The following is a 72,089-nucleotide window of genomic DNA, read 5'->3' on the forward strand; positions in this document are numbered from 1 at the left end:
AAATTAAAATTATACCAACCACAGTATCTGACCACAGTGGAATAAAAATAGAAATCAATACCAAGAAGAATTCTCAAAACATAAAGTTACATGGCTATTAAAACAACTTGCTCCTGAATGATTTTGGAATAAAAAGTGAAACCAAGGCAGAAATCAAAAAAAAAAATTTCAAATAAATGAAAACAGAAAGACAACATACTGAAATCTCTAGGATACAGAAAATGCAGTACTAAGAGGGAATTTTATAGAGATAAGCTCAAAAAGTTTAAAAGTCCCAAGTTAATTAACTAATGTCATGCCTAGAGTTGTCAGAAAAATGAGGAAAAATTAACTCCAAAGCTAGCAAAAGACATGAAATATCTAAATCAGAGCAAAACTGAATAAAATTGAGACTCAGCAATCATACAAAAAGTAAATGAAACCAAAACTCAGCTTTTTGAAAGGAGAAACAAAATTGATAGACCACAAGCTATATTGACAAAGAAAAAAAGAGAGAAGATCCAAATAAGCACAACCAGAAATGATAAATGTTGTGTAACAACTGATCCCACAGAAATACAAAAGATCTTCAGAGACTATGATGAATACCTCTATGCCCACAAACTAGAAAGTCTAGATAAAATGAATAAACTCCAGGAAAATTAAAACCTCCCAAGATTGAACCAAGAAGAAATGGTATCTGTGAACAAACCAGTAACAAGTTCCAAAATTGTTTCAGTAATAAAAAACACCTACCAAGAAAAAGCCCAGGACCCGATGGATTTACAGCGAAATTCAACCAGATGTATAAAAACTATTCAAAAAAATTTCTACTAAAACTATTAAAAAAAAAAACACTGAGGAAGAGGGACTTCTCCCTAACTCATTCTATGAAGCCAGCATCATCCTGAAACTAAAACCTGGCAGAGACATAACATAAAAAAGAAAACTTCAGGTCAATATCCTTGATGAACATGGATGCAAAAATTCTCAACAAGATATTTGCCAACCAGCCAGGTGTGGTAGCACACACTGGTAGTCCCAGGTACTCAGGAGGCTGAAGTAGGAGGATAGTTTGAACCTAGGAGGCAGAGGTTGCAGTGAGCTGAGATCACACCACCACTGCACTCCAGCAACAGAGTGAGACTCTGTCTCAAAACAGAACAAAACAAACCAAAAAACTTCTAAATATTAGTAAGCCGAATCTAGCAGCACATCAAAGAGCTAATCCACCACAATCAAGTAGGCTTTATCCCTGGGATGCAAAGGTGGTTCAACATATGCAAACAAATAAATGCAATTCACCACAAAAACAGAATTAAAAACTAAAACCATATGATCATCTCAAAATACACAGAAAGTGGCCAGGTGTGGTAGCTCACGCCTGTAATCCCAGCACTTTGGGAGGCCGAAACGGGCAGATCACGAAGTCAGGAGATCGAGACCATCCTGGCTAACACCGTGAAACCCCGTCTCTACTAAAAAATACACACAAAAAAAATTATCCTGGCGTGGTGGCGGCGCCTGTAGTCCCAGCTACTCGGGAGCCTGAGGCAGGAGAATGGCGTGAACCCGGGAGACGGAGCTTGCAGTGAGCCAAGATCGCACCACTGCACTCCAGCCTGGGCGACAGAGTGAGACTCCGTCTCAAAAAAAAAAAAAAAAAAACCACACAGAAAGCTTCCAATAAAATCCAACATCCCTTTTCATGATAAAACCATCAACAAACTAGGTATCAAAGAAACATACCTCCAAATAATAAGCATCATCTATGGTAAACTCACAGCCAACATCATACTGAGTGGGTAAAAACTGAAAGCTTTACCTTGGAGAACTGGAACAAGACAAACATGCGCTCTCTCACCATTCCTATTCAAAATGGTACTGAAAGTGATAGCCAGAGCAATCAGGCAAACGAAAGAAATAAAAGGCAATCATATAGGAATATAAGAAGTCAAACTATCTCTCTTCACTGATGATATGATTTTTTTATGCTTATTGGCCACAGGTATGTCTTCTTGTGAAAAATACCTGTTCATGTCCTTTGTCCACTTTTTAAGGGGGTTGTTTGTTTTTTTTCTGGTTAATTTGTTTAAGTTTCTTTTAGATCCTGGCTATTAGACTTTTGTTGAATGCATAGTTTGCAAATACTTTCTCCCATTCTGTGGGTTGTTTGTTTACTCTGTTGATGGCTTCTTTTGCTTTGTGGAAGTTCTTTATTTTAATTAGGCCTGAGTTGTCCATTTTTGTTTCTGTTGCCATTACTTTCAGCATCTTTATCATGAAATCTTTGCCAGGGCCTATGTTCAGAATGGTATTTCCTAGGTTATCTTCCAGAGCTTTTAAATTTTAGAGTTTGCATTTAAGTCTTTAATCAGCCTTGAGTTGATTTTTGTATATGGTGTAAGAAAGGGGTCCAACTTCAATCTTCTGAATATGGCTAGCCAGTTATCTCAGCACCATTTATAGAATAGGAAGCATTTCCCCATTGCTTGTTTTTGTCAACTTTGTCAATGATCAGATGGTTGTATGTGTGTGGCATTATTTCTGGGCTCTCTATTCTGTTCCATTGGTCTACATGTCTGTTTTTGTACAAGCACCATGCTGTTTTCATTACTGTAGCCCTGTAGAATAGTTAGAAGTTGGATAGCGTGATGGCTTCAGCTTTATTCTTGTTGCTGAGAATGGTCTAGGCTATGTGAGATCTTTTAAAATTTTTTGGTTCTATATGAATTTTCAAATAGTTATTTCTAATTCAGTGAAGAATGTCATTGGTAGTTTGATAGGAATAGTATTAAATCTATAAATTGCTTTGGGCAGTATGGCCATTTTAAAGATAATGATTCTTCCTATCTATAAGATGGAATATTTTTTCATTTATTTGTGTCATTTCTTTTAGCAGTTTTGTAGTTCTCTTTGTAGAGATTGTTTACCTCCTCATTTAGCCATATTCCTAGATATTTTATTCTTTTTTGCTACTGTTTATGTGATTGCATTCTTGATTTGGCTTTCAGCTTGGACGTTGTTAGTGTATAGAAATGCTACTGATTGGCCAGGCGTGGTGGCTCAAGCCTGTAATTCCAGCAATTTGGGAGGCCAAGGTGGGCAGATCACAAGGTCAGGAGTTCAAGACAACCCTGGCCAATATAGTGAAACCCCGTCTCTACTAAAAATACAAAAATTAGCCAGGTGTGGTGGCAGGTGCCTGTAGTCCCAGCTACTCGAGAGGCTGAGGCAGGAGAATCGCTTAATCCTGGGAGGTGGAGGTTGCAGTGAGCCAAGATTGCACTACTGCACTCCAGCTTGGGTGATAGAGTGGGGACTCCATCAAAAAAAGAAGGAAGGAAAGAAAGAAAGAAAGAAAGGAAGAAAGGAAAGAAGGAAGGAAGGAAGGAAGGAAGGAAGGAAGGAAGGAAGGAAGGAAGGAAGGAAGGAAGGAAGGAAGGAAGGAAAGAAGGAAAGAAGGAAAAGAAAGAAGAAATGCTACTGATTTTTGTGCATAGACTTGTAGCCTGATACTTTACTGAAACTGTTTATCAGATCTATAAACTTTTGGGCAGAGACTATGGAGTTTTCTAGTATAGAATCTTGTCTGCAAACAGATATTTGATGCCTCTCTTCCTATTTGGATGTCTTTTATTTATTTGTCTTGCCTGATTGCTCTGGCCAGGACTACCAATACCATGTTGAATAGAAGGGGTGAGAGTGTGCATCCTTATCTTGTTCTAGTTCTCAAGAAGAAAGCTTATAGCTTTTGTCCATTAAGTTTGATGCTGGCTGTGGGTTTGTCATAAATAGCTCTTATTATTTCGAGGTATGTTTCTTCAATGACTAGTTTTTTTTAAGGTTTTTAACATGAAAAGCTGTTGAATTTTATCAAAAGCCTTTTCTTCTTTTACTGAAAAAAATTATAAGGTTTTTTTTGTTTTTAGTTCTCTTTATGTGGTGAATCACATTTATTGATTTGCATACATTGAGCAACCTTGCATCTCAGGGATAAAGCCTACTTGATTGTGGTGGATTAGCTTTTTCTTGTGCTTCTAGATTCAATTTGCTAGAATTGATCATGTTTATCAAGGATATTGGCCAGAAGTTTTATTTTTATGTTGCGTCTCTGCCAGGTTTTGGTATCAGGATGATGTTGACCTCGTAGGACAAACTAGGGAGAAGTCACTGTTTCTCAATTTTTTGGAACAGTTTCAACTGGAATACTACCAGCTCTTCTTTATATATCTGGTAGGATTTTGCTGTGAACCTATATGGTCCTGGGCTTTTTCTTGATGGTAGGTTTTTATTACTAAATCAATTTTAGAAGTTGTTATTGATCTGTTCAGGAATTCCATTTCTGCTTGGTCCAATCTTGAGATGTTATATATTCTCAGGAATTTATTTATTTCATCTGGGTTTTCTAGTTTGTGTGCATCAAGGTGTTCATAGTAGTCTTTTGAATTTTTTTGTATTTCTATGGGGTTGGTGGTAATGTCCCCTTTGTCATTTCTGATTGAGTTTATTTAGATCTTCTCTCTTTTTCTCTTTATTAGTGTAGCTAGTAGACTGTTAGACTAATAAAGCTACTGGACTAGTATCTAGTACACTACTAGACTAATAAAACTGAATTCTGTATTCAATAAATAAGCAAATACTGTATTCACTGATCTTTTTATGCTTCTTGAATCTCAAATTCCTTCAATTCAGCTCTGATTTTGTTTATTTTTTGTCTACTGCTCACTCTGGGGTTGGTTTGCTCTTGTTCCTCTAGTTCCTCCAGGTGTGATGTTAGATTGTTAATTTGAGATCTTTCTGCTTGTTTGAATAAGTGCTTAGCATTATAAACTTTCCTCTTAACACTGCTTTAGGTGTATCCCAGAGATTCTGGTATATTGTATCTTTGTTCTCATTGGTTTCAAAAAATTTCTTGATTTCTGCCTTGATTTCATTGTTTACTTAATAGTCATTTAGGTGCAGGTTTTTTAATTTCCATGTAACTGTATGGTCTTAGTATTAATTTCTATTTTTATGGTGCTGTGGTCTGAGAGTGCTTGGTATGATTTTACTTTTTTTGAATTTTCTAAGGATTTTTTTATGGTCAATTATGTGGTCTGTTTTAAAGCATGTCTGTGCAGATGAGAAGAATGTATATTCTGGTGTTGGAGGGTTGAAGAGTTCTGTAGATGTCTATGAGATTTATTTGGTCCAGTGTTGTGTTCAAGTCCTTAATATCTTTGTTAGTTTTCTGCTTGATGATCTGTCTAATACTGTCAGTGGGGTGTTGAAGTCTCCCACTATTATTGTGTGGGAGTCTAAGTGTCCTTGAATGTCTCTTGAAGTTGCTTTATGAATCTGGGTGCTCCTGCGATTGGGTGCATATATATTTAGTGTAGTTAGGTCTTCTTGTTAATTTGAACTCTTTACCATTACCCTTCTTTGTCTTTTTTTTAATCTTTGTTGGTTGAAAATCTGTTTCATCTGAAATTAGGATTGCAACCCTGCTTTTTTTTGCTTTTCATTTGCTTTGTAGATGTTTTTCGATTATTTTACTTTGAACCTATGGGTGTCATTGCATGTGAGATGAGTCTCTTGTGGACAGCATATAGTTGGGTCTTGCATCTTTATCCAACGTGCCATTCTGTGCCTTTTAAATGGGGCATTTAGCCTCCTTACTTTAGAAGTTGGAACCTGTCATTGTGTTGCTAGCTGGTTATTATGCAGAATTAACTGTGTGACTGCCTTATAGTGTCAGTGATCTATGCACTTAAGTGTATTTTTATGGTGGCTGGTAAAGGTCTTTTTTTTTTCTCCATATTTAGCACTCCCTGAAGGACCTTTTATAAGGCAGATCTGATGGTAACAAATTATCTTAGCATTTGCTTGTCTGAAAAGGACCTTATTTCTCTTTCACTTATGAAACTTAGTTTGGCTGGATATAAAATTCTTCATTGGAATCTCCTTTCCTTAAGAATGCTGAATATATAGCACCCCCCCCCCCCGCCCCCACCGCCCCACCCAATGTCTTCTGGCTTGTAGGATTTCTGCTCTTAGATCAGCTATTAGCCTGATAGAGTTTCCTGTGTAGGTGACCTGCCCCTACTGTCTAGTTGCCTTTAACAGTTTACTTTCATTTCAACCTTGGAGAATCTAATGACTGTGTGTCTTGGAAATAATTGTCCTGTATAGTATCTTGCAGGGATTCTCTGGATTTAAATATTGAACTATCTAATGAGATTGGGGAAATTTTGGAAAATATGTTTTCCAAACTGCTTACTTTCTCCCCTTTCTCCTACAGGAACACCAAAAAATCGTAAATTTGGTTTATTTACATAATCCCACATTTCTCTAAGTTTTATTCATTCTTCTTTATTATTTTTTTCTCTATTTTTATTTAACTGAGTTATTTTGGAGAACTGTTCTTTGAGCTCTGAGATTCTTTTCTCAACTTGGTCAGTTCCACTGTTAATAATTGTTATTGTATCATGAAATTCCTGAAGTGACCTTTTAAACTTTATCAGCTCAGTTTGGATCTTTCTTATAGTGGTCATTTCGTTTTTCATCTCCTGTATCATTTTATTGTTTTTATTAGATTCCTTGGATTATGATTCAACTTTCTCCTAGATGTCAATGATTTTTCTTCCTATCCATATTCTGCATTCTATTTCTGACATTTCACCTATTTCAGCATGATTAAAAACCATTGTTGGAAAACTAGTGCAGACATTTAGAGGTAAGAAGACACTCTGGATTTTTGATTCGCCAGAGTTCTTGCACTGTTGTTTTCTCATCTGTGTGGGCTGATATTCCTTCAATCTTTGAAGTTGCTGTGGTTTCAGTAGTTTTTTTTTTTAATTTTATCTTCTTTGATGCCCTTGAGGGTTTGATTGTGATATAAGGGGGGTTTAATCAACTGGCTTTGATTTTTGTCTGCTCTTGGGTCTTGTGAAACCCTCCTCTGATTACTGTCTCCAAGACTGCATTCCTTTTTTGGGTGCTCTGGTCCAAGGGTGTATCCTTGTTGGGTCAGGCCTAATCTGCTGCCTGAGTGCTTCCTCAGGGAAAAGAGGGGTTGCAGCTTCCCACAGAGTTCAGGCAGAAGTAGGACTGCTGAGCTGGAAACACTAGTGGGTGTAGCTAGTCTGGCTATGAGAGACTAGGTGAGTGGAGTTGCCTGCCCAGCCATCTGGGTATTTCCCAGGCAACATGAGGCTGCACCCCTCAGCACATCCACGCAGAAGTCAGACCACTGGACTGGAAGATCTAGAAGATGTGGCTGGCTGGCTATGAGAAGTAAGATTGGGTAGAGTCACCTACTCTGCCATTGGGAGTTTCCCAGGACAACAGGAGGTTGAGCCCACTGACTAAGTTTAAACAGAAGTGGGACGGACCACTGGCCTGAAAGCTCTAGCAGGTATTTCCCACATGTAACCAGTAGCAGGGGTAGATCTAGTCATCTGCTCTGCCATCCCATGCTCTCCAGGACAACAAGAGACTGTATTCACTGGCTGAGTTCACACAGAAATGGGACTGCTGGACTAGAAACTTTAGCCAGAATTGCCTGCCTGGCTACTAGCAGTAAGAATGTGTGGGGTAACTCAGTCTGCTGTCTAGGTGCTTCCCGGGACAATGGGAGGCTTTCCCCACTGGCTGCATTAAGGCAGAAGAGGGATCACTGAGCTGGAAGCTCTAGAAGGTTGCCTGCCTGTCTACTAGTTGCAGGGGTGGGTGGGGTTGCCCACCCTGCTGTCCAGATGATGTTTCCTGGGACAACAGGAAACAGGAGGTTGTGCCCTCTGTCTGAGTTCACATAGTAGTAGGACTACTGAACTGGCAGCTCCAGCAGGAATTGCCTCCCTAGCTATCCATATCTGGTTATGAGGTTGTCTGCCCTACTGTCTGGGTGTTTGCCAAGACAACTGGAGGCTGTGGCTGCCAGCCAAGTCCAGGGAGAAGTGGGACAACCGGACTGGAATCTCTTGGTGAGCCCTGGCCAGGAAAGGGCCATTGTGACTGTGGCCTCTGTTGGGGCTATGGCACTGGTATTGGTCTGCTTTGGGGCTCAAGTCTTGTAGAGGTTCTTTTGGATTGGAGAGTTTCTCCCGCAAAACATCCAGGTGGCTCTCTGTCTCAGTCCAGAAACATGGTGGGTGAGTGTAAGGGGGCCAAGAGGATTCTCCCATTCCCAGTCTTGCACAGGTCCCTGTGAAGAGTGTGAATCCTCCAGGAGGCTCTCACTCACTCACCCTTTCCCATGTTGTAGGAGTTCTCCTGACTTCATGCTGAACCCAGACAGGCTGATGCCTAGTTCTACTTTTCTCTGCTCTCTTCTCCCTGCTGCCTTGATGAATCCTAAGATGATTTCTCAGATGATCAGTCTGCAAGGTCAAGGTTCACTACCCATTTTGTTTTCTCTCCATGAAATTGGCTCACATGAGCTGCTTCTAGTCTGCTGTCTTGGCCCGTCCCTCAAGTATTTTCTTTTATGATTAATGTTATTTCTGTCATCTATGGAATTTACATTTAGAACTATATTTCAAATTGACTTTTGTATATGGAGTGAGTTCAGGATTACAATTTTTATTTTACAAATGAAAATACAGTCTTCCAGTAAAATATGGTAAAATAATTTTCTTTCTTTATTGAGCTGACAACTTTGTCAAAAATCAATTATATATAAATATGAAGCTTTATTTCTGGACTCTTTATTCAATTCCAGTGATCCATTTACATAATATTGCACCAATACTACTGTGTCTTGGTTACTATGGCGTTATATTGAATTGGAAATAAGATAAAGTTCTTCAAAGTTGTTCTTTCGACTTTCAAGATTATTCTGTTCTTACATATGCTTTGAATTCCTAAATAAATTTAAGTTTTCTTATCAAAATGCTAGTATTGGCTGGGTCCAGAGCTTCATGGCTGTAATTCCAGCACTTTGGGAGGCCTAAGGGGGCAGATCATTTGAGGTCAGGAGTTTGAGACCAGCCTGGCCAACATGATGAAACCTCATTGGCTCTACTAAAAACTACAAAAATTAGCTGGGTGTGGTGGTGGGTGCCTGTTACTTGGAAGGCTGAGGCGCTAGAATCACTTGAACTCGGAAGCAGAGGTTGCAGTGAGCCAAGATCACACCACTGCACTCCAGCCTGGGTAACACTGCATCTAAAAAAAAAGGGTAGTATTTTTTTATTAGAATGGTGTTAAATCAATCAAGATGTGCATTCAACATTATGTACATCTTGATAATATTGTCTTCTGACCTATGAACATGATATATCAATCCACTTATGTATGTCTCCTTTAATTTCTCTCAGCACTATTTTTCACATCTTACACATGTTTTAATCACATTTTTTGGTATTTGATTTTTATGCTGATGTAAATGGAATTGCTGTTTAAAAATTCATTTGCCAATTATTGGTTGTTGGGTGTCTTAGGGGTTTCTTGCGCCACTACAGTGGAATGCCTGAGGCTGGATAATTTATAAAAACACAATTTTAAATATAGTTCTGAAGCCTGGGAAGTCCATAATCAAGATGCCAGTATGTTTAGTGTCTAGTGAGGGCTGTTCTCTCTGCTTTCAGGACGGTACCTTGTTACAGTGTCCTCGGGAGGTGAGAAAAACTGTGTCTTTAAATAGCAGAGGGACAAAGAGGAGTGAACTCCCTCCATCAAGCCCTCTTGTAACAGTTTTAATTTATTCATGAAGGTGCGGCACTCATGACTTAACTAACTCCCAAAAGGCCGTACTATTTAATACCGTTACATTGGAGAGTTTTTTCAAGAGATGAATTTTGAATTGTAAGGGACACATTCATACTGTAGCATTCTTTCCCTGCCCTCCCCCGCTAATGTCCTTCTCACATGCAGTGTACCTTCACTTTATCCAGACAGCCTCAAAAGTCTGTACTCGTTCCAACATCATCTCAAAAGTCTAAAATCCAGAGTTCCGTCTAAGTCAGAAATGGGTGACACTCAAGGCACAATTCATCCAGAGGCAAATTTCTCTTAAGCTGTGGGCCTGTGAAATAAGCAAGTTATGTACTTCTAAAACACAATAGTGATACAGGCATAGAATAGACGTTTCTGTTGCAAAAGGAATAAACAGGCAAGAAGGAAGAGGTAACAGGTCCCAACTAAGGTTAAAACCTAACAGGGCAAGCAACATTAAATGATAAGGCTGAAGAATAGTCTTTTTGAACTCCATGTCCCACCAAGAGGACACACAGGAGTGGGGATGTCCCCCTCCCCTACAGCTTCACTGAGTGCAGCCCATGCCACAGCTCTTAGAGATAGTTAGGTGTCTACAGTCCTCCCAGGCAGGAGTTGCACATTGGTGGCACTACAGTTAACAGGCCTTGGGGGTAGTTCTGACCTCACAGTTCTTCCGGACATTGTCCTAGCATGGGCTGTATTTGGAGCTCCCACCTCTGCTATATAGTTCTCTGCCTCGGGAAGGCTGTCTGAAATATTCTTTGAAATGTAAGTAGAGGCAGCCATACTTCCACAGCTTGTGTGCTCTGCATGCCACATAGATGATGCCAAAGTTTAAGGCATGAGCCCTTCAAAGTGGCATCCCAAATCACACCTAGGCCCACCTGCACCACAGCTAGGGTAGCCAAGAAGTAATACACTGCAATACAGAGAACAGAGAGCTAAGGTATCACAAGCACCCTAGGAACCTCCCTCAAAACTATTCTGACCCCAAGGTGAGGGAACTCTGGGCCTGCGATGGGCATGGCAGCCTGGAAGATCTTTCAATTGCCTTTAAGTTCTTTCTACTACTTTATGAATAGTACATGGCTTTCTTCTATTTATACTAATCTTTTTATAAAATGATCTCATGTCTACATCCTTGGTTTTCTTTCCTAAGTGTACTTTTTTTTTTCTTTACTTGGCCAGGCTGAGAATTTTCCAAATCTTTACAATCTGCTTCTCTTTTAATTATAAATTTTATCTTTAAATTATTTATTCTTTCTTCCCTTTTACTATAAGCAGTTGAAAGAAGCCATGCAGAATCTTAAATGCTTGTTGTTTAGATATTATTTTCTGACAAATACATTAGTTAATCACTCTTCAGTTCTTCCTTTCACAGGATCCTAGGACACATAGAATTCAACCAAGCTCATTGCCCCTTTTTAACAAGGATGGTTTTTCATCCAGTTTCCAATACCTTGTTCCTCATTTCCACCTAAGATCTCATCAGAATAGCCTTTACTCTCCATATTTCTATCAATAGTCTGTTCATGACCACTTAAATAATGTTTAAGAAGACGAGGCTTTCCCTACAGCTCTCCTCTTCTTCTGAGCCCTTTGCCAGAATTGTTCTTAATGCTCTGTTCATGGTAATACAAGCTTTTTTTCTGCATGAATTTCAAAACAGTTCCACCTTCTACCCATTAACTATTTCCAAAGCGGTGTTTATATTTTTAGGTATTTGCTATAGCAACACCCCACTCCTGGAACCAAGTTCTTTCTATGTTTTGTGATAATAAAACAGAGTACCTAAGACTAAACCATTAATACAACTAGGAATTTATTTTCTCGTAGATCTGGAGGCTGGAAAGTCCAAGACCAAAGTGAAAGGTTCCGTGTCTGGCAAGGGCTATTCTTTCTGCCTTCAAGTCAGTAGGATTTAGAGAGATATCCCTCTTAATTACTAATATTTGTGGTCCATCTTTTCTCTTTTTCAGTTTGAGGGATTTATCAGTTTTGTTGATGAACCAACTTTTGACTGTTGACTTTCTTCATTATTTTCTGTTTTGTTGAATTTTTTCACCCTTTTATTATTTTTTTATCTCTACTATTTCTTTTGGCTTTATTTGCTGTTTCTTCTCTTCCTCCTCATCTTTTTCCTTCTCCTTGTCCTGCACCTCCTTCCCCTTCTTTTTTTTTTCATTTTGTCTAATCTTCTTAACATGAAGGCTCTGAAAAGGGATTTTAAATATTTATTTTTGAACCAAATATAAGCACTTAAGCCTATAATTTTTTGTTTACAGTGTTTTACCTGCATCTCAAAAATTTTGACACTTTGTGTTTTTGTTATCATTCGATTCAAAAGAAAGATTTATTTTGGACTGATGAATTATTTTAATAATATGCTGCTTGATTTTTAAGGATTTAATTATTTTTTTAAATCTTGTTACTGGTTTTCTCTTTAATACTATCACAGTCAGAGAACATAATCAATCATTTAAGTCCTTTGAAATGTATTGATATGTATCTTATGACCTAGTACATGGCCTATCATGGTGAACACTGCATGAAAACTTTCAAATAATGTGTATTTTGCAGTTTTCTGTAATGTTTTACCCATTTCAATTTGAACTGATTGATAATATTTTTTCAACTCTTCTGTATAATTCCTGATATTTTTCTACCTTTATAACAAGTAGTTGTTAAAATCTTCATACATGATTGTATATATTTGATGTGTCCTTTTAATTCTTTTCATTTGTTTATATATTTAAATCATTATTTTGTTTTATATATACTTAGGAATGTTATAGTTCTTAATGACATGTTCTGTTTTAAATTTTGGTAATGTTCTTTGTCTTAAAATTTACGCTTCCTAATGTGAATATAGCTATAACTACTTTTTTTTTAGTTTAGTATATATAGTATATCTGTTTCCACCCTTATATTTTTAGTCTGACTACAGACTATTATATTTAAAGTGTGGATGTTATAAACAGTTAACAAGCTAGATCCTGCGTTTGTATCCAGTTGGATACATTGTGTTCTTTCATTGGAATGCAAATTAGAACAATATGGAAGTAATTTTATTTAAAAAATTTCTTTTAATTTAACTATTGATGTGACTTTTGTTAGTATCATCAGTTTCTTGTTTCTCTCTTATTCCTTTTGTGATTCTTTCGTTTATTGTGGCTTTTGGGGTATTTATTTCTTCTACTGAATTTTTCTTTCTGTTCCTGATGTTATTTTTAGTGATTTCTCAATAGAGTCATTATGCATCTTTACATTATCAATATATATCTTCACATGTTATATTACTTCACAAAAATCTTGCATCAGCATAATTCCTCCCTCGTATTGTATTTTGAAATATAAAATTTTCTTTTTATAGTTCTGCATCTGCATTATGTATGTTTTCTTATGCACCTTCTATAATTTTTACTGTTTTCTCATTAGCCTGCATTTCTAGTGCTGTTTTCTTTATAATCTAACAGTTATTAGGAGAGCAGGATTTCAGTTTTGTCTTGGATTTTGTTGTTCATTGTTTCCTTTTGGCTTGAGTTTATTGTGGACAGAGAAGGTAACAATATTACTTACTTTGGGAAATATATATATTTTTAAATTGACTATCCACATTTTGTAAATGTTCTATGAAGTCTTGAGAAAATGTGAATATTTATTTTAGGTATGATATGTTCATATCTGTCTTTCAAGTATATTAAATTTATGAGAACCCTATAGTGGCTTACGTATCAATTTTAATGAAAAAAAAACTATGCTCCTTATTTCTACATTGATTCCATTTTTTGTTAAATTATTATCAAATATTAGTAAATAGACATAATACAATCCATAGAGAAGTAAAACACTATTTTAAAACATGTTTTCACCTAATTCATTATTCTATAATATGATTGTTTTTGTTTATTGATAGCTATTACTTACCAAAAGACTGAGATTATGCATACAAATAAAATATAATGCATGGTATCCATAATTTATGTAATTCCTAAACCTTTAATACAAAAAGAGAGAAAAAACTTAAAAAGAAAGAAGTAAAATCAATAAAAATATTGTATTTTAAGGACATAATATATTTAATTATTAGTGCTATCAACTAACACATCGTGGGCACTTTTGAGAGAAAAAGTTGATGTAACATGTTGCAGTATAAAACTACCACTATAATTGCATAGTTCTGGTTTTTCTCTCTGAATTTTGAGAGCCTCTGTAGACCACACAAAGTTAAAATAAGGATATTAAATAAACCTCCTCATACACAAAAAACTTATAATTCAAATGACTAAATCTAAGAGTTTATCTCAAACCATTTCTATCAGTACTTTACATACCTGATGTGACAAGGAATGAAAGTAATGTGTGCGCTCTGGTACAATTATAATTTAACCAATTTTTATATCTATATTTTTTCATTATATATGTTAGCTGTCATTGAGAACATATAGGTTCTCACTAAATTTTACTGTATCTTAAAAGTATATTATAATATTTAATACAAAATGAATTATAGAAAATGGTTCTAGAGAAACAAAAGTTTAAGGATACATTTTCTGAGTTGGTTCTGGGGTTTCTCTGAATTTGTTCTCTAATCTGATTAGACTTAAATATGTTCCATATATTTAAATACATATATAATATTTAATGCATAATTAAATATTACTCTATTTCCAGTAGTAAAAGGAAGACTAATAGTCCATTGAATAAGCTATTTACAGAGAAACAATATGTTTGAATATGTTTGTGTTAAGTACCCTTAACCAGTTCTAAGATAAAAAGAGCTAGGTGATTCTATAGATGGTACTTTTAAAGATTTCGTGAGTAAGACCACAAGAGCTCAGGCAACTAAAACAAAAATGCACAAATGGGATCCCATCAAACTAAAAAGCTTCTGCACAGTAAAGAAAGTAATCAACAAAAGGATTAGACAACCCACATAATGAGAGAAAATACTTGCAAACTATTCAATTAATGAGATTAATAATCAGAATATATAAGAAACTCAGACAACTCAGCAATAATAATAATAAATGATCTGATTTAAAATATGCAGAAGATCTGAATAGATATTTATCAAAGGAAGAGATGTGAAGGACTGATAGGTAAATGAAAATGTACTCAAGATCACTAATCATCAGAGAAATGTAATCAAAAATCACAATAAGATACTCTCTTACCCAAATTAAAATGGTTTTATCAATAAGATGAAAAATAACACATGCTGGTGAGACTGAGATGAAAGAGGAACACTCATACACTGTTGGTAGAAATGTATATTAGAACAATATGGAGGTAATTTTATTTAAAAAAAAATGGTTTAATGAACTCACAGTTCCACATGGCTGAGGAGGCCTCACAATCATGGCGGAAGGTGAAAGAGAAGCAAAGGCGGATCTTACATCTTGGCAGGCAAGAGAGCTTGTGCAGGGGAACTCCCATTTATAAAACCATCAGATCTCTTGAGACTTATCCACTACCACAAGAACAGTACAGGGGAAACCGCCCCCATGAATCAATTATCTCCACCTGGCCCCACCCTTGACACTTGGATATTATTACACTTCAAAGTGAGATGTGGGTGAGGACACAGCCAAACCATACCAAAACTTCTAGTTTTAGGTGGTGTCCAGAACAAGAGAAGGTCCTGCAACAAGTCCAGCCTGCTGTGAGAGCTATTCTGCCACTTGGGCTATATAATTCAGCACATCCTATGGTGTTAAAGTATCAACGGCAGATAGGGATGTCGTTTGGAGACGTTGGCAGGCCCCTGTAAAGAAACCATAGTGCAAGACTTGAGGATTTTGGAGCAAGGTTATGCTGTCATTCAGAGATAACTACTCTCCCTCTGAGAGTCAGCTCTTGGCCAGCTATTGAGCCTTCATAGAGACTGAATGACTGACCATGAACCACCATGTTATCATATGACCTGAGCTGCTCATCATGAATTGGTGGCTACTGACCCACAAAGCCATAAAGTTGGGTGTACATAGCAACACTCGTTCATCAAATGGATGTGACTGGGGCTAAGCAGGTCCTGAAGGCACAGGTAAGTGACATTAAGAAGTGGCCCAAATGCCCATGATACCCACTCCTGCTATACTTCCTGCTCTCTGCCAGCCTACAGCTATGAAGTCATTAAAAAGTTCCCTAGAAGCAGTCGACAGAGGAGGAGAAGACTCAGCCTGGCTTACAGAGGGTTCTGCAAAATATGCAGGCATAACACAAAAATGGACAATTGCACCCCTATAGCCTCTCTCAGGGATATCCCTGAAGAACAGTGGTGAATGAAGATCCTCCCAGTGGACAGAACTTCAACCATTCCACCTGATGATACACTTTTCTTAGAAAGAGAAATGGCTAGAGAGGTGATTATCTGCCAATTCATGGTCTGTAGCGAGTGTTTTTTTTTTCTGGATGATCAGAAATGTAGAAAGGACACATGGGAAAATTGGTGACAAAAAAATTGGGGAAGAGAGATGTGGGCACACCTCTATGAATAAGCAGAATATAATGAATATATTGTATTTCATGTGAATGCTCACCAAAGAGTGAGCTTGGCAGAGAAGGATTTTACCATTAAAGTGGATGGAATGACCCATTGTGTGGATAAATACATGTCAGTCTCTTTCTCCAGCCAACTTTATCATTTCCCTCTGGGCCCATGAACAAAGAGGCCATGGTAGCAAGGATGGAAGTTACGCATGGGCTCAGAAACGTGGACTTCCACTCAACAAGGCTAACCGGACTGCAAAGAACTGAGTGTCTAATCTCCCAACGGCAGAGAACAATACCGAGCTCCTGATATGACACCATTCCCTGGGGTGATTAGTCAACACCTGGTAGCAGGTTGATTAGCTGAGAAAACATCCATCATGAAAGGGGCAGTATATTGTCCTTCCTGGAATAGATACTCTGAATATGGATTTGCCTTTCCTGCACACCACAACTACCATCTGTGAACTTAACTCACTGGCTTGTCCATTTTCATTGTATTGCAGATCACATTGCTTTTGATGAAGGAACTCACTTCACAGCAAGGGAAGTGCAGCAATAGGGCCAGGAACACAAAAATCATTGGTCTTACTCTGTTTTCCACTATCCTGAAGCTTCTGGCCTGATAAAATGATGGAATTGTCTTTTGCAGACTCAGTTACAGTGCCAGCTAGATGGCAATACCTTGCGGGAATGGGATGAAGTTCTCCAGAAGGCTGTATATGCTCTCAATCAGGGATCAAATATATGATACTATTTATGTAGTAGCCAGAATTCATGGGTCCAGGAATCAAAGAGTGAAAGTGGGAGTGGCATCATTCACTACTGCACCTAGTGACTCACAAACAAAATGTTTACTTCCTGTTTCCATAACATTATGCTCTCCTGACCTAGATGTCTTAGTTCCAGAGAATGGAATCCTTCACCGGGAGACACGAGAATAATTTCCCTGACCTGGGAGTTAAGACTGCCACCCAGCCACCTTGTGCTCTCCATGCTCCTGATTCAACAGGCAAATAAGGAAGTCATGGTGTGGGCTATAGTAATTGATCTGACTAACAAGGGGGAAATTGCTCCATCATGGGGGTGAGGGAGAGCATATCTGGAATACAGAAGTTCCCTTAGGGCACTCTTAGTGTTCCCACACTTTGCGATTAAGGCCAGTGGAAAACTACGATAACTCAGTTCAGGTGGAACAACTCATGGGGCAGAATCTTCAAGGAATGAAGATTTGAGTCTTTCTACCAGGTAAGGAACCAGGACCAGCTGAGGGACTTGCTGAAGGCAAGGGTTGTACAGGATAGCAGTAGAAGGTAGTTATAAATACTAGCTACAACCATGTGGCCAGTTCCAGAAATGAGGACTATAATTGTCATGAGAATTATCTCCTAATTGTGTTATGAATATGCCTGTATGTATGTGTATATACATATGTTAAACACTATCTTTGTTATTTATCCTCTTTTGTTTTTCCATATCAGGTAACATAAGCTATATTGACTCTTGTATAAGGATTTAAGTATTGTTCATTTTACATCATAGTATTTAAGTTATGGAACATGAGGAGAAAAATGTCACTCAAGGACTTCATCTCTTTTCTGAGGAAGACATTAGTGTGCATTTGGTAGTATGAAAATTGTTGTATCATGTTAGGTGAAATTATGATGTTATTGTTATCTTTATCTGGAGATTAGGCATGATTTAAGGAGATATGTAAGCCAAATTGATAAGAGGTAGATCTGTAATAATTAATAATGTCAACTTGACTGGGCTAAGGGATCCCCAGATAACTAGCAAAATTTTATTCTGGATATGTATGTGAGGGTGTTTCTGGAAGAGATTAGCACTTGAATGAGTAAACTATGTTAAGATCATCTGCCTTCACCAGTAAGGGTGGGCACCCATATTCAGAGGGACTGAATAGAACAAAAGGGGGGAAGTTTCTTTCTCTTCTTGAGCTGAGACATCCATTTTCTCCTGCCCTTGGACTTTGATGTTCATGGTTCTTGGGTCTTTGAACTCAGTATACATTCAATTCTTCCTGAATATCTTTTTCAATTTTAGTTACTTTAATCTCTGATTTTACATCTTGCATATTATTTTTTCATAAGAATATTTAATAATTTTATTTCAAAAATAATTTTAGACACAAATTCCATTTGTGACCATATTAACAACAATTATTTATTATTTGCCTATACCATTTTTACCATGAGTATTCTAGTAGCATCATCTCTCCATTGTTGAGTTATTTGTTTTCTTCTCTTAGTCAATGGAAACAGTTCTCTGAGGAATTTTTACTTTGAAAGAGCATTGAGTAGAGTACTTTATAAAAATTATTACAAACGAACTTGTCTTCCCTTTAGGAGGAAGGGATCACTGAACATTTGGTTGTATGGCAATAGTTGTATCATGTTATGTGGAATTATGATGTTGTTGCTGTCTTTATCTGGAGATCAAGTAGGATTTAAGGAGATATATATGCCAAGTTTACAGGGTGAATCAAAGAAACATAGAGTTGGTAGAAAAGAATATAGAGTTCTTTTTTTCCATGTTCTCAGTTACACATGGGCATTCAATTCACCTAGCATTTTTGTGTTTTCTCTTTATACCCAAAGAGTTATGAGTATAATTACATCACCATTTTCTGAAAGAAAATGTTGAAAATGTGATGTCAGCTGAAATTTTTACCTTTATGAACATATATTTTTTCTACCTGGATTCTTAAAAGATGTTATTCCTGTTAAAAATTAACATAAATGCACTAACAAATTTCTGTTTCTTTAAATTTGACTTTTAGTTATCTATTTCATTATGAAAACTTAAATTTTTATTTAAATTAGAAACATTTTAAATTACTTCTTTTATTATTTCATATCCTATATCTCCTATACTCACCTCTTTTGAATTTCCAATTTTATATAAAATATTTGAAAGCAAATATACGTTTTATATTTTCTCATTATTTTTGTTCTTTTTTTCCTGAGGTTTGTGAGAATTTTTTCTTTTTTTTTTTTTTTTTTTTTTTTTTGAGACGGAGTCTCGCTCTGTTGCCCAGGCTGGAGTGCAGTGGCCGGATCTCAGCTCACTGCAAGCTCCGCCTCCCGGGTTCACGCCATTCTCCGGCCTCAGCCTCCCGAGTAGCTGGGACTACAGGCGCCCGCCACCTCGCCCGGCTAATTTTTTTGTATTTCTTAATAGAGACGGGGTTTCACCGTGTTAGCCAGGATGGTCTCAATCTCCTGACCTCGTGATCCGCCCATCTCGGCCTCCCAAAGTGCTGGGATTTTTTCTTTATGCTTATATCATGTATTCAGTTTTAATCCAAGTATAAACTCCTACTCATTGCCTCAATTACAGTTTTAGTTAACAGAAAATCATATATTTTTGTCTCTCCTGATGTTAGATTATTCCTCCTTTATAACTACAGTTAAATTAACAAATTAAAAACATTTTTTAATATGGCTGTATTAGTCCATTTTTTTTTTTTTTTTTTTTTGAGATGGAGTCTCACTCTGTCGCCCAGGTTGGAGTGCACTGGCGCGATCTCGGCTCACTGCAAGCTCCACCTCCCAGGTTCACGCCATTCTCCTGCCTCAGCCTCCCGAGTAGCTGGGACTACAGGCGCCCGCCACCTCGCCCGGCTAGTTTTTTGTATTTTTTTAAGTAGAGACGGGATTTCACCGTGTTAGCCAGGATGGTCTCGATCTCCTGACCTCGTGATCTGCCCGTCTCGGCCTCCCAAAGTGCTGGGATTACAGGCCTGAGCCACCGCGCCCGGCCTATTAGTCCATTTTAAATAACTTCCTGAGACTGGGTAATTTACAAAGGAGTTTAATTGACTCACAGTTCAGCATGGTTAGGGAGACCTTAGGAAACTTAGAATCGTGTGGAAAGGGAAGGGGAAGCAAGGCACCTCTTTCACAAGGCAGCAGGAAGAAGTGTCTAGTGAAGGAAGAAGAGCCCCTTATTAAACCAGTTCTCGTGAGAACTCACTATCATGAGAACAGCGTGGGGAAAACCAACCCCGTGATTCAATTACCTTCACCTGGTCTCCTCCTGGACACATGGGGATTATGGAGATTATGCGGATTATAATTCAAGATGAGATTTGGGTGGAGAAGCTAAACCTAGACATATCAATGGGTAGGAACATAAATTTTTCCTATTATTGAAGAGTTGTTTCATGGAAAATAGTTGTTCTGACTTCACAGACAGATATCATTCTTTTTAATTGCATTGTGTTTTCATAAAATAGAATTTTTTTCTCTCCTAATTCTTATAAAGGATTGACTATATTTAAATAGGATTTACAGTTAAAATTGAGGTGAACATCTCTAGTAGGCAGTGTCATGTTCAGATGATACGTGCTTAGATGATACTTAACAATTTAAGAACAAAGGTCATGGGCAGATATGCAAGAAAAATAGAGACTTGAAGTAGGGACGGTGGGATTAGATGACAAATAACTGTTTTCTAGTTACAGTAGTATTCTGAAGCCAGTTGAGGTCTGACCTCCTGTTAGTAGCCAGCCCCGGAAATGTCTCATTTTTTATCTCCCACGGTCATCTATGTGAAGTGGGGTATAAGTGCTGCTGTGTGAAATCTGGCTGGACTGGCCTATGAAACTGTGCCTTTTCCAGAAGTGGCTTTGAGGTTCAAATGTAGCATTAGTCTATTCCTTACTCCACTTCTTGCTGCTCTGAATTAACATTGATATTAACATACTGATGTGATCTGTCATGTGTATGTCCAAGGCAAATATTCCTACTTAAGTGGACAGCCAACGATCAGGCTACCTCTTCCACTACAGTGTAAGTTACACATTTTTTAAAATTTCTAACATTAAGGTGCTATCTTTTTCTAGTTTTCAGAAGAGAGTCCAGAATTTCCCTTTTTATATCTTTTTTGGTTACTTTCATGAGAATGATGGAACTGGACCTTCAGATGTATGTGCTCAAGTTTCCATCTTCTCTATATCCTACAGTGTGTTTGTTTTATTAGAAATATTATGTTGCTGCCCTACTTAAAATTCTTCAGAATTTTTCCAATATCTAGAAGTTAAATTAAAATTATTTAGGAGAGCACTTAACGGCCTTTTAAAATCAAATCATTAAGCATTTCTGCTACATGGAATCTCATGTTGCTGATCCATGACTTTAAACTCCAGCCTGCAGAGTACTTTGTTTATATTTTTCCAGTATCTTGTCTAATCATTTGACCACAAATGTCTTTAGCTTGGCATGCAATCTTCAATTGCCCTTCTCTTTACTCCCCATTTTTTCATACCATGTCCTTCCTATTTTTAAGTTTTCTGTCTGAGCACCGATGACTTTTGAGTTTGCCATTTCTCTTCTTATTCTTTATCTTTCCATTTTTCTATTTCCAGTATTTCATTCACTGTAGAGCTATTCTCACTTCCCTATGCTGTAATTTCTCTCATTTGTGTTTTTTGTGCCTCACTCCTTTCTCTGTTGGGAAGACCCTTCCCTTTCTCATACATTCTCTGCCTCATAGCGCCTATTTGTCCTTCACACTTTACCTGGACATCATTTTGTCTAGGAACTCCACCGTGATTTTCCAGAATGGCTCTGACATTCGACTAGGGTACTTTTAGACCTCTTCCAGCAGCCATCATACTCTCTTACCATTCTATACTTGATTGTTTCTTTCTTTTTCTCTCTAGATGTGAGCTCCTTGAGGGAAGAAAGGCATGTTCCATCTTTATATCCTTTGTATATGTCATGTAAGGTATGCTAGACAATTTATTAAATTAATAATTATATGAATGTATACAGTTTTCTAAAGGAGTAATTTAACATTTTAAAAATGTGTACTTTGATCAAGGCTTTAATGTAAATGTATGACAGAACTGGAAATAAAAATCACTTAACTACCGACTTATCCCTGCCTTTTTTATGAATTATGTCACTTATTCTTGGGGAGCATATGTGTAAGTATTGATGTTTTACTCAACAAAACATTATTAAGTGCCTTACATGACAGGAACATAATAATGTCTGGGGATAATAGTGGACAATATGCCCTATCTACCAATTTGTCATGTATTTCCTAATCATTATTTGGTTTAAAGAAATGTATTTTAGTTGTTGGATATATGCTATAGGGCAAAAAGAAAAAAAGTAAAATAGATTTTGTTTTCAAAGTTTTTGCAGGAAATGATTTTCAAAATTCTTTCGTATCTTTTGCAGAGTGTCTCCAGAAATAAAAGTGTTACCAAAGGATCACTTCAGAAAACCTACACCTAGAGTCCATTTGAAAACTGCCCTATTTGAAATGAAGTGGAGATAAGTAATAACAAGGACTTCCCCATATAACCCAAGGTAAAACTAAAAGCAATGCCATTTCCAGCAACATATTATGAGAACGGGATGTCTTTGGCTTTTAGCTTCTTCTCCTGTTACTTCCTTTTCTAATTCTTAATATTTAAGCCAGAGCCAACACTGCAAAGTTTAGTAGAACAATTAAAATTATGAATTTTAATAGAATGTAATTTGAAAGGTTTTTGCCTTGTGAAATAAGTATTATTTGCTTATCAACACTATCTGTAGCATCCAAAGTTCTAGAGTTTTCTTGAAGACACTTATAATTTTTCCTATCACAGTCCCATTACAAGGGTAACATAGTTTAGTTTATGTTGGTTTTACTTTTTTAAAAATCAGTGGGCCAAGTGTTTGATTTAGTAACTTGGAAAAAGGTTCATATTTTTTGAGTCTCCTGGAAGCTCAAAGCATATTTTCAGGGTACAATTTAACCTCTCAGCTATTTGGTTTAAACCATTTATTTATCCGTGGTTAGGATTAGAGTTTGACTTATAGTAGCTTCAGGAAACATTCTCTGACCCTTACTCTTGACCAATTTACCTTCAAATCTAAACCTGAGGATGACTGATTAGAATCATCTGTCAACTTTTCAAAGCAACAGTGCTTCATTCTTTTTCAAGAAGTAAGGTAAGGGAGACAGATATTTCACTGCACATCAAAATAAATAAAAATATAAATCTTTCATTGGGTTGAAAAATATTTGTCCTGGAGAGAGTTTAGACCCAGCTCATCTCACTCCATTGTCCTATTCAAAGATGATAGTCAGAGGTTAATATCGTGGCCAATTTGTATCTGAAGAGTACTAAGGTGAATGAAACGGTTCTCCCCAGAGCAAGAGGGTTTTGGGCCTCACATCTTAAAGATTTAAATGACCACTTTAAAGTTATCAGGAGTCCTGTGAGAAGAAATCATTTTACTTCTACATGTTGTATAATGCTCTTGAAGCTTGTATTCTAAAGAAGATGACAGTCCATTAAAAATAGTTTGATTATATATAATTTGAGATGGTGATAGAGATGAATTACAGTACAAAGCAAGGTAATACAGAAAACCATAGCATGAGGAACTAGAGTTAAATAAGATGGGAGAAAGAATCTGGAGATAATTCTGAAAGATAAAAAATCTAGTCACCGAGCAATTTGGGTTGAGTATACCAGGCAAGGGACAGCAAGTGTAAAGCCTGTGGAATGGGAGTAGGTTTGGGGCATGCAAGAAGAAGCAAACGAGCTAATACAGCTGGAATATAATAAACTGAGAGAGTGATTGGGCATATAGGTGAGGGACAGGTCACATAGTCTCTTCTAGGCCCTCAGTCAGGAGTTTGTATTTAAGATGCAAAGAAAAGTCATTTGGAGAATGTTATGCAGGAAACTTGATATCATGTTTATTTATAAAGGATCATTATATCTGCTGTGTGAAAAAGGGTCTGTGGGAAGTCAAAAGCAGTGTCAGGTAGACCAGAGAGGACTGAGTGAGATAGGTGTAGCCTGGCCAGAGACCAGGTGAGAGACTGCAGCAGGCTGGGCTGTGCAGTTGCAAAGAAGGTCCTGGATTTGGAATACGTTCTGAAGAGAGAGCTGACAGAACTTTCTGATGGATTGGATTTAGAGAATGAAAGGTTTTGGCCTGAATCATTGGGTGAATGATGATAGTATTTATTCGTTTAGAAACAATAGAGAAAGAAGCAAGTTTAGAAAGAGAAAAATGAAAGTTTTGTTTTTGTTACATGAGTTTAATGTACTTATTTGACAGTCAAGTAAAAATGTCAAGTAGGCAAGTAAATTTTAAATTTGAATTTATAAGAGTTTAGGGATAAAACTGTATTTCTGGGAGACATCACCACATAGATAGTATTTAAAATCAGGTTGCTGGGTAAAAGCAAAAATGCAGCTAAAGAGCAGCGGGGTAAGGACTGATCTCAGGGGACGCCAGCATTTAGAAATCGGAGAGAGAAGGGGATTGATTCAGCAAAGAAGAACTGGAAGAAATAAGCAACCAGGTAAGAGAAAAAACCGGGGAGTGGGTGGTTCTGAAGTCAAATGAAGAGGGTGCTTGAAGGATGGGGCAGTCTCATGTCAAATGCTGTATGAAAACTGAGTAAGATGAAGAGAGAATGGTTGACTGGATTTAGTGAGATGAATGTCTTTCATGACTTTGACAAAAATGGTTTCAATGCAGTGGTTGGAAGAAATCTTGATTCAGATGGGTTGGAAGGGAAAGCATTTCAAGGTAATGACAATGACTATGGACAAATCATTCGAAGTTTGTTTGGTATGAAGTGGGAAGAGAAATGAGGTGGAAGTGAGAGGTTGTGAAGCTGTACAGGGATTAAGAGGGGATCTTTTTGTTTTTAAGATGGAAACTATTACAGCATACCTGTGTGCTGGTGGAATTATCCAAGGGAAAGGAAAAAGTATACTTTTAACTTGGGATGAAAATTTTTTTCAGGAGGGAAGAATGGATGGTATCTTATGCATAAATGGAGAGAGTGACAGAGAGAAGGGACTAAGTCCTGAAACGGGGGAAAAAAAAAAAAGAAGGTGTCAGAGACCACTCCATATGCACAGAAAACACTCCATAAGAGGGTCAGTTTATCAAAACCCCAGCACTAGGCTTTGATCCTTGAGGTAAACAGCAAAGATAAACAGACTCCAGAAACTAGAGCAAAATGGGAACAGAGAGGACAGTCTTCGTGTGTGTGAGGGATAAGCAAACTGTACTTAGTGAATGTAGTGATTCCCTATTTCAACGATAGATCATTTCTAGATTCATTAGTTAGGTCAAGCTCCCTTTGAAGCAGACTTAAGACAACCGAGCTTTCCCACTGCAGTACTTTGGCGCAAGCTAACAGAGGTAGTTCCAGCAGAAGTGATTATCAATACAGTGTTTGTATTTACACTAATGAATAATTAGCTTGCATTGATTAGTTTGTTGATGGGTATAAGAAAGATTGTAAATACCATCCTCTTAATAACCTAATGGGTTAAAGTCGGGCGTTGCTGCCAGCATCTGAAAGCAGGAGGAACCAACCTCAAAGTATAAAAGTTAACAAGGATAAACCCACTGGGGATCAGAAACCTCACAGATCATCCTAAGGAGTGTAATCACAATGAGAACAGCTAGGAACTGCTATCTATGTAATACGGTTTTACAAAATAAAGGCAGCTGTTACATATTTTTAAACTGTAGCATTTTATTTATTGTTTTATACTTCTAAAACTGAGAAATATTAGGCAGTACAGAAATGTCACTAAAACATTTACATACTGTTCTACCAAGTCTTATAAGTGAATAACCTTATAACTCAACAAAGATAAAAATAATGCAACTAAAATAACTCCATTCTCCTGCCCTATCATCCTTTCTCCTCCCTTTCCCCTAGAAATAGCCACTATTCTGACTTTGAAAAATGAAAGCACATAAAATCTCAGGACCCCAAACTAACTATGCCAAAGCCAAAAGTTCAGCTTGGACACTGAGTCACACAAAAAAATTGCCTTTCCTTTTGTTCCTAAACAAGATAGAAGGACACATGCATATCTCTCCTCCTTCACTCTGACAATGTAAATTAACAGCTTATCTTCACAGGCACTGGACATAGACAAGACTAGAAATTATTCCTCTGCCCACCCCAAGATAAATACATGTTTGACTTCTTCCTGTACTCTGTTGACTTTATCTTATATAAAATGTAGATTTACGGAGCATGCATTAATCCATAATTGACTGTTCCTCTACCTGCTCCTTTTACATGTAATGTGGATTCAGTGAGTGCTAATCAAAGTCTCACAAGGATGTGACTACTTATATCACTACCTACACTCCCTTTTTTTTCCCTTCCCTCCTTCCCCTTCTGCCTACTCTTTACCCTTTAAATAGTGAAGTCCTCAAAATGCTGTTTTCAAAAGACGTGGATCACAGATGCTCCCTGTGATTTGTGTTTTTCTCCCCCAGGCATGTCCTCAACCTGGGCAAAATAAACCTCTAAATTGATTTGAGATTCACCTCGGTCATTTTCTTTTGTTTATGGTGATGATCATTTGCATGCCTTTCTTGGTAATTTGGTCATATGTAGAAGCATCTCTGATTCCTTTCCTCACATACACACACACACACTATTAAAGCTTTTCAATTATACTTGTTAGAGCACAGGAAGGAAGACTTTATTCAGGACCAACATAATAGGCACAGAGACCCTGGCAATGCGATTTTGCCATGGGGTAGAAAGATTAGGCTTGGGAATGTATAGCCAAGGAACAGGGTGAGGGTCATTAGATAACAAAAAAACTAACAGGAAACATCAGGGGTAGGGGAGATTCTGGCTAAACCAACCTAACAGAATTCTTGCTGAAGGCAGGCCAGAGTGATCAGACATCACCTGGGGGATGGGGGAGGATGAGAACCCGCTAATCAGGTATCAAGAGTGGTAAATATTAAAGGTAGAGGATTCTTGCTAAACTGACTCAGCAAAGTTCTTTGCTAAAACTGGGTTTTATAAGGAAGTGTACAGATGGGCCTAGAACAAGGTTCAGGAGCATCATTAAAGATTGGCCAAGCAAAGAAAGTTTGTCAGCACACACACACATAATCACATTCACATACTCCAAGGTAGTTCTGAGTCTTTCTGCATGGTTTCTTTTTGTTACTGTTTCCCCCTTCTGAAAACATATTTTCACATATATGGCCACCTACCATTCTGTCTTGAAATGACAGTTTGTGGTGACTCCTTCTTAGGGTCATGTTTCAGGAAACTGGAGTGGCAGAAATGAGTATGAGGCAGTATCAACCAGGTAATGTTGAGATGTGAACCTAACCCAATCATATTATCTAACCTCACACTTGAAGAAGATTATCTAAGTTCTGTTTCTGCATGAAGACACTTCTCAAGGAACTCTAGGCCTTAAGGGATTCATTTTTTTCTAGATTAGACATGGAGAAATTGTGGAATTGGTGAAGTTACCCTCTCTGTGCCACCCACGTCCTCAGCCCCTCGCTTTGGCAGCTGGTGCCCTCATCAGTGTGGTCTGACTCTCCAGCAGGCGACCATTTCTCCCTGAAGGCTTCTAGACTTAACTTTCCAAACCCCATTTCCTTCAAAATTTGCTTATACTGTTTCCCATTCCTGGACTGTTGATAATCAGAGATACAACCACACAACGAATACTATATGTCAAGTATTTTGGTAGACATTTTGCATTATTACATGTATTCTATCATTTGATCCTGACATTAATTATGCAAGATAAGTCTCATTGTTATTTCCATTTTACAAATGAAAATAACTAAAGCCCAAGATAATACACCTAGTCAACACCAGAAAATATTTTGACCCTGATCTGCCTTACTGGAATATATAATACTGTCTAATTATAGAACACTCTGCTGATTTTCATTAGCTTATTCAAGCTCAAGTATTAGTAACAGATATTGTACAAAAATATTTAAGCATAAAAAGATGGATAGTGTCTACTCATTACTAAATGTAAATAGGTCTTTTTAGCCAATCTATTTCACAAGGTAATTATACAGGCTATAATGAGTAGAAATTTCTGGTTTTATGCAATTTGGTTTTATGTTATATATTGCTTAACAGTTTTGTCTCAACAAAGATAAGTTTAGAAGTACAGGTACAAATTATAGAAAATAAAAATTTATCAAATAATATTTAATCAAGTTATAAAATAATAAGATTGTGAAAGCTGAGCATCTTGAACAAGTGTATGTTAATATAGATATTTAAATTAATGTATACAGATTAGAAACTCAAAGGAATCTTTCTATAAAAATAACACTAGAACCTAGATAAATTATCATAAACAAACTTTTCAAATAAAATGTTGGTCTCTCAAACCTATAAGGGAAATATCCAAAGGCAACAAAACAATAACCAACCAACTACCACCATCACTACCACCACAACAAATATTGAAACTAATAAGCAAATTCAAAGTCAAAAAATGACTTATGAGTAAACATAAATATTCACACCAAAAGGAAAAGAATAGTTCTTTTTGTCTCTCTAAGAGAGGGGAACGGGGGGTCATAATATTTTTGTATTAGTTCTGCATACAATAATATATAAACCAAAGTAGGTCCAAGTAGATAGCATTCCTCAGCCCTTGCTTGATGCAGATAACTGTCTCTGGAGTAAACTGTTCAAAATTTGAGCTCTCAGGATGCCAAATTTTGAGTTACTACTCATCAATTATTATGTATACAAGGAAACAAAACAACATGAATAGTTGGCTGAAAAAAAATAGCCAATTCAAATAAAATAGTCAAGTTAGACTCTCAGGAACTTAAGATTTTGAATTATCAGATATAGAATCTAAAAGGCATAACATGTCTAAATAAATTCAATACAAAATGAAATGATAATCAAATTTTAAAAATCCTTAGGTTTGAAAAAAACCCAATAGAATTTTTAGGTTTACATTAAAATTTTATCTGTATTAATTTATATTTATTCTGCTTATATAACAAATATATTAACTTAGAAAAAAAATTTGCTGTTCTGCAATATTTGCTATACTACAGCTTCCGCTGGTGATACCCAGACAAACAGGGTCTGCAGTGGACTTCCAGCAAACTCCAACAGACCTGTAGTTGATGGGCCTGACTGTTAGAAGGAAAACTAACAAATAGAAAGGAATAGTATCAACATCAACAAAAAGGACGTCCACACCAACACCTCATCTGTAGGTCACCAACATCAAAGACCAAAGGTAGATAAAACAACAAAGATGAGGAGAAACCAGAGAAGAAAAGCTGAAAATTCCAAAAACTAGAGCACCTCTTCGCCTCCAAAGGATTGCAACTCCTCTTAGCAACAGAACAAAACTGGATGGAGAATGACTTTGATAAGTTGACAGAAGTAGGCTTCAGAAGGTCGGTAATAACACACTTTTCCGAGGTAAAGGAGCATGTTCTAACCCATTGCAAGGAAGTTAAAAGCCTTGGAAAAAAGGTTAGATGAATGGCTAACTAGAACAAACAGTGTAGAGAAGACCTTAAATGACCTGATGGAGCTGAAAACCACAGCATGAGAACTTCGTGACACATGCACAAGCTTTAATAGCTGATTTGATCAAGTGGAAGAAAGGCTATCAGATCAGTGATTAAAGATCAAATTAATGAAATAAACTAGAAGACAAGATTAGAGATAAAAAGAGTAAAAGAAACAAACAAAGCCTCCAAGAAATATGAGACTACATGAAAAGACCAAATCTACATTTGATTGGTGTACCTGAAAGTGAAGGGGAGAATGGAACCAAGTTGGAAAACACTCTTCAGGATATTATCCAGGAGAACTTCCCCATCCTAGCAAGGCAGGCCAACATTCAAATTCAGGAAATACAGAGAACACCACAAAGATACTCCTCAAGAAGAGCAACCCCAAGACACGTAATTGTCAGATTCACCAAGGTTGAAATGAAGGAAAAAAATGTTAAGGGCAGTTAGAGAGAAAGGTTGGGTTACCCACAAAGGGAAGTCCATCAGACTAACAGTGAATCTCTCAGCAGAAACCCTACAAGCCAGAAGAGACTGGGGGCCAATATTCAACATTCTTAAAGAAAAAAATTTTCAACCACAATTTCATATCCAGCCAAACTAAGCTTCATAAGTGAAGGAGAAATAAAATCCTTTACAGACAAGCAAATGTGGAGAGATTTTGTTACCACCAGGTCTGCCTTACAAGAACTCCTGAAGGAAACACTAAACATGGAAAGGAACAACTGGTAACAGCCACTGCAAAAACATGCCAAATTGTAAAGACCATCAATGCTATGAAGAAACTGTCAGCAGGTGGGGGGCTGGGTGAGGGATAGCATTAGGAGAAATACCTAATGTAAATGATGAGTTGATGGGTGCAGCAAACCAACATGGCACGTGTGTACCTATGCACCAAACCTGCACGTTGTGCACATGTATCCTAGAACTTAAAGTATAATTTAAAAAATCCTTAGATTTGAAAAAAACAACCAATAGAATTATTAAGTTTACATTAGAATTATATCTGTATTGATTTATATTTATTCTGTTTATATAACAAATATATTAACTTAGGAAAAAATAGAAGGATTAAATAAAAGAAACAGTTAAAAAGAGTTAGTAAACTACAATATAGATCCAGATAAATGATTACAATGAATACAGAAAAATAAAATACATAGAAAATGAGAAAGAAGTAAGAACATGTAGAGGATATCAGCAAATTTAAACTATGTCCTAGAATGGGGCAAAGAAAGAATGAAAGTCATCATTTGAGGAGATAACAGCTGAGAATTTTCAAAATATGTGTACAAAAATGTAAGATTCATATAGTCAATAAATTTTTAAAAAGAGGGATATCTACTTATAGGCATAGTTTAGTAAATTGGAAGAACAGTAATGAAAAATCTTGAAATCATACAGAAGAGGAAGAGAAAGAGACAGAGACTGAGAGAGACAAAGACTATGTTTAATATGTTCAAAGACATAAAAATATGTGGTTTACAATATATGCAGGTAAGAATAAATATATAAATGACTGAGAAAGAATTAAAGAAACCTACTGAAATTTTGGAAAGAATTTTTTTTTTTTTTTGAGATGGAGTTTTGCTCTTGTTGCCCAGGCTAGAATGCAATGGCACGACGTTGGCTCACTGCAACCTCTGCCTTCTGGGTTCAAGCAATTCTCCTGCCTCAGCTTCCCAAGTTTCTGGGATTACAGGCGCCCACTACCATGCCCGGCTAATTTTTTGTATTTTTAATAGAGACAGGGTGTCACTCTGTAGGCCAGGTTGGTCTCGAACTCCTGACCTCAGGTGATCCACCCGCCTTGGCCTCCCAAAGTGCTGGGATTACAGGCGTGAGCCACCGTGCAAACACTTTCAGATTTTACTCACTCTATTTTTCTTGAAATATATTTTCACTAGGTCCAGATTATAGGATGGTCGTTACTATCTCTTTTCACGTTGAAAATATTATTCCCATTTTCTGGCTTTCATTGTTGCCGCTGAGGAATCCACTTTCAACTGTCTTTTCTCTCTGGCTACTTTTCTGTTTTTCTTTGTCTTCAGAGTGCTGTGATTTTACTATAAAATGTCTAGTTTTGTATTTCTTTCTATTTATCCTGATTTGAGCTCATTTGGCATCCTGAAACTATTGTTTTGTGCCATTCATTGGTTTTGGAAAATTCTCAGCTCTTGTCTCCAAATTATCAGCATATTGTCTCCAAACCATTTTGTTTTCTTCTTCTCATTCTTTGTGTTTGATTAGACTTTCTCAGACTAATTACAAGGTCTTATTCATTCTGTTTACTTCCATTTCTCTGTTTACCATTAGAGGATTTTGGATAATTTCTTTTTCTCTCTCAGTTTCATTCATCAGTGTGCTTCATTTTCAGCCTAACTCATTTATTTATTTATTTATTTATTTTTATTTTTTATTTTTTTTGAGATAGAGTCTCGCCCTGTCACCACATCAACAGACACAACTAAAGATAATTCTAAAAGACACATTTCAGGTAGAAGTAAAGTGTCTCAGATGAAGAGTTTGAGGTATAAGAAGGAAAGCACAGCAAAAGAAAAAAATGATAAATACGTGGATAAATATAATGACAAATCAATTAGAAATATGATGTCTTTGGGATTTTTTAAAATGGAATTTAAATATATTACAATAGCATATAAATCAAGAGAATGATGAATAAAGCTAAAAATAAACTAAAGGGAGTGGGCAGGATTTCAGGAATGGCAGAATAAAGAGCCCTACAGACACTCTCCAAGCCAAACAATTTAACTGGAAATTTTAAAAAAAATCATTTCTGTATCTGGAGTTAAAGTCTCCCACTATTATTGTGTGGGAGTCTAAGTCTCTTTGTAGGTCTCTAAGAACTTGCTTTATGAATCTAGGTGCTCCTGTATTGAGTGCATATATATTTAGGACAGTTCGCTCTTCTTGTTGCTTTGATCCCTTTACCATTATGTAATGCCTTTCTTTGTCTTTATTTTTTTTATCTTTGCTGGTTTAAAATATATTTTATTAGAGACTGGGATTACAACCACTGCATTTTCTTTTGCTTACCATTTGCTTGGTAAATATTCCTTCATCCCTTTATTTTGAGCCCTTATGTTTCAGTAAATGATTTCTGCAAAGATGGGTAATTGAGGTAACACCAGAGAAATATACACACCTACAAAATAAAAACTAAAAAATCTTAAAAAATAAAAAAATAAAAATCGGCCATGCACGGTGGCTCATGCGTGTAATCCCAGCACTTTTGGAAGCCAAGACAGGTGGATCACCTGAGGTCAGGAGTTCAAGACCAGCCTGACCAACATGGTGAAACCCCATCTCTACTAAAAATACAAAATTAGCTGGGTGTGGTGGTGCATGCCTGTAGTCCCAGCTACTTGGGAGGCTGAGGCAGGAGAATCACTTGAACCCAGGAGGCAGAGGTTGCAGTGAGCTGAGATCGTGCCATTGCACTCCTGCCTGGGCAACAGGAGCGAAACTCCATCTCAAAAAATAAAAATAAACAAAAATAAAAAAATTTAAATATCTGGAAATCGTCTAAGGGCATACAGCAAACGGAAAAATAATTATTTAAGAAAATCTACTTAGTGTTTATTAGAATAATGAGAGTCTATGGTATCTGAGCTGCATCCTTCTCCCCTACCCCTCACACCCCTTTTTGTGTTATAGAAGCTTTAACTTGGGCACTCTACTCTGGGCAGGTGATGCCAACAAGACAGAAACTCCCTCTTCCCTCAGATTATAGTCTGGGAATACAGATTTTCCAGATATGTTCCGGACTCCCTGTTCCAGGCAGTCATGGCTGAGAGGACATTTCTCCTTTTCCCCACTCAGCCCGTACTCTTAGAGTGGAAAATCTACTTCAGGCATTTCAAGCTAAGAATACTGAGGTCCTAGTTGCTTTCCCCTGCAGCTTGCTTGTGGGATGAAAGCTTAATGCCAGGAGAAGAAAGCTGAAAAGAAAAGAGGCTGTTAGCCACCCCCGATGCCCACTCAAAGAAAGGGGATTTTATTCCCAAGAAAAGCAGTTCCCTCCCACAGCTCCAGAGTAGTGGAGAAAGAGATCTGCTTGGGTGGCAGAGGTTTGGCAGGGTGGAGAAGGACAGACTTGATTGGGAACTGAGTGTGGAGAATTCCATACTAAGTGCATTGTTGCAAATCATGGAAATATTCATGGAGACCAATTAAGAGGAGGCTGGCAGCTTCATAATACAAGCAAAATAGCAGAGCAGCCATAAGTTTAATAGAGACAGCCAGGAAGATCTTTCCTGAAGTCACCATCAGCACTAGGGTCTTAATGGCTGAGTGCAAGCTCTAGGCTGCATCTACAAGGGAATAATCAGAGCAGGGCAGATTTGAAAGCATTTCCGAAGGTGCACACAGACCCATCAACACAGGGCGGAGGTGTCAGTAGCACATAGATCTTAAACGCAACCTCTGACCAAACACTGACTGGCAGGAAGCCAAGCTTAAAAATAAAATCCTGCTCATCCCTGGAGATCTATAAGACCATGTGCATGCTTAATAATGTGTCCCCTAGGAGCAATCAGAGAAAAAACCTTCAAGCAACTAGTCCCTGAGAAAATGTGGAGCAAGGAAATGTAAACTCTCTGAACTGTAATAGCAGCCTCAAGGCCACACATATATCCAATGCTGTAGGATAAAGGTCTTACTGGCTAACGAGATTGAAGCAGAACCTTTGATAAATAAGTGGCTTATGGCATCCCAGGGGACATCTCTAGACAAAAAGATAAAACCTTGCTTAAAGATAAAGCCAAGGGAAAAAAACGCTGAGGAGGGTCATCTGAGGCTGCGCACTCTGGGGGAAATGAACATTGTAGAATTAGTTTAGCCAAGTCACAAAACAATAGACAACAAAGCAACCACTCCTGAGGGAGAGGGAGAATCAGTATTCAGAGTTGCTACAATAGATTATCTAAAATAGGCAGTGTACAACAAAAATATTATAATACATGCAAGAAAAAGAAAAGTGTCACCCACACACAGGAAAAAAAAAAAATGTGACCCAAACCCATGACTTAGAAGTGGCTGAGAGGGTGGACTTAGCTGGCAAACAGCCCAAGCAACCATTATACATTTGTCCAAAGAACAAAAGAGGACCATGATTTATAGATTTATAAAAATGAAGGAAAGTATGATAATAATATCTCATCAAATAGAAATTATTTTTTAAATGAAGGTAGTGACATTGCAAGCATAGCAACCAAAATGAAAAATTCACTAGAGAGGCTAATAGTAGATTGGAGAATCTACAAAAATTCTCAGAAGAATCAGCAAAGTGCAAGATAGATGAATGCAATAGTATGCAATTTGAAGAAGGGAGAGGAAAAAATATGAAGACAAATAAGTTCTAGGGAAAATATTTGAAGAAATAATGGCTGAAAACATCCCAAATTTGATTTAAAATTAACGTACACATCCAAGAAGTTATACAAAGTCCAAGCAGGATAAATGCAAAGAGATTCATACACAGACACATCATAGTAAAAATATTGAATGAAATAAGAAAGTATTGAAAGCATCAGGATAAAAGGACTCATCGTACAGGAAAACGCCCATAGGATTGACAGCTGAGTTCCCATTGAAAGCAACTGAGGCCGGGCACGGGGGCTTACCCTGTAATCCCCGCACTCTGGGAGGCCGAGACGAGCGGATCACGAGATCAGGGATCGAGACCATCCTGGTTAACCCAGTGAAACTCTGTCTCTACTAAAAGTACAAAAAAAAAAAAAAAAAATAGCCGGGCGTGGTGGCGGGCGCCTGTAGTCCCAGCTACTCGGGAGGCTGAGGCAAGAGAATGGCGTGAACCCGGGAGGCAGAGCTTGCAGTGAGCCGAGATCGCACCACTGCACTCCAGCCTGGGCAACAGAGCAAGACTCCGTCTCAGAAAAAAAAAAAAAAAAGCAACTGAAATCAGAAAGCAGTGATACAATAGCAAAAATATGGAATCAACCTAAGTGCCCATCAATGATAAACTGAATAAAGAAAATGTGGTACATATACCATGGAATACCGAGCAGCCGTAAAAAAAGAATAAGATAATGTCCTTTGCAGGAATGTGCATGGAGTGGGAGGCCATTATCATTAGCAAACTAGCACAGGAACAGAAAACCAAATACTGCATGTTATCATTTATAAGTGGGAGCTAAATTATGAGGACACTCGGACACACAGAGGGGAGCAACACACACTGGCGCCTATTGGAGGGTGGAGGGTGGAGGGTGGGAGGAGGGAGAGGATCAGGAAAAATAACTAATGGGTACTAGGCTTAATACCTGGGTGATGAAATAATCTGTACGGCAAACCCCTGCGACACAAGTTTACCTCTGTAGCAAACCTGCAAACCTAACTCAAAATCAATGTTAAAAGAAAAAAAGAAAGCAGTAAGAAGACATACTCAAAGTGCTGGAAATGAAAACAAATACAAAAGACAATATCTGTCAACCTAAATCTTAAATACAGCAAAACTGTCTTTCAAAGATGAAGGTTAAATAAAAAGGCATTCTCGGGTAGATAAAATCTCATAGAATTTACTACTTTGCAGAAAAAAAAGTAAAAGAATGTTCTTGAAGCTGAAAGCAAGTAAATCAGATAATAATTCAAATGAACATTTTTAAGAAAGATACTAGTAAAGGTAATTATGTAGGCAGTTACAAAATACACTATAATGGCATACTTCTTTCTTTTTTAAACTGTGGTGAAATACACATAACATAAAATGTATTATCTTAACAATTTTTAAATTCACAGAGGAATTAAGTACATTCACATTGTTGTACAACCATTACTACTCTCCATCTCCAAAAAAAAATTTAATTATTTCAAACTAAATTTCTGTGTTCTTTAAACATTAATTCTCTATTTACCTATTTCCTAGGCCCAAGTAACCACTATTCTACTGTATTTCTCTATGAACTTGGTTATTCTAGGTAAGTCATGTAAATAGAATCATATAATATCTGTCTTTTTGTGCCTAGGTTGTTTCCCTTAGCATAATGTCTTCAAGGTTCATCTATATTGTAGCAATATCATAATTACTTTCCTTTTTTGGAATGAGTAATAGTCCCTTTTGTGTATATACCCCAATTTGTTCATTGATTCACCCCCTGATGAACATTAAATTGTTTCTATCTTTTTGTGATTATGAATACTATTGCTGTAAAGATTCATGTACAAATGCCTCTTGGAATCCCTGATTTCAACTGCTTTGGTATACATCCAGGAGTGCAGTTTTGTCATATGGTAATTATATGCTTAATGCTTTGAGAAGCTGTTACACTGTCTTTTATGGTGGCTGTACCATTTTACTTTCTCTCCAGCAATGCACAAGGTTCTAACTTCACATCTTCAGAATACTTGTTATTTTCTGTTTTTATACTAGCCATCCTAATGAGTTTGAAGTGACAATTCAGTGTGACTTTGATTTGCATTTCCCTAATGATTAGTGACATTAGGTATCTTGTCATGTGCTTTTGGCCATTTGTATATCTTGTTCAGGGAAATAATCTATTCAAGTTTTTTTGTTTGTTTTGTTTTGTTTTGAGACAGAGTCTCCCTCTGTCACCCAGGCTGGAGTGCAGTGGCGTAATCTTAACTCACTGCAACCTCCAGCTTCAGGGTTCAAGTGATCCTCCTGCCTCAGCCTCTGGAGTAGCTGGGATTACAGGTGCCCACCACCACGCCAGGCTAATTTTTGTTTGTATTTTTAGTAGAGATGAGGTTTCACCATATTGGCCAGAACTCCTGACCTCAAATGATCTGCCTGCCTCAGCCTCCTAAATTGTTGGGATTACAGGCATGTGCCACCATGCCTGGCCTATTCAAGTTCTTCGCTCATTTTAAAATTAGATTGTCATTAAGTGGCAAGAACTCTTTATATATTCAAATATTAGCCCCCTTATCCAATATATGACTTGCAAATATTTTCTCTCATTCACTGAGTTGCCTTTCTCTATATTAATAGTGTCCTTTTGTGCACAAAAGTTTTTAATTTTGATAAAGTCTAATTTATGTATTTTTGTTATGCTTGTTGTCTGTGCTTTTATTGTCGTCAAGAAATATTTGTCAAATTCAGTGTCATGAAACTTTGTTCTATGTTTGTGTAGTATCAGCAGCTTAATAGTGTTAGGTGTTCTAATTTATGAATACAGCACGTCTTTCCATTTATGTCTTCTTTAATTTTTCAGCGATGTTTTGTACTTTTCAGTGTTCGAGTCTGTTCCTTGGTTAAGTTTATTTCTAAGTATATGATTCTTTTTGAAGCTATTATAAATGAATTTGTTTTCTTAATTTTCTTTTCATGATGCTCTCCTTGAGTCATCTGAAAACAAACTGCATAGAAAAATATGTATATAATTATATTGTTGGGGCCATAACATATAAAATGTAAGGTTCAATATTCCACTTTCAACAATGGATAGAACAACTAGTCAGAAAATCAGCAAAGAAACAGAACTTTTAACAATACTATAGCACTAAAAACCAAATAGACCTAACAAACATCTATAGAATACTCTACCTAGATCAGCAGAGTACGTATTCTTCTCAAGCACATATGAAACATTTTCTAGGATGGACCACAGGCAACTTCATAAAGCAAGTTTCCACAAATTCCAAAAGATTGAACTCATACCAAGTACATACCAAGTATATCCTCTAACCATAATAACATAAAATTAAAAATCAATATCAGAGAAAATTTGGCATATTCACAAGTATGTGGAAATAACGCATTTCTCTATAACCAATGAATAAATCATAAGAAATCAAAATGTCTTAGTTAAATTAAAGTACAATATACCAAACCTTATGGAATGCATATAATCCACTACTAATATAGCAAGAAATGGCTATATTAAAAAATAAAATGTATCAAATCAATAACCCAACTTTCCACTTTATGAAACTAGAAAAAGAAGACTTCAAGTAAGCCCAAAGTGAACAGAAGAAAGAAAATAATTTGGGCTACAGTGTTAATAAATTGAAAAGAAAGTAAAGAAACAATAGAGAAAAATCAACAAAACAAAAATTAATTCTTTGAAAAGATTAACAAAATCTACAAACCACTAGGTAGACTGACCAAGAAAATGAGAGAAGGCTCCACCTCCTAGGACTGAGAACAGAAGAGGAGCTTTCACTATTGACTTTACAAAAATTAAAAGAATTATAAGGGAATAATGTAAACACTTGCCAATAATTTAGAAAATGTAGATATTATGGAAAAAATCCTAGATAGACATAAATTACAGAAACTGACTCAACAGTAAATAGAAAACTTGAATAGATTAAATTATTAATTGAAAAGCTTCTTACAAGGAAAAGCTAAGGCCAAGATGACCTCAATGATTAATTTTGTAAAACATTCAAAGAAGAATTAATACCAATCCTTCACAAATTTTTATAAATATTATAACAGGAAGAGACAATTCTCAAATCATTCTGAGGCCACAATTTCTCTGGTACCAAAACCAGACAAAAGCATCACAAGAAAACCACAGGCCAATGCGTCTTATGACTATAGACACAAAAATCATTAACAAAATACTAACAAACGAAATTCAGAAACGTATGAAAAGAATTATCCACCATGACCAAGTGGGCTTTATCTTAGAGTAAGGTTAGTTTAACATTCACAAATCAATTAATGTAATATACCAAGTTAATAAAAGAAAGTACAATAAGCACATGATCATTTCAAAAGGAGCAGTAAATTATCTGACAAAATACAACCTCTTTCCTGATTTGGGGAAAAAAAAAAAAAAAACTCTCAACAAACTAGGAATAAAAGAGAATATTCTCAACCCAATGACAGGCATTCATAAAAAAAGAAAAAAAAAAGCCACAGCTACTATTATGTTTCTTAGGGAAAGATTGAATGCTTTTCCTCTAAGATCAGAGGATGGTAAGAATATCCACTATAGCCACTTTTTAAAACATATTACTGGAGATTGTAACCAGTGAAATTAGAGGGAGGGCAGTGCTCTAGAGTGGAAAAAAATAAAACCGCTCTTTTTGCAGATGACATCATCCTATATATGGAAAATCCTAAAAAATCCACTAAAACGCTATTAAAACGGATAAAATGTTCATTACAAAACATTTAAAAATGTTTTGTAAATCGATCCTTGCAGAATCAAGGATCGATTTACAAAACCATTGTGTTTTATAAGCAGTGATCATTCTGAACATAATATTAAGAAAACAATTCCATTTAAAAAATATTATTTATATATTTAAAATAATACAATACATAGGTATAATTTTAACAAAGTAAGTTCAAGACTTTTATACTGAATACTATACAACGTTGTTGAAAGAAATGTAACCATATTCCAGATTTATGGATTGTAAGACTTGATACTATTGATATGGCAATACTCCCCAAATTAATCTATAGGTTCAACACAATCTCTATTTAAATCTCAGCTGGTTTTTTGAGGAAATTGACAATATGATCCTAAAATGCATGAGAAAATGCAAGGGATTCAAATAGCCAAATAATCTTGGGAAAAAAACAAAATTGTAAGACTCACATTTTTTAATTTCCAAATTTACCACAAAGCTACAATAATCTAGACATTGTAGTACTGGTATGAGGACAAATCAATGAAACAGAAATGAGAGTTTAGAAATAAACCTTGAATTTTTGGTCAATTGATTTTTAAAACAAGGATGAAGACACATTTCAATGAGGGAAAAAAATAGCCTTTCAACCACTGGTGCTGGAACAACTGGATATCCATGTACAAAAGAGTGATGTTAGATCCCTATCTCACACCATACACAAAAATTAATGCAAAAATGTGCAAAGACCTAAACATAAGAGCTAAAGCTATAAACTCTTAGAAAAAAATATAAATAAGTCCATGTGGTCTTTGATTAGGAAGTGATTTCTTATGTATGACACCAAAAGCACAAGTGATGAAAGAAAAAATAAGTAAATTGTGAGATATAAAAATTATAATATTATGAGCTACAAATGATATCAACAAAAGAATAAAAATTCTAAGCACAGATTGGGAAAAACTGTATGCAAATCATGTGTTCAATAGAGGACTTTTATTCAAAATATATAACAAATTACAAATTACAATTCAGTAATAAAGACACAACCGAAATTTTAAAATGAAGAAAGTATCTGAATAGACATTTCTTAAAAGTAGATAGACAAGAGAGCAATAAACACATGACAAGATTCTCAACATCTTTAGACATTTAAAACAATGCAAGTCAAAACTTCAGTGAGATACATTTTAGCCAGTGGGATGGCTATCATCAAAAAACAAAACTAACAACAATTATTGACAAGAGTTTGAAGAAATTGGAATGCTTATACACTGCTGGTGGGATGTAATATGGTGCAGTCTTTTTGAAAACAGTTTGAGGCATTTCCTAAAAATATTGAACATATAGTTACCACATGCCACGGCAATCCCACTCCTAGGCATATATCAAAAAAAAAAAAAAAAAAAAAAAAAAGCATACGTCCACACAAATACTTGTACATGACTGTTCATAGCAACATTATTAACAATAGCTGTATTAGTAAGCATTCTCTAGAGGAACAGAACTAATAGGATAGATACATATATGAAGGGGACTTTGTTAAGCAGTATTGACTCACATGATCACAAGGTGAAGTCCCACGATAGTCCATCTGCAACTGAGGAGTAAGGAAACCGGTCCAAGTCCCAAAATCTCAAAATCAGGGAAGCCAACAGTGCAGCCTTCAATCTGTGACAGAAGGCCCAAGAGCCCCTGGCAAACCACTGGTGTAATCCAGGAGTCCAAAAGCCGAAGGACTTGGAGTCTGATGTTCAAGGGCCGGAAGCATACAGCATGGGAGAAGGATGAAGGCTGGAAGACCCAGCAAGTTTGTCTTTCCACCTTTTGCTTGCTTTATTTTAGCCATGCTGGCAGCTGATTAGATGGTGCCCACCCAGATAGAGGGTGGGTCTGCGTCTCCCAGTCCGCTGACTCAAATGTTAAACTCCCTTGGCAACACCCCCACAGACATCCTCAGGAACAATACTTTGCATCCTTCAATCCAATCAAGTTGACACTCAATATGAACCCTTGCAATGGCCAAAGAGTCCATTAACCAATAAATGGATAAGTAAAATATGAAATATCCATGTAATAAACTCTCATTCTGCCATGAAAATGAAGTAATGATATATTCTACAATATCAATGAACCTTGAAAACACGATGCTAGGTAAAAGAGGCCAGACACAAAAGACCACATATTGTATGATTCCATTTATATGAAATGTCTAGAATAGGCAAATTTGTAATAACAGAGGGAAGATTAGTGGTTACATAGGGTCGGGGAGGATGTTGGGGAGTGGGAGATAAATGCTAAAGGGGTAAGTGTTTTCCTTTAGGGGGAGCAAAAACATTTCAATAACTAGATTGTGGTGATGGCTGCATAACCCTGTGAGTATGCTGCACAACATTGAATTGTGCTCTTTAAATGGCTAATTGTATAATACATGAATTATATCTCAATAAAGTTATAAAAAAAAAAAAAGCAAAGGTTCTCATGGGTGAGGATAAGGCTACTGCTATTTGCATGTTGTAATTCCAGAGTAACCATTAAACAATAATAAAGTGCATAATTTCCAAAGTAGTATAGGAAAAAATGCGATGAGAAAGAAGTATCTGATTAATGAAAAGAGGACAAGAAATAAGAGGAAACACAGAAAGGTGGAACGAATACAGGATACATAATAAATGTTATATATAAATATGCTAATCTATAAATACTTGTAGTAAGTGTAAATGCAGTAAATGTTTCAAATAAAAAAGTTACCACTTTTGATTTCTAAAATCTTGCTACACATTCATAAGAAATGCGTCAAAAACATAAGGATCCAAGGTCAAAAATAAAAGTATGGCACAATTATTGTAGGTCTATTTCAATCAAATAAAGTGATGCAATTATATTGCTATCAGAGTAAATATCTTCATGGCAAAATAGGCTTGGTAAAGATAAAGAAGGTAAGTTCAGAAGCAAAGATAAGGAATGAGGAAAAAGCAGAAATTAATAAAATAGAATACACAGATATAAAGATCAACAAACCTAAAAGTTGATTATATGAAATAACTAACTGTTTAACCAAATTTTCAGTGAGAGTGAGCAAAACAAAACTAACAAGAACAAGTAATCATCATTAAAATGAAAGAGACATAACTACAAATAGTACAGACATTGAAGATATAATAAAATGATTATTATGAAAAACCTTGTGCCAAAAAATGTGAAAAAATAGAAAATATCAATTAATACAACTAACAAAAAAGTAAATATCTAAATTGCCTATTTCTATTTAAGTAATAAATGTGTACATAACTTTATACCTTCCCACCATAAAAATCACAGCTGAGGTGATTTGGCATGTAAGTTCTGCAAAATATTTTTTAAAAACCTATTTTCATTCCATATAAACTTTGTAGTAATAAAAAGTGATTACTCCCCAACTCATTTTATATGGCTACCAAAATCTTGACAACAAAACCTAGCAGGGACAACAAGATAAAAGAAACTTTATGCCCAAGGACCAATATTATACAAGATGGGTTAAGAAAGGATGAGCGAAGGGTAATTTTAAGTGCCAACTTGACGGATTAAGGAATAGTTAACACCTGATAAAGTATTATTTTTGGATGTGTCTCTGTGGGTGTTTCCAGAGGAGATTATCATGTGAGTCTAAGTGAACTAGGTGAAGAAGATTTGCCCTCAATCTGGGTAGGCACCATCCAATCTGTGGGGAGTCCATAGAAAACAAAGGTAGGTGAGTCAATCTATTTGACAAAACTGGGATACACTCTTTCTTGCCTATACTTGGACAAAGACTTCAGGCTCCACAGCCTTTGGACTCCTGGACTTGTGCTGACAGGCCCCCAGGTTCTCAGGCCTTTGGCCTTGAACTGGGAATTACACCTAAACTTCTCAGGTTCTGAAGTCCTCAGACTTGGACTGAGCCATGCTACCAGCAGCCCAGGGCCTCCAGCTTGCAGAAGGTTTATCACAGGAGTTCTTACCCTCCATGAATGCATGAGTGCATCCCCTCTCACGTATCTCTGTCTATTTATATCCTATTGATTCTATTTGGAAAACATGACTAATATGCATGGGAGTTCCCAGATTATAACATTAGCAATGAAAAGGGGACAGAACTACAGATCTTATAAACATTAAAAAAAATTAAGGGATTTTATAAATAATTGCATATTGATAAATTAGGCAATTTGGATAAAATAAAGAAATTGTTTTAAAAATACAATTTACAGAGCTGACAAAGAAGAACTAGAAATAGGTAGCTTTATTGGTGAATTGGAAATATTCCAATCGTACACAGCCTACTGGAAAGTAGAAAGCATAAGCATTTCCCAATTTCTTATATAAGGCCTGATTCCCAAACTTGACAAGGACATAGCAAGAATAGAAAATTATAGACCAAGTTTTCTCCTAAACACAGATGGAAAAACTCTTTAAATGTTTAGCAAATCAAATCTAACAATACAGGAAAAAGGATAATTCAGTCCAAAAAACTGAGATTTATTTTGAGAATGTGAGAGAATTTAACATTCTCCACATTGACCAAAAAAAGAAAAAAACAATCACATTATAATGTTAATATAGTAGATGCAGCGAAATCAGTTGACAAAATTAAAACCAATTCATAATGAAAAAACTTCATAAACTTGGCATAAGGCTGTCTTAAGCTGAGAATTTTTAAAACTCCATAATTTAATAATGAAAAATTGTAAGTTTTCCTTCTGAAACAAATAATGAGACCAGATTTATGCTAACACCACTTTTATTCAAAAGTGTATCAGAAGTTAATGCACTGAAGAAGAAAAAGCCATAATTACTGGACAGGAAGTAAAGTTATTTTTTATAGACAGCATGATTGCATATGTGTAAGAATAATCAAATAGAATGTAAAAAATGTGTTAGCATTAGTAAATGCAGCTAACAAGAAAACTGTATACAAAATCAATATACAAAATCAAAACAAAACAAAAATATTTCTATAAATTGGAAATAAACAAAAAAACAAAATTTGAAATTATACCATTTATACTAGCATTAAAACTATCACACCTTCGTGAATAAACTTAGAAGTGCAAGGAAATCTACACTGGAAACAACAAAACTATTGAGATAAATAAGACCTAAGTAAATGACAGTTTATCTTATGCTTATGGATCAGAAGGCTCAATACAGAAAAAATGCCAATTCTTCACAAACTATATTCAATGTCATCCCAATTAAAATCTAAACAAGCAAGCAGCTGTGTGTGCACGTGGCTGTATGTCTACAAATTGACAAGCTGATATCTGCAAATATTTCAAAATGTAAAGGGCCAAGAATAATAAAAAATAAAGCTGGAGGACTTATTACAGAATATTAAGGGCCTATTATGAAGGAATCAGAGCAGTGTAGTATTAGTGAATGATAGGCAAATAGACTAATGGAATAGAATAGAAAGTGTGGAAACGGACTCACCACATATTTCAGACCTGATTTTTCAGAAATAGACATTTCATCAAAGTGGGAAAGAATAATTTTTCCAATAAATTTTGGTAAGTCAATTGGGCAGGCAGATGAGCAAACATATATCTTGATCCCTACCCATCTCTATAATGAAATATCAATCCAGAAAGATAGCAGCTCTAAATGTAAGTAATATTACAATAAAGTTTTAGAAGAAAACACAGAAGATCTTATCATGGATAGGTAAAGACTTTTGAAATAGGTCACAAATATGCTAACTATAATTCAAAAGAAATTGATAAAATATACTTTAATTAATAAACTTCTGTTTATCAAAATCCACCATTATGAAATGGAAAAGGCAAAACACAGAGGACGATAATATACTTTTATCCAATACAGGACTCATACCAAGAATATATAAAGAACTCTTACAAATCAGTAAGTAAATGGTAAGTCTGAAAAGGAATTTATTAAGTGGGGGTATCCAAATATCCAATAAATACATGAAAAGGTGCTCAGCTTAATCATGAGGGAGATGGACATTAAAACCTCAATGAGATTTTACTATGTACAATCAGACTAGTTACAATAGAACATTCTGGAAAATAACAAGTGTTGAAGGTTATAGAACTACTAGTACTCAAATACATTGCCAGTGGGGTGTAAATTGGTAGAATCATTTTGGAAACCTGAACAGTATCTACTTAGGCTAAATATTGTACTCTCATGACCCAGAAACTTTACTCCTATGTGTACACCCAACAAAATGCTTATGGTTGTTTACCAAAAATATGGCCCACCATGTTCATAGAGCACCATTTTTAATAGTTTTAAACAAGAAACTATCAATTACTTATTAACAGTAAAATTTAGAAATAAATTGTAGTGCATTTATGAAATGAGATATAGACAGCAATTATAATCTTTACACACAGCTATATAAATAAATATCACAAATACAATGTTAAGTGCAGAGAAGTCAAACACAAAAAAATACTATATGATTTCATTTATAAAGTTTTACAGCAGGCAGAACTCACAGACAGATAGTGGCTATCCTTTCTTTGAGAGAGGTAGTAACTGGGGGAGGGGCATCTGGGATACTGTTCTTCATGTTCTGTTTATTGATATGGACATCACTAAAGGAGTTCATATGCTCAGTTTGTGAAATTTATCAAGTTGCAAATGCATGATGTATGCACTTTTCTGTATGTATAATTTAATTTAAAAAATAAGAACATTCAGCTGTAGCTGTGATACAAGTTTCAGGATGCCACCAACTGCCAAAATGCTTTCAACACCCGTGATGCTAAGTGTAATGCTATTGCAGAGAAAAAAAGAAAAACAAACAAACAAACAAAACAAAAAAACAAAAGAAAAGAAAAAAAAAAACACTTCACAACATTGCCTACCAGCAACAACATCCAAAACATTAGCAAGCTGCCCCCATCTCTCTCTTACTTCTCAAATATTGTGTGAATTCTTCTAAGTAGAACATGATTCACGCACAAGAAAATGCTAAACATGGTCCCCAGCCTCTGAAATATGGAAAAGCCTATCAGAAAATGGTTAAAGTAATGCTGAATGCCAAATTCATCAGTGCCAATCCATCATATCCCTGAAAAAGAGTGAGGTGCTTGTGTAACACAGCAACACATGAGCATGTTTTGGGGGAAGTTGGAAACGTCAGTCCTGAGCTGAAGGTGATGTCTGCACCCATATCTTTGGGGCCATCAGCATATGGCAAAGCAATCAAAATATCAGAAATACTGTCCCAAAGGATAATGGGAGTAGAACACAAACAGATCAAGAATGAGATTTTGCACAACACTATTTCAAAGGGCCAGAGGCAATGAACTATCACAGAAGACTGAAGAAAACCATTCAGAGAAATAAAAAGGGGCCAGGCACTGTGGCTCACAACTATAATCTCAGCACTTTGGGAAGCCGAGGTGGGTGGATCACCAGAGGTCAGGAGTTTGAGACCAGCTTGGCCAACATGACAAAACCCCATCTCTACTACAAATATAAAAATTAGCAGGTCGTGATGCTGCACGCCCGTAATCCCAGCTACTCTGGAGGCTAAGTCAGGAGAATCGTTTGAACCTGGGAGGTAGAGATTGCAGTGAGCCAAGATTGCACCACTGCACTCCAGCCTGGGTGACAGAGTGAGACCTCATCTCAAAATAAAAATAAAAAAAAAAGAAAGAAAGAAAAAGGAAACCAGGAAAGAAAAGAGCCAAATTCCAAGAGAGGAAAAATATTTTAAGAAGTTCAAATATAGAAGAGTCCTTAGAATTTGTTCATGGTGAAATAGAACACTATATTTGGAAGACACCTTATAAGTAATTATCTCTAGTCTTCTTACTATGGAGATGAGAAAACTAAGTCCCAGAAGAGTTAAGTTCTTGGTTGTGAGTGAGAGCATGACACCTGCAAGGATCTTGAAGTAAGGATTTGAAGGATTATGAAGTCAATGAATAAGCTATATGGAACTGAACTTATTATTTCATCTCTCTGCTTATTCAACTGTAGAAAACAGCAGGTAGGTGGCAGGATTAAATAAGTCAGTTGTATCAAGCACCTAGCACAAAGCTGTCATCTTATGCCCTTGAGGGTTTGTTTTTTAATTCCCTCTTTTTAAGCTCTTTGAGGGCAGGGACCACTTATGCTGGATTCTCTGTTGCATCCCCAGCATTTAGCATGCTGCTTGGCGCATATGCATATATACACTGAATACATGTTCCTTGCATAAATGAAGGAAATCTTGGTATTGTAGCTGATCAACCAGAGTTGGCAACTGATGTTTCCCTTATTCTAGCTACTCTGTTGAGACTGTATTTGTTAGTAGAGGCCTTATGGACAGAGTGACAACTGCTTCACCAGGCGAGCAAAGTGGAGCTCCATCTTCTCTTAAGGCCAAAGGAGAGGCCCCAGAAAAGTGTATTTTCATATATTCGCTGCCCTACTCTTCAGAGTAGTGTTATTCTTCTTGCATCTGTTTATAATCACTCGTGCCACCATTCCTTGCAAGCCAGCAGAGGCTAAGTGAACAAAAGGCAGGAGAATGCTAGGTGGTGTAAATTTCCCAATTCCTTGTGCTTTTCATTCAGCTAAGCATACTTCAGCCTTTTAAAAACAATGTGATTTCTTGATGTTCCATCGAAATTTGCAGAGCTTCTTTTGAATCACCTCATTATAGCTGCCCCCTTCCAACTTGACTAAAACAGAAAAACAAAACAAAACAAAATAAGGGTTAAAATTCCATATGGCTTGTGTGTGTGAGGGTTTTACTTGTTTTCATTTTGTTGTTGCCGTTATGGTGAGCGAAAACCAATGGAAGTTGTACAAATCCAGTCTCAGGTCTCTGCCTTATTGACTTGTTGAGAACCCCACTCTTACCAGAAAAGCAAGGCTGACAGAGTATATGAGCAGGATGAATTCTGGCTCAAAAATCCGTAAAATGTCAGCGTCCAAAGGGCATAAAAGATTATCTAGCGTATCCTTCGTACTTTAAAGACTAAAAACTGAAACCAAGTGATGTGAACAATTTGCCCATGGTTTCTTGAGGCTAAACAAAATTTGGCATCCCTTTGATCTAATGCTTCTTCCTTTAATTTAAAGTGGTGTGAATTTTAAGCAAAATAAAATTCCACATACTTCTGATTGGATTCCATTCACTGCATCCAAAAATCATTTAGTCTGAGGCTGTCAGTGATTGAGCCACCATCTGAGCCTCTTTACAGGCATTTAAACCTTTTGGAAATGTAAAATGGTATTTTTGCCAAGGCAAAAGTACAATCCCCTTGAACTGGAACTGGGGCTTTTGTAGTGTGAGAGAGAGAGAGAGAGAGAAAGAGACAGAGAGAACTGAGGTGGAACAAAAGCAAAAGAGAGATGGTAAGAATTCGTATCTAAATATAATCTTTTAATAAATTGAAGCTGTGTTTTCTTGCTCCTGTTGTTCTCTGATAAAGTATGGCATAAGACACTGTGCCTTCCAAGTTAGTCAGAGGACAGGAGGCTTAGAAGTCCATTTTTCAGAGCAACTAGATCCCGTACAGATAATTGACCGTTGCTTCTCTTAGGGAGAGCTCTGTGACCACTTGATCACTGGACTCCCTTGATGTTGTCAAAAATGCCCGTGGATCCTTCCTGTTAGGAGCTTGACTCACCCAATCATTTATTTTCCTGAGTTCACTTCTGAATCATCATAAACCCTCTGTGGGCTCTAGAGAGACAGAGTTAGTTTCCTCTATCCATCATTCTGGAGCTTAGAAACAATTAGCCCAGCTGAACTGTGTTTGTTCTATTAGAAATAGAAATGGTGGGTAACCTTTCACAAGAGCACACAGACTCTAAAGCCAATTGACCCTGAAAATCACGCCAAACACAGAGAAAGCCTTTCAGAGGGGCTGATCACCGCTCAAAGGTGGAGCCCATGAAAGGGCCTGTGAATGTCAGGAGATAAAGTGAAGCAGACACCAGAGGGCATTATTGGGACACTGTCACCGTGCTACCTCCTACCTTCCCACTGCTCAACTCCCTCATCCGATATTGCTCCAAAGGAAAAACTGTTGACCATCCCCAGGCTCTTAGCAGTGTTTGGGCTTGAGAGATTCATTTGCCAAGTGGTTCGCAGCCTTATGGCAAAGTAATTGGGTTTCTCCCTTTTGATCCACACAGCCCAATAAAGACTATCATACTGGGGCTTTTCCCCTTAAAGCCTCCACTTCCTGATTTCACCTGGGTACACATTTAATTGTGGAAAGAGGAGGATGAAGTAGTGATGTGATGTGGGCCTGCAGTTTTGCCAAGGCGAGTGCTTCTTGGAGATGGTCCATCGGAAAGGCAATGTGATGATTCTCAGGGGTCGGTGGAAGAACAGGAGGTGTCGTCCTGTGAGAGGGCCCAGGTGACTGTACAACTACTGCTGTATTTCCAAGGGGGAGAAATCATCACTGGAGCGGCCAGTTCTTGTGCAACTTCAGCTTCCATTTCCAAATGAGAGCACAGGGGATGCTGAGCTCACAGTAAAGAAAAGGATTAGGGGCAGCTCCAGCCCTTATTTCTTCACTTCCAGACCATTTGTCATTTAATACTTATTCAGGCAGGCTTCTCAATCTGGGCTCTAGGGGCATTTTGAGCCAGATAATTCTATTTTATGGGAAGCTATCCTGTACATTATAGGATGATGTTTAGGGGCATGCCTGGTCTCTACTCAACAGATATCAGTATCAAATCTCACTTTTTAATGACGTGACAACCAAAAACCAAAAATATCTCAAGAGATAGCCAAATGTCCTCTCGAGAGTAAAATTGCCTGGGAAGAATCAGTGGCCTAAAGGATCCAAATGCATTTTACAGGGCTCACCAATGACCTGCAGTTTGGACCAAAAGCTGCACTCAGAAGATTTAGACCCAAGCCAGTTCTGACCACCACCCGTCATCCCTGCTGGAAGGGCACCCCAGAACCCAGAGACATTTGTGCCAGAGCCCCAGTCTGGGCTCCCTTATTCTTTCCCCATTCCCACACAGATATGGCCTCTTCTGCCTGCCCTTGGAGTCCTCAGCCTAGTTTCAGAAGGTCCAGAAAAGGAAACAAATCAAAGTAAACAAAGGGGTAGAAATGAGCAAAGGAGAAAGCAAAATATTTAAAAGTAAACAGAGTCTGGAGGTAGTGAAAAAAAATGTCTCTCTCTCTCTCCCCCTCTCTCTGTCTTTAATAGAGCTCCTGGGCTTTCTCAAGTCAGCCGCTGTCTGAGTCTGGTTTTCATTTGCAGGCCCCCTCAACCTCGCTTCTTCTCATAGATAATTTGACTTGATTACTTTCTGAAAGGGCAGACAGAGCTGGAGCAGCTTTGCACTCATTTACTTGTCACTCGTAGCATTGGCTTAATTTGGCTTGAGCTGCACCTCCCCCTCCCAGGAATGATTATGAGGCTGGGATCCAACTCCTGGGGGAAGGGCTGGGAGGACATGGGCAGTCTAGCCCACTCTGTCCAAGTTAGGCAGGCAGGCCCTTGCATGTAGAAAGGCTGACACCCTTTGACAGAAAAAGAATGGTAGCTTAACAAAAGGCTGAAGCGGTCAACTCCCCACCAGAATGAATTTTGACTTTGTCCCTTGATATCAACATCAGCTAGGAATATAAAATAAAACTTGGGGATAGTTAAAAATCAAATTGTTGGCATGGTAAGGACAAGAATGCTTGGGTTGCACTTTTTTTTTCTATTTCTCATGATGCCTGGCACAGCACTGGGCACATAGAGGAGTTTGATAATTATTTGTTTAATTTATTGTCATATTGGGTATAACCCATTCTAATGAGACTGTGTTGTGAGCGGTGTTACATTTTCCCAAAATATTATTGTATAAACTCTGAGATTAATGATCTTTTTCATACTGTGGTGAAGTGTTACAGGACCAGATATTTTAAAATAAATGGTCTCTGGCCATGTCACTGTAATTGTTTTAATTCTGCTGTTTCTGAAAGGTTCACTTGAAGATTCCACATGTCTGTGCAGCTTTATGAAAACTATAGCCTTCAATTAATTTTCTTTTTCTAATTGCTAGTAAGTCTATTTTATAAACTAGGGGTTAGAAATGAAAATGTGGTGGGGTTTTTTTGTTTTTGTTTTCTGCCAGTAAACGGTTTTTTGTTTTTACTATTACTTTTATTTTCTATTAATGGCTTTTGACAAAGCCTGTCCTCTCCAGTGCTTCACCATCCAGATGTCCCCTATGGCCTCATAGCTAATGCTTCAGATACTTATATTTGTTGCCTGGCTCCTGTTTGAAATAATATCCTGGATTATGCCAAACATACAGTGCTTGGAATATGTAAATCCATATTAAATTGGCATTGCTGTTGTTAAAAATGGTCAACAATCAGGAATTTTATATTGTCCAACCGATAATACACTGTTAATTCTCTGCTGTGAGACTAGGAGTGAATTCTGCCTAGTTCTTGCTCCTTAACTGGGAAGGGGCTCTATTCAAGACTCACAAAGGTGCTTGATAATTATAGTTTGATTAGGGCTTCAAAGGCTTTAAAAAGATTTTGGTTGTCTGGGATTTTAAATTTGGGCATATGTGTACAAAGGAGTGGAGAAGAGAGGTCTACAGTATGGGGTTTTGGATCAGAAATACTTTGATTTGAGTTGCAGTTCAAGCCCTCTGTGTCCTTGGGCAAGTGACTAAATCCTCCCATGCTTCTGTTTCTTCATCTAGAAGTCCATAATAACAATGATATTTGATAATAATAACAAGATTGATCTAATATCCTTTCAGAGAAGAATGTTATGACTAAAGAGCTTAACACAAAGCCTCAACTATAATAAGCATTTGATTGATGGCAGCTGTTATTACCAACTTCTTAAATAATATCATTATTAGTAGTTGCTTATGAAATGAGACAAGTACAACACATAATGCAAAAAATCTGTCCCCTAAAAACTCCAAAGACAGTAACGAACAATATTCAGGTTCTTGAAAAACCTTTTTTCTCAAGGATGTATCTTTGTGGTATGTGAGTATGTGCTTGCGTGTCTGTGCATCTAGCTATGAAAAAATGTGTGTGTTTTGTGTTGAGAGTGAGTGGATGGGAGTGGTCTCTTGCATTCACATTTCAGTTTTATATGTTACCTCAATTTGACAACTGAAAAGAAGCAGTGAGGTTAAGCATCACAGGGAGAAGAAATTCATGGTTGAGAAATAGCTTGATTTTGTCATATTCTGTTGGCTCAAGGTTGTGAAAATTAAGTGTAGGAATGTTGCTTTCTTTTTCCTTCTGGCAAATGAAAAGGCCAAAGCTCAGAATTGTTGGGAATGACAGCCCAATTAATCAGGCTCCGTGCTTCAAACTAGGTGCTGAGCCTGTCCATGGTTGTGAAATTTTTAAATGACCCCTTTGTCCTCGATAGTGCCAAAGTGAAATTCCTGTGGGATCACTTGCTTCTTGGCACCTGGTATCTGACCAACAAGAATGCAAGACAAAAAGTTCTTTCAAAAAAAAGAGACCAAGCTGTGCTTTTGTTTCCTCTGAAAGAAAAAGGTAATTTTACAGAAATAGAGCAGGATTATCCAACTAAACTATATGCCTCTGGCAGGTATCTCTCTATGAACAACTGAATCCAATTAGACTTATAAATGTTGACTCCATTTTTCAGAATGCCAACAGAAAAGAAGGGTTGTAATATTCATAGACATTTGGAATGGAGAGTTGAGATTAAATCCCCTTTTCTTCTACTCTCTGAATTTCTTTTGTCATATGGGGAGCAATTTTTTATTAAATGGAGAACAAATAGATAAAATTAAATTAAATATCTAAGATAGCACAGGACGATACAGTTAGAATGAGAACCATGCTCTCCTAATTCCCAAAGTCTTTTCACCCTAATGGAACGCCAGCAGTACAGACCTGTGAACTCTCTTCTTCCACTGCTGGAGAAATAACATTGAGATCAACCTAGAGATATAGCCTGCTTTACGAAGTTCATATAGGATTTCCAAATACTTCATCTCAATTGCTCCTGACTACATTACTATGAAATAAATTGGACGAGTATCATAGGTATTTTATGCACAAGCAAACAGACTCAGAAATGTTAAGGAACTTGGCCTAAAGTCTCAGAAAGCTGAGTATCCTCTCCAGGTCGCCTAACTCCTTTCGTACTAAGATGAGATGGAATTATTTCAAAAGAAACATGACAGAAGAACTCACCTATTAAATAACTTACCTGAAGTTATACAGCCATCTCAGATTAAATAACTTTTCCCTGGAACATGAGTGATTGATAATGGAGGCCTTTTATTGCCTTTTAAAGGAAATGTCAGCATTGATGGTTGGTAATTTACCAGAGAGGGTAAAATGTGCCTAGCCCGCCACTAACTCGCTCAGTGAATGCTTTTTTGTCACTTATTATATGCTTGAGAATCTTGCCGGACACTTTATGTACACTTAAAATTTACCTCCTTTGAACTCTATGAGTTAAGTGGGACTAATCCAGTTTTTCAGAGGAGGAATTGAAGCTTTGAGAGAACAACAAAGTGTCCAAGCCATATTGCTGAAGAACCAAGGTATGCATCAAGGTAGAGCACGATGAAAGTGATTCGAGGCCTTGTAACTATTTATGGCTTTTTATGACTTGACGCAGATTCTAGCCTGGATGCTAGGGAAAAGAGAATCAATGGACTTGGAATTTAAAACCCAAATCTAACCTATTTTAATGTCTATACCCCTTCTTCTACTGGCCAATTTCTTTGCCATAAAGAGTACTGTTGATCTAAAGTTTCTCTTCTGAATAGGAATAACAGGACCATTTCCAGCCCTTTGAAGATCTCTACAGACAATACATTTTCATAAAATAATAGCTATTGCCCTCTTGAATCACATTGCCTTATTACTTGTAGAATTTTGACTCTTTTCATTTAACCTCTCTATAGACTGCGTAATTTGCCTTCCCCACACGAGTCTTATTGTGTTATTCTAATACTTATGGAAGTTAAAACAACACACTCATCTATTGAATAGGGAGTTGGATCATTACAGCCCAGTTTAGAAAGTAATTTTCCTAACACATGCTTTATTTAAAGCCAAAGAAGAAGCCTCCATTGTAAATGCTTTCCACTGTAAAGGGCAATGAGTTGCCTGGAAGTTCTGATCAGCTGATTTCCGCTGTGTACTCCCTGCGATGGACAAATCCGTGCTGGACTGAGTCACTGCCTACTTGGTCTCAGTTATGTGGCTCCCTTTGACTTGTTCTTGGTTCACCACCTTCTTTCCCTGACTCTCCCCAGGGCAGTAGTCCCTCAACTGATTTCTCACCCAAACAATTCTCTTGATAAGTTGAGACCTGACAGAGAGCCCAGGAAGTGCCCTGTTCCATGCCCAACAAGGACATCTTGGTGGCTCTGCGACAGCTATGTCTTGTGACTTGCATTTGTAGGATGTCTGAACTCTCTCCTGTATCACTAGAAACATAAGCAAATAATCATTCCAAAAGGATATAGGGCTAAATTTCCTGAAGTGTACGCTTGGCAATACTAACTCTTTCTGTGGTCACCTTTTGTGGTCATTATTTGAGAAACAGTCCTCAACAGGTACACAGAAAGCACTCTATTTCCTATCGCAGAGATTAGCACTGAAGATTAACATAAATGATGGGAGAAATTCTACAGTAAAGAAATTCATGGCTGGGCGCAGTGGCTCACACCTGTAATCCCAGCACTTTGGGAGGCCGAGGTGGGCAGATCACGAGGTCAAAAGATCGAGACCATCCTGGCTAACACGGTGAAACCCCATCTCTACTAAAAATACAAAAAAAAAAAAAAATACCCAAGCATGGTGGCAGGCACCTGTAGTCCCAGCTACTCGGGAGGCTGAAGCGGGAGAATGGCGTGAACTCGGGAGGTAGAGTTTGCAGTGAGCCAAGATCGCGCCACTGCACTCCAGCTTGGGCAACAGAGTGAGACTCCATCTCAAAAAAAAAAAAAAAAAAAAAGTCTTCTGGTTTTATTCAACCCAGTCATTATCAAAGTTACTTGACCATGGAACTGGGTTTTTCAGTGAAGACTAATAAACCCTTTCTAGCAATACTTGTTCATGGAATTTACTTTCCGAAATTCCAGATGAGGGATTTTTTGCTTTACCTAAGAGCTCTTCCTGTTCCCAAATTGTAAGAATGTTAATTAAACTGAAAATGGCCTCATAGGCGATCAAGCTCCAAAGCTCTACCTTCACTCTGAACCCTCATTTAAACTTCCCACATCCTCACGTTCTCTTTGCTGTTACTATCTTCATCTCTAGCACCAAAATGGCATTCATGCCTTGGCTCAAATCCTTAAATCTACCGATAGTTCTTTTCTGTTAGCCTTGGCTTAAGTTCCATTGGTAGGAAAAGAAAAATGCTGAAAGTATGTAATAATATACATAGAAACAAGAACAGATATAACCTTGGATGTTAAGATTAAGTGAGATTTAAATTGTCTTCTTTATTGTTTTCCATGTTTTTAAGGTTTCTGTAGTTATTTTTAATTTTGTATTCTTAAATAAAAAGAGAAAAATTGCTGATCTCTTAAAGGAACTCATTTTTAACTTCTCCAGCGTCTACATATATTTTACTTGTCCCTTTTCAAAGTCCATCTATATTAGTCCATTCTTGCATGGCTCTAAAGAAATACCAAAAACTGGGTAATTTATAAAGAAAAGAGGTTTAATTGGTTCATGATTCTGCGGCCATAGAGGAAGCATGATGCTGACATCTTCCCAGCTTCTTGGGGTCCCTCAGGAAACTTACAATCATGGCGGAAGGTGAAGTGGGAGCCAGCACTTCACATAGCCAGAGCAGGACGAAGAGAGAGTAAGTGAGGAGGTGCAGTATACCTTTAAATAACCAGATCTCGCAAGAACTCACTCACTATCACTAAAACAGTACCAAGAGGCATGGTGCTAAACCATTCATGAAGGATCTGCTCCCATAATCCAATCATTCCAGGTCCCACTTCTAACACTGGGGATTAAAATTTAACATGAGATGTGGGTAAGGACACAGATTCAAATCATATCACCATCCATAAATTTCATGAGTTTCATTGTTTTTCAAAATTTTATTTGCTTTTAATTCCATATAAAAACATCTGCAGATGCTTTAACTTTGCAAAATTACTCATGTCATCTGATGTTCTAAAACTTCACCTAAATGGCTCATGGGGTTGCTGTACCCATGGGGTTGCTGTGCTGTAACTAAGCCAGCATTGCCTTGAACATAAGACTGGTCTCAACTAATGGCAAAATCTGGTTTCTGCCTGTGTCCAATTAGTTGTAGTATATGTCTGATCCTCATTTCTTGAAAACAGAGCTATATAATTTTACTCTATGTAAATGTTTTTTCAAAATTTTGATTTATTTAAACATATTTATTTAAGTGGCATATTCCTCTACCATGTTCTGGATAAAAATAGAATGTCACAGGCTATTCAGTGAGTAATCAAGCATCCACATGACCCTAAGAGTAGGAAGTCCAAAAGTCCAATATATACGAATGTAAATCCTGCTATCTTATCCTTCTTCTATACTCGTGATTCCTCTCATGCTTACACATGTCTTAGGGTAAGAAATTCAATCAGATTCAATCCTTTCTTCATGATCTTGCAGCAGCAGAACACTGACTGCTGAGCCGAAAGTGGCCAGAATAATAATGGCAGTGTCTTTGCCTTTCATACAAATCACAGGTGATATATTATTGCTTTCCCTGATGAGTTGTTTGCTCCACATTTAATGAAAGGGGAGCTAAAATAATTAGGGTCTTAACTTAAAACTTTTTCAATGTCCATGCCTTCAGTAAAGAGAGCTCTCAAAATTGGCTAGAGACCCTTGGGGTGAGTTTTGGGAAACCCCCTAAATTGGAGAGGCAAGTGAATATGGATAATCAGAGCTAACAAGAGCAGCAGCCCAGAAGCCTACCTCTGGAGCCAGTATCATGGTAGGAGAACTTAAATGGTAATTAGTAAAGTTTTGGAGGCTCAGAGTAGATAAGCCTGAGAGTTAAAAACTCCAGAGGGGAGGTTATTCTTCAGAGAATCTCTACATTTTCATGTGTTTTACCACCAGGTGCTTTACCCAGGTTGTTAGGAAGAAGACCGAAGAAATATTATCTTACGCTTCCTTTAGGGGGAAGAAAAGAGCAATCATTTTTGAAATATGCCCAGAGTATTACGTTCTCTTTAACAAAAGCCACCTCTCAAAGTAAACTATTTTAACAGAGCCTAACCACCTTGGGTCTTACCAGAGCCTAATTAACCTTGGGGAAGAGCAATATCTAACAACAGCCTGCTCCAGCCTTCTATGTGTGGCCATTCGAAACACTCAGCTCCATTCCTATCTAGCCTTTCTATGTCCCTGAAAGCTTTAGGAGAGGGAATTGAGACACACTTGTGAAGGTTACAGCCCAGGGGTACAGGCTCACTAAAAAATAAAGAACTAATCATAGGACTATAGAAAACCTCTCCCACATTTATCGCCTCTTCAATATAGTTTCCATATAGTAAAGCATTACAGCTAAAAAATTGTAAGACTTATTTAAGAAGTCTCTAGGAAAATCCAAAAGCAACAAAGAAGAAAAAAATAAGGACACCTGAGGAAAATTTAACGTCTGACACCTATAACTACAGTAAACATTAGGCACACACTAACTCCTAGCCACAAAAACATAAAATCTCACAATAGAGGCCGATTTGCTTTGGTTCCTTTTACTTAATACATCATGTCTAGCATTCAATAAGAAATTGCAAGGCACGTTGAAAGGTGAAAAAACTCAGAGATCAAGCAAGCCTCAGAACCAGACACAGACATGGCAGAAGGTTTGGAATAATAAAACCACAGATTTAAAGTAACTATGAATAATAGGCTAATATGCTAAAGAACCTACTGAAAAAAGTATACAAAAGGCAAGAACAGATGAGTTATATAAAAGCAAGATGGAAAGTTTAATAAATAATCAAAAGGAAAGCTAGAAATAAGAAAACACTATAACAAAATTAATAATGCTTTCTATGAGCTTATCAGTAAACTTCACACGGCCAAGGAATGAATTAGTGGGCATGAAGCTATGTCAACGTAAAGTTCCCAAACTAAAATTTAAAGAGAAAAGAGAATTTTTTAAATGGAAAGGAATATCCAAGGACTTTGGGACAACTATAAAGATGTAACATATGTGTAATAGAAATAACAGAATGAAAATAAAAAGAAAATGGAGAAAAAATATTTGAAGTTACAATGGCTGAGAGTTTTCCAAAAATCTCAGACAACACCATGCAAGTTAAATGACAAAAGAATACACACGGGCACATCATATTCAAATTGCAGAAGAGAAATATAAAGGTAAACTTTTAAAATGATTTATAAAAGAAAAAAACAATAAATTGAATTTCATCAAATTCAAAACTTTTGCCCTGTGAAAGATGCTGATAAGAGGATAAATACAAGCTACAGACTGGGAGAGAACCACCTATATGACAAAGTAATTATAACTAGATTATGTAAAGAACTTTCAAAACTTAACAATAAATAAAAGCAAATAAACCAATTAAAAATAAGCAGAAAACACCAAGAGCCATTTCACTAAAGAATACCTACAAATGGCAAATAAGCAGATGAGCAGATGTCTAAAATCACTACTCATTAAGGAAATGCAAATTAATGCCATAGTGAGATATTATTGTACATCTATTATAACAGCTAAAATATTAATGATAATAAAAAGTAACATTCCCAAATGCTGATGAGGACATGGTTTCTACTGGTTCTTTCATATATTGATGGTGAGAATATACAATGGTACAGCCAGTTAAGAGAATAGTTTGAAAGTTTCTTAAAAAGACTGAACCTACCCTTTCCATAAAACCTAGCAATTATAATCCTGAACATTTATCCCAGATAAATAAAAACTTAGGTCTCCAAAAACATGTGGACAGCTGTTCATGGCAGCTTTATTTGTAATAGTCAAAATCTGGAAACTATCAAAACGTCCTCAAATAGAAAGTAAAATTATGGTACACCCATGCCATGGACTCTTTCTCAACAATATTAATAATAATAATTGAAAACTATTGACATGTGCAATAACTTGGATGAAATTTAAGAGCATTATGCTGAGTGAAAAAAGTCTTAAAATGTTACATATTACATGGTTCCATTTATATAACAATTTTTGAAATGACAAAATTGTAGACACGGGAAAAAAATAGTTGTTGCCAAGGGTTGTTGGTGAAAAAGGGAAGAAAGTGTGTGTGTGACTTTATATGGTTATTAAGAGAGAGAACTTTGTGGTGATGACCAGTTCCATACCTTGATTGTGGTGGTGATTACAGAAATCTACATGTGAGGTATAATGGCATAGAATATAGACATATTACATTGTTGTCAAATTCCTAGCTTTGGAATTAAACTATAATTATGTAAGATGTATTATACATAGTAATAACAACAAAAAGGAGAAAACAAAAACAAAATAGAGCAAATCAATGAAATCTAAAGTATGTCCTTTAAAAATATCAACAAAATTAGACACATTTTTAGAAAATCACCAAGATAAAAAGAGGAAAGACACACATTGCCTGTATCAGAAACGAAACAATGAATTTCACAACAGATCTTACAGAAATTAAAAGTACCATAAGGAAATATTATAAACAGCTTTATGTCTACATATTGAACAATGCAGATAAAATGGACAAATTTCTAGAAAGACATAAAATGACTCAAGAAGAAATAGAATATCTGAAGAGACCTATTCCAAGTAAATTGATTAAATTAAGAATTAAAATTTTCTCACAAATAAAAGCTCAGGGCCAGATAGCTTCATTGGTAAATTCTGTAGAACATTTAAGGAACAAACAATGCCAATATTTTATTAATTCTTTAAGAAAACTATGGAGGAAGAGGAAGAGGAGGAGGAGGAAGAAATACTTCCAAACTCCTTTGTTGAGGCCAGTATGACTCTGATACCAAAGCCAGAAAAATGCATCACAAGAAAAGAAAACTAGAAACCACTATTTTTATGAAGATAGATACAATAATTTCAACAAAATATAAGCAAACCAACCCCAAAAGCATCTAAAAAGCATTATGCAATATGACCCTAGGATGTGCAGTTGGTATAACATTAAAACATTAATTTATATATTATGCTATATCAATGAAGAAAAGAACAAAAGCACATGATCATATCAATAGAGGCTGAAAAGACTTTGGAAAAAAGTTTAACATATTCATGATGAAAACCTTCATCAATGTAGGAGTAGACAGAATCTCACTCAACATTATAATTAGTGATAGAAAATTGAATTATTTCCCTCTAAGATCAGGATATACACTTTCATCACTTAAATTCAACATTGCACTGGATGTTGTACATGAGCCAATCAGGCAAGAAAAAGAAAGAAAGGCATTTATATTAGAAAGACATAAGTAATTCTGTCTTAATTTTCAGTGATCCTATATGTAGAAAATCTAAAGAACACACACACACACACATACACAAACACTACTTGAACTAATAAATTCAGCAAGGTTATAGAATATAAGGACAATATATAACAATTAGCTGTATTTTCAGTATCAGTAGTCTTATATACTAGCAACGGACAATCCAAAACATAATTAAGAGAACAATTCTATTCACAATAGAATTAAAAGAAAATAAAATACTTAAGAATTCTTAACAAAAGATGAGTGAGACTTGTACATGGAAATTACAAAGTGTTGCTTAAAGAAATTTTTAAAAAATTACCAGATGACATTTTATATAAAAATTCAATACTATTACGATGATAATCTCCTCATATTGATCTCTAGCTTCAATACAATAATTGCCAAAATTCTATCAGGCTTTTTATAGGAAATGTCAAGCAAACGACTCAGACTAGTGAATGTAATTTTTTGAAAGAACATAGTGGAAGAATTATTGCCCCTAATTGCAACATATATTATAAAGTTACTGCAATCAAGACAGAGTGGTACTGGCATAAAGATATACAGATAGATTAATGGCATGGAAATCCCCAGTGGAACAGAATTAAAGACCCATAAATAAACCCTTACATTTACAGTCAGTTGATTTTTGACAAAGGTTCCATCCAAAGCAATTCAAGAGAGAAAGCATAGTCATTTTGACCAACATAACTGGAACAATTGGATATCAGCTGACAAAAGAATAAACTTAGATCTTTACCTCACATCATATACATGTTCACTCTAAATGGATCATAGACTTAAATATAAGACTTGAAAGAATAAAACTTTTAGAATAAACACGTGGGAATAAATCTTTGTGACCTCAGGTTAGTAAAGATACCAAAAGCAAGATCCATAAAAGTTATATATATATTCATCTAGCTATCTAGCTATTCAACTAGCTGTCTTCCCTATGTTTTTCAACAGGGCATTTCCAAGAGTAGGTGCTCAACAATAACATTAATGCTTATGTGGTAATTAACACACCAGTATTTATATACATATATAAAAATATATATATATATATACACACACACACACACACACACACTCCCTCTATATATATGCAGGTGCTCAACAATAATATTAATACTTATGTGGTAATTAACACATCAGTGTTTATATAAATATGTAAATATATATATATATATACACTCCCTCTATATATAGGCATACACATACAAACACATACACACACACACACCCACTTAAACATTTATCCAAATTATTGTATTATAACCATGAGGAGGGATGAAGGAGAATAAAGGGAGAATCCCTTCCCTAGAAGGTTATATTTACTAGGATTCCATTGGTAAAAATCAAACACAGGAACACACCTAGCTGCACAGATGGCTGAGAAATGTAGTTGTGGCAGGGCAGACTTGTGCCCATTTAAAACTCAGGAGCCTATTAACTGCACTTGGAGATGGTATAGCATAAAGGGTAAGATCCTGGGCTCTGGTGCAGGATTGCTTGGGTTCCAATTGTGACTCCAGCTTTTACAAGCTCTGTAACCTTGGGCTAATTATTTAATCCCTCTGTGCCTCAGTTTATTCACTTGAAAAATATTGATATGGCTTACCTCATAAAATTCTTATGAGGAGTAAATGAATCAGCAATGTGAAGCACGTGGAATAGTACCTGGTACATGAATTACCACATAAGCATTGATACTATTGTTGAGCACCTGCTCTTGGAAATTCCCTGCTGAAAAAGATAGGGAGGACAGCTAGATGAACGCAGTGTGGGATCATGTTCCCAGGGAGCAGTTGTGGAGGGAAGATACAAATACAAATAAATGTAACATCGGGTAGAAGATGCATGACCCTAGAGATAAAAATACAGTGCTATGGGTTAAAGAAAGGCTGAGGTTAATTTTAGCTGTGGGACAAAAGGAGGCTTTCTGATCAAATGGAGAAATAGTTTGGAAAAGAACAGCTTAGCCTCCACTCTCTTGAAGCTCAGTTGTTCACATGGGATACAGAGACCTCCACTTCTTATTGCCCAACACACCATGATGAAACTAATTTGTTGCTTTTTGTAATGGAGAACAGGAGAGGCTAAGTTTTCCCACGTTATTGTCCAGCACACAGACGGTAAAAAGGTTGGTTGAGGAGTCATGCTGAACACAGCACTAAAGAATTCTGGGGTTAAGAATTATTTAATCACCATTCCTCCCTTCTGGAATGTCAGCTACATGTCTGTCTTGTTCATTATTCATTCATCAGTGCTCAGCAAGTACTAAATAAATAGGTAATGAGTTAAGGTGCAAGACAAAAAAATCCAAATCCAAATATGACAAATATTCAATTGTCTTTTTATCTCAGTCCTCTCAAGATTGTTGAAGAGTGGTTAGGCCGCAAAGTTGGCCTTTCTGACTGCAGGGGTGGGCAGGGGACCCAGATAAGGCCAGTTATCCTATTGCATGTTCATGCTTCTGTCAGAATTTTCCTTGTAGTTTTCTTAAGTGGAGGTGCTGCAGAAAACTCCTCTATGATTTGCCCATGGAGCTTTAAGAATATAATCCCAGAGCTGAAAAAAGAGAATAAATCTATCACCCAGAGAGAAGGGGAAAAATAAGAGGTGGGAGAAGGGAGGAAGACAGAGGCGGATGGTTCAGATTCCAGTTTTTAAGATCCCTGAAAGCTGTTTTGGTTTATATTTTTTCTCTTCTTTTTTTAAACCCTCTTTTTGCTATGTTTTGCTTATTTTGTTTTCCAGCTTTCACGCTCTTAGCAAATTGTTTTGGTTTTTCATTCATCCCCAGTATCCTTTTCTCTCAAACTAGTTTGTGTTGAGTTTCTACAAAATGTGTCTGAATGAACTCTAACTATAAACATATTCAGCTTGAATCTACGCTGTGCAAAGATAATAAATCTCAACCATTTGGCTGTAAGTTCAATCCATGGGGAGGGAGCAGCAGCATTCAAAACAAATAAAATGTAGTCCGGCCTGATTCATTTTTGAACTACTTAATTTACTTAAGTCATATTTCAAAAGACAATTTTACTGCTAAATACCTGCTCACTTGTAAACATCAGCATAAACAGCAGAAGGCCCTAGATATGCAGATGGTTTCGAGTTGCCCAGCCAGGTACAGGCTACAGATCAGACCAGCAATGTGGGGAATAAAAACACATCTCATCATATTTTTAGGGTTATCTAAAATGGAATTTTGTACTCTGTATTAAAACATGACACGATAGAATCCTGAGACTCTGAGCACAAGACTGGCATGGCTTCCAGCCAGCTGTACTACGAAACTGAAGGATATGTGAGACGCCTGCCCTACAAGGATATCTACAGTTTAGTTGGGGAAGAATAAGCCATAAACACGGAGGAAATTAAATGGCTATAAAATACAAATACCATTTCAATAATGCAATTAAAGTGAGAAGGCAGTTTATATTATTGCCAAGAGAACAAGACAGGTAGCAGTAGAGGAATTCAAGAGAATGCAAAGTCACTTCAGGCTAAACTGATCAGGGGAAGTTCAAGGCCAACAGAGTGTCAAGGATTCTGTGGCAGTGGGGATTTGTAGTTTATAGGAAGAAACAGAAATAATAATAGTAAAAACAATGACAACTATTAACAACTAACATCTTCTGAGTGTTAAGTCAGCACTACATGCTATGCTGTTCCACGTTGGTTCTTTTTTTTTTTTTTTTTTTTTTTTCCCAGGCTGGAGTGCAGTGGCACGATCTCAGCTCACTGCAACCACTGCCTCCTAGGTTCAAGTGATTCTCCTGCCTCAGCCTCCCAAGTAGTTGGGACTATAGGCACAAGCCACCACACCAGGCTAATTTTTGTATTTTTAGTAGAGATGGAGTTTCCCCATATTTGCCAGGCTGGTCTCAAATTGCTGACGTCAAGTGATCCACCCATCTCAGCCTCCCAAAGTGCGAGGATTACAGGCGTGAGCCACCGTGTCTGACCCGTATGTGTTCTCTTGTTCTCGTGATAGTTGGATAAGGCATATAGCAATATCCCCATTTTACAAATTAAAAAACTGGGTAGCATCTCTGGGTTGTTTAGCCTGTGAGTGGACAAGTCAGCATCCAATCAGGGCTGTAGGATGCCAGAGCATGCCCCATCTACCACTAAATTAAGCTGTTGGAGAGCATAGGTTTGGAAGCGTGGCAGATCTGAGTGAGAATCTAGATCCACCATCTACAAGATCTGGTAATAATCTCAGGCAAGTGGCTTGACTGGGTGAGCCTTCTTTTTCTCATCGTGGACATGCTCATGCTTACTTTCCATGGGAAGTCAGTGGTTTAGAATTAATGATGCTCATGAGGGCACCTGGCATGCAATAGGCATTAGACACGCCACGTTTCCTTTCTCTGTTTTCCCATTGCCAGGTATCCTGCTGATCCCCTTTTAGCCAAATGGGCAATATTGTTTAACTTTAATCTCCATCCAGGAAGCCCACCTGTGTTGTCTCTCAGTGTTACTCTTGGTCTTTGGGTGGGAAGCAGGCAAACCTCCGAAGGCTCATTTCTGGACTGGCTTGCCTTGCCTCACACAGGGGATCCTTCCAGGGGCATATTTTGGGAATGCTTGTAACTCTTTTCCCCTCCTTCCTTCCCATCAACATGCCAACACACCCTTTAAAAGGCCCTCAGATCCCCCTTCCACCAGACAGCATAACAGTCAAGCTAATTAATGGTCTGCCTGCTTCTTCATAGTCTATGTGCTCGCTCCCAGTGGTTTAAAAGAATGAGGGAGTAGGGAGCAGAGGGGGAGGGCTTAGGGCTTCTGAGACTTGACCCCAAAGGTGTCTGAACTTCAAGAGTCAAAGCAAATCCAGTGGAAAATGGCAGTTTCTATTGTAAGATCAGTCCCCAATCAATATGGTACAATTTCATAGCTCATTATTCCTGTGTGTGCCAAAGCACAAGTGGGGAAGGGGTGGGGACAGTGAGGGAGGCTGGGAGGAGGGACAAGGGGAGAATCATATGGAAGCAATTAGTGGAGCCTTCATTCAAAAAAGCATTAAGGTACTTGTAGCACTGAGGCTCAAGTGACCCCTAGGCTGGGACCATAATTCACCAACACTTAATACCGTTTACCCTGCAGATGTGCATTTTATACAGAAATATCAGCTTACCACTTTGAAAAATTAACCTATTGAAGGCTGTCAAATTCTGATGCCCTCATGGGGGTATTATATATTGTCTGCATGGCTCTCTGTTTCGCCTTTTACCTCCAGAATCAGGAATGCCTGGGTTAATTGGCAAATGAAGTGGCTAAAAAGGGGATGGGGGGTGGTAGAGAAATGAGGACCCAAATAGAAATGCTGCTTTTCCTAAGGAGAAAATATTCTTTGCTTCAATTCCAAACATGACAGGTTTGGGGAAGTGACACCCAACCCCTGCGAAGGCACACACACACCCCCTACAAGTTCTAAGCCAGAAAGTCCAGAGTTAATCAAGGAGGTAAGATAGAAGTGAGCATAAAGTAAAGTGTGGCTCAGTGGCTACTGTGTCTAAATTACTGTTTAACAAAGATTCGTCATTACAATGGGGTTGATAAGCATATGACTAACAGAGAAAGCCTATGTGGTTAAATTTGTTTTTTAATTGTCTCCAAGAATGTGATGCTGATTTAAAATATTCCAATGAAGCACCATTTTAACCTACACAATTAATATTTAAAAGTGTGAATATCCAGTGTGTTCAAGGTTGGCAAAAATAGGCACCCTCTGACAACACAGGTGGCAAACTGCTTTAACAACAACAACAAACTTTCTACAGAGCAATTTAATAACCAGTATCAAAAAACCTTAAAAATATTCATACATAACACCCAGAAATTCAACTTCGAGGAATTTTACATAAAAAGTAAGAATGTAGAGTTTGATATTTGTGTAAATAATCTTTGTCATAACTTTGTTTTATGAAAAGGACAAATGGATAAAAGCTAAACTCGTATAATAGGAAATTGGTTAAGTACAGCAGATGCATATAATGTAATAAAATACACTCACTAAAAATCGTACCTTAGAAAAATATTTGTCAAGATGAAAAATTTTAGGTTGAAATAGAAACAGAATTTTCAAAAGAACAAGCCACAGATCAGCATTTGCACATTTCTAGATTTTACAATCCCATCCACATGTATATACATACATTACTGCTACATCATGTCAGCAATATCTTTAGCTAGTGAGAATATGTTTGCAAACTTGGTTGTATTTGATTTTTCATTGCACAGGTACCACTGCAGTTGAGGAAGGTGGCCTGAAGCCAAAGTATTAAGTCAGAAGCATGGCCTTCTGAGCAGTACCCTCCTTTTCATGCGTGGCCTTGCTTCCTGAACCTGGTTAACAGTTTCTGTATCAAAAATGACTCTGGCCTCAGTATCCGCCATGCCATAGCTCCCGGACCCTGCTCAATTCCCTGCTATCTTGTCCTTTGAACAGGATTCATTACCACTCAATGGTATAGCGGGTCAGATCTGAGTAGGAAGCCCAGCTTTATGACCTTTGGCTAACTATTTTACCTTACTGAACCTTAGTGCCCCCTTCTAGAAAATAGAAACCTAATGCCTGTCTTACAAGGTTGCTGTGAGAATTAAATAAGAACATGCGTATAATGGGCTTGGTCATATACCAGATAAACTAATATTAACTCACTGTAACTCATGATTAAATATCAGGTTAACATCTACTGAGTTCATTTTGGTAGGTATCACCCCACTAACTCCAGAGGGTGAGAATTTATTCCCTGCTTAATGCAAAGTTTCCCCATGACCAGAGATTCTGGTTCTCTGAGGGTGATCGAGACTACTGAAAACCATGAGAGCAAGCTCGTGACTGGTGGTATTTCACCCTGCTATTCTCTTCTCTCAGCTAGAAGTGTCTTCAGAGCACAGGGAGGGGAGGTGGGAACCTGCAGCCGGGTTCTGACCTCACTCCTGCCAGCATCCATCAGGGAGCTCAGGCTGACCTTTGCAATGTCTTTAAGGCACAGGGATTAAGGCATAGGTGACCCATGAAGCTTAGATAACTAGTCGAGGAAAGGGAAGGGGATGAAAGAAGCATAGGGAGGAATATTTTGGGGTGGTGAGTTTGTAGTGTCCTTCGAGTTAAATTATGCATTCTACAGAAGCAGATACCTAGTCACTTAATGATCAAATGGTTCAGGATGCACCCTCCTGAGAAGACTAGAAATGTGAAAGGACTGTCATAGCTACTAGTTCTGGCATCTGAGTTGCTCTCTCTCCTTTCTTCTCAAATTTGGCTACACATTGGAATCACCTACAGAGCTTTACAAAGTGCTGATGTCTGGATCTTGGCCCCAGAAATTTTGACGTAATTGGTGTAGGGAAGTGTTTATTAAAGGAAAATCCCCAGATCAGCAGCCTCACCCAGGAACTTGTTAGCCTTGAAAATCCTCAGAGCTCACCACAGACCTACTGAACCAGATACTCTGCAGGTAGAGGCTATCAGCCAGTTCTAACAAGCTGTCTGAGGGCTTCAGATGAATGCTAAAGTGGGCGAACCACTGCTCTAGGTTGGGGCCTGGGCTATCTCCCAGCTCCCCAAATATTTCTAGTGTGCATCCAAGTTTGAGAACCACAGCTCTACATCCTTTTTTTTTTTTTTTTTTTTTTTTTTTTGAGGATTCTTAGGTCTTTCAAGTATTCACCTTCACTTTCATCATATGCTTCAATGGCCTTTCCTTATGTGCTTATGGGGTCTGTGGAAACAGTTTTCTATTATTTCCAGGTGAGGTGACAAAATTTGTCATTGCACTGAGGGATGTTAAATTCTCTGAACCACTGATAAATGGGCCATAGAAAACTGCCCTCCAGCTGCAACTGCTGTACACCAGCAAATCAAATGGCTCAGTCAGGGCCAAAAGAAGGATAAATAAGCAGAGTCAACAGAAGCACTGCCAGGACCTAAACAGGAGGATAGATCAAAAGGCAGTCAGCTTGGCAGATCAGCAGTGGTGATGAAATACAAGGGCTACAAATTTAAATCTAACCTCTTTGTTTTCATGCTAGAGAGCCCACAGTAGGTCCATGGCCTGTTTGGTTTAGATCTAACACAGCTTAGATTCTAGCACTTTGGAAACCTGAGGCAGGAGGATCACTTGAGTCCAGGAGTGCGAGGATAGCCTGGACAACGTAGTGGGACCTCATAGCTACAAAAAATTAAATTTTCTGGGCCTGGTGGTGCATGCCTGTGATTCTGGCAACTCGGGAGGCTAAGGCAAGAGGAGCTCTTGAGCCTGGGAAGTTGAGGCTATAGTGAGCCATGATCGTTAACAATACACTCCAGCCTGTGTGACAAAGCAAGATCCTGCCTTAAAATATAAAAAGAGTAGGGAAACAATCAATACTCTCATTTCCAGTAGGAGAAACTGCAAATTTGAAAAAAATCTAACCCAGGTATCTCAAATCTTGGCTGAATTATTGTGCTGGTTTTGCTGTTAAGTCTATAGATCTAATACACAGCATGAAGACTATAGTTAATAATAGTTAATCATATTGTGTTTACTGAAAATTTATTCAGAGGGTGGATTTTAGGTGTTCTTACTACACACAAAAATGTAACTATGGAAGGTGATGGATATGTTGATTTTCTTGGCTGTAGTAATCATTTTGCTTTGTATATGTTTATCAAAACATCATGTTGTTCAGCTAAAATACATATATATATTCCTTTAGAAAGAAAATAGAAAGAGAGAGCAAAGGAAGGAAGGAAAGAAGGAAGGAAGGAAGGCAGGGAGGGAGGGAGAAAGGAAGGAAGGAAGAGAGGGAGGCAGGGAGGGAGAAAAGGAAGGAAGGAAGGAGGAAGGAAGGAAGGAAGAGAGGGAGGCAGGGAGGGAGAAAAGGAAGGAAGGAAGGAGGAAGGAAGGAAGGAAAGAAGGAAGGAAGGAAGGAAGGGAGTCAGGGAGGGAGGGAGAAAGGAAGGAAAGAAGGAAGGAAGAAAGGGAGGAAGGAAGGAAGAAAGGAAAAGAAAAGAAGAGAAATGAGAAGAAAATAAAACAGAAGAAAAGAGTAAAGAAAAGAAGGAAACACCAGTGTGAATAATTCTTTTGCCCTTTCTGGGTCTCAATATCGTCATCTATAAAATGATCACTGCAGTCCGTTTTCCATTTGGCAGAGCTCAAACAGGCTGTAAGCTGACTATGAGGATGAAGACAGGGCCTAACCTCTCTAATACTCTTTATGGGGCCTATTTCCTAGACTTCATGCGACTCATCTTGAGTCACAATTTATATACGTTTAGGTGATCAAACTACCTTGTAGTTATATTTTCCATTTATGAAGCATGATTGATATGGTGTTTCACTAACCCTCATAAGAACCCTCATTATTACCTGAGGTAGGTAATAATGTCCCCATTTTACAATGAGGGCACTGAGGCAAGATATGGCCCACAAACCATCTGTAAACAAATAAATGCAAATGCAGGGTTAGTGCTGGAACTCACATCTTCTGATTCCTCCTGTGCAGCTGAACTGTGAACTCCAGCTTGTAAAATAAAATTCCTTGCTCTGTAGCCAAAACAAAACTGCATTTGGAAATCAGAATCAGAAGCTTGGTGATAGGCCGTCAAGTGTTTCACTTGTGATTAAAGGAGAATCTGGGTTTCCCATCTCCTGGGGCCTCCTACTCCTCTCTCAGATCCCTCAACACTTAGTATAAATTATCTGGCATTAGGATAGAGATCTTTTCATTAGTGTGTCTTTGAAAAACAATAACATACAGGAGAGAAAAATTCCTCTTCATAGGGACAAATGTAATCTTATCAGAAATGAGCAGGACAATAAGAGGAAGGAGAGGATTCTGGAATGTCAAAGAGAGGAGGGGCAACAGGGAAAGAAGGCAGGCTACAGGAAAGGCCCGGAGAGGCTTTTGTCAGGGGCCAGCAGCCAGGATATTATTGTGAGCTGGAAACATGGGCAGAGCCGGGCAAGGAGGAGGGCATATTCCAAAATGATTGCCTTGTTGCCCTTGTTGATGTGTGCCCAAAGACTGCACATGGACACACATAGATTTATGCAAAGTCCATTTTCCTTACCAATGACCTCCAGGGGAAGGTCACAGCCACTAAGGTGATGAAGCCTGAAACTAGAGAGAAAGGACCTTCAAAGACGTTGAGTCCCTCTCCATGGGATGGGAGTCCATCTCCCAGCCTGGGCTTGAGTTCCTGACGGCAGCATCAATTCCTTCTGTCACTAATCCTGAGACAGCGCATCCCACCACTGCCTAGACTGCCCGGAAGCTCTATCCCCTCCCTCTTCCAGCCTTCACCTACTCCCGGAAGAGTCCCAACCAGACTACACCTAAACCTTGCCAGACCAGCACCAGCTGTTAACAAAGTGAAACGTTGCTTTTCTTTGGCTGTTAGATTTCAAATGCTGCATGGTCCAAAACTGCTTTCTCATGTCTTACCTACGCTCGTCATACCGTTTCAACCTGTTTACTTTATTTTGTCCATAGGGTACATAGAAAGCAGCTGGCCATCTTCCTGGGCATAATAACATTTTAGACACTCGACAGAAACAATGGGGCCATAAAAAGGACCACCCAGACATAGATATCTGTCTCCGAGGAAAAGTTGGGGGCACGGCAAATATTCTCAGGACTTGGCAGCATCCGCTTCTCTCATTATGCCGTATACAAAATTACACAAACACTCAGTTCAGACATTTGATTTGGGTCTTGAATATTCTATTTAACATAGTGTACTTGTCTTTACATATAGACATGCACATCTGTTCCTAGAATTCTTGCAGAATAACTTGCTTTCCTTGTCACTTTACTTTGGCTTTAATTGTTGTCATGAATATAGCCTTCCGTACATCTTCCCATAATGTTCTTCTTCATTTTTTAAACTCTTTAATCATTTTCCCTCCTTAGAATTTCTGAAGTTGAATGATAAAATGGATTGGGATGTCAGTCCAAAATCTCCAATGCTCTGAAAATCTCAGACACACGTTGCCTCGGAGATGGGTCTTTGGGGGCAATTAAAAGATAATGTCAATAGG

The sequence above is a fragment of the Macaca mulatta genome, chromosome 14 (assembly GCF_049350105.2).
Source record: "Macaca mulatta isolate MMU2019108-1 chromosome 14, T2T-MMU8v2.0, whole genome shotgun sequence".
NCBI lineage: Eukaryota > Metazoa > Chordata > Mammalia > Primates > Cercopithecidae > Macaca > Macaca mulatta.